General features: G+C 45.9%; 2 protein-coding genes across 3 annotated transcripts; one reads left to right on the top strand and one right to left on the bottom strand.

Annotated features, from left to right (window-relative positions):
* Window positions 1–3,561: 3,561 nt before the first annotated feature.
* Window positions 3,562–43,582, top strand: st6gal2a (ST6 beta-galactosamide alpha-2,6-sialyltranferase 2a). 2 transcript variants are annotated; one of them, XM_060039538.1, is made up of 7 exons: window positions 3,562–3,800; window positions 20,833–20,900; window positions 20,985–22,103; window positions 29,940–30,037; window positions 30,773–30,874; window positions 33,081–33,255; window positions 40,270–43,582. In XM_060039538.1, exons 3-7 carry the CDS (start codon window positions 21,077–21,079, stop codon window positions 40,515–40,517), a joined length of 1,650 nt encoding a protein of 549 aa, XP_059895521.1. In that variant the 5' UTR covers window positions 3,562–3,800; window positions 20,833–20,900; window positions 20,985–21,076; the 3' UTR covers window positions 40,518–43,582. The 2 variants fall into 2 exon arrangements, with proteins under 2 accessions (XP_059895521.1, XP_059895520.1); XM_060039537.1 differs by having other exon boundaries at window positions 3,595–3,800; window positions 20,990–22,103.
* On the bottom strand, window positions 38,330–55,952 carry LOC132448346 (vertebrate ancient opsin-like). Its single transcript, XM_060039539.1, has 4 exons — window positions 54,864–55,952; window positions 47,586–47,914; window positions 43,935–44,168; window positions 38,330–39,031 (listed from the first exon to the last, which is right to left on the bottom strand). Exons 1-4 carry the CDS (start codon window positions 55,213–55,215, stop codon window positions 38,813–38,815), a joined length of 1,134 nt encoding a protein of 377 aa, XP_059895522.1. The 5' UTR covers window positions 55,216–55,952; the 3' UTR covers window positions 38,330–38,812.
* Window positions 55,953–63,780: the final 7,828 nt, after the last annotated feature.

Genomic DNA, 63,780 nt, shown 5'->3' with positions numbered 1-63,780 from the left:
CAGTCCACATGCCATTAGTAGACAGACAACAAGCAGGCTTCCAGGGTCAAAGTGACTAGAAAAGATGAGCAGTCTGGCGGAGAGAGTGGGGAGGGCGAGGAGGGAGAAGAGGGAGAGAGAGAGAGAGAGAGAGAGGAGAGCGAGCGAGAGAGAGAGAGAGAGAGAGGAGAGAGGAGAGAGAGAGAGAGAGAGAGAGAGTCAGAACAGCGAGAGAGAGAGAGAGACGAGAGATGAGAGAGAGAGAGATGAGAGAGAGAGAGAGAGAGACGAGAGAGAGAAGAGAGAGAGGACGAGTGAGAGAGAGAGAGAGAGAGAGAGCTCAGAACAGCGAGAGAGAGAGAGAGAGAGAGAGAGAGAGAGAGAGAGAGGGAGAGAGTGTCTTTTGAAAGAAATTGGCCTCTAATAAAAAACAAAAAAGCACATCAAACGCATGCAAAAAAAAGTTGTTTTATAGAGAAAGGGAATTTCTAATGCACTGCAGAGATACTCTTAGCAATCCCACATCGTTAGCCATCCACAATAATGAGTGTGTGGGGTGTGTGCGTGTGTCTGTGTGTGTGTGTGTGTGTGGGGGGGGGGGGGGGGGGGGATTGTGAGCATGTGTGATCTCGCGTGCACATTGCGAGTGTGTGTGAATGCACATGTTTGTATGTGTGTGTGTGTGTGTATTTATATGTGTGTGTGCTTGTATATGCATGTGTAATGTGTGCACTTGCGTTAATGTATGAGTGTGTGTGTGTGCGTGTGTGTCTGTTTGCCATTGAATATCAGTAACAGGTCAAGTGTAAAGAGACATTTGGGGGGGGGAGGGGGGGGGGGGGACACCCAGAAGGCCTCATTGATGGTGTGAAAATGCCATCTGTGGGACAAAGATGCAATGCAAGGAAGCAGCATGGGAGATCCTGGCCGACGAGAACGGAGAGAGAGAGAGGGAGAGTGGAGTGCTTGGTTGCGTCAGTTGCTGATATCAAATGTTCTGAGTTGATGAGAACATAGGAAAACACTTTAGTCTACAGTTGAGTAGTGCAAATATTGTCTCTGTTTAGTGTCAGTTGAAACTTCAATGTTGGCATGTCAACATTGTGTGAGTTGTCACCCGATAGGGTCATCAAGAACATCTCCTCTAATGATTAGAAATATAAGTAACATTAACTAATCTGACTTACAGATATATTATTAGAATTAAATAACCTAACTTACTAAATTGGACTACATTGTTCTGGTAGTCGATTGTGAAAAAATAAAAAAGTTATGAAAAAACTCGGACTTTTGTTTAAAAATGCTTACTCATTCAATACTCAACTCTAGGACCATCCTGCTAAAGGGCTCAAGGACAGGATTATCAGTCACATTCAGCTCTGCTCTGCTTCATTTGCCTGTTGGGTTAAAAAAAAGCTTCCGGCTCTCTGTGAACCCAACCATGTGATCCATTAGCAGTACCCATAGTGAGAGTAGAAACTGATTAGGACGTGTGGGAGGTGAAAGTGTGTGCCACGTCATTTCAGGGGCAGAAAAAATGTGACACAGTCAACGACATTTGCCAAAAGAGCTATCACCTGCAGATGAACTTCCATCTCTCCCGGTGCTCGATCAGGCAACGCAGAGCAGAGGCGATCAATGTTCAGTTCTCTGTTCGGGGACTGCGTGTACCGCGATCAGGACATTACGCCAGCAGCTGGCATAATGATTCTGATCAGTAGGTGATTTGCAACCAGATGGCGGAGAGATGACCGATGCCGCCCAAGGCCTGGGACCCAATCGCACAAGGGACCCAATCACTATGGAGACCGTCACACACTCACAGCTTTTTAATGGCCGTAATTAAGGCAGTGAGGAACAGCACACCGGGACACTGTCAGAGCCACCAGACAGATGTTGGCATCGCATTTGTGGTGCCTGTCGACCACCATGTCCGCAAACCAAACCTGTCTCCATCGCACTGTGTGCTGCTCCACGGGGCAAAAAACGGGTGAGACTGATGCAGAACATCGGTGAGCCACGGGGGTTTGATAATACGTAGAGGCACGCCGAGGGAGGGACTATCGACCTCAGAAGGTAAAATACCGTCAAAGGTATTTCAAGCAAAAGGTCAAGTGAATAGCGATCTGACGCAGTGTTTTCCAGAGGCTGTCAGTGGAAACCTGATGACCTTGGGGAAGTCTGGAACCCGAGGCTACAGTTCAGCTGCAATATCTCTGCACAACTCACAGTAAGACGGGATTAGCCGAAAGGCTTCCCCCGGGAGAGAGGTGACTGGTGAGGCGGAGTAGGATCCCACCGACCAATAGAAGAACCACGGTAGGATGGTGTAGAGATGCAGAAGTCGGGGAGCCTTTCACATGGACTTCTCAAGGACACACACACGCACGCACAAACAAACAGCCGCAAGCCCTCACGCACTCGCACAATCCCACTCACACTCACACTCACACTCACACTCACACTCAGAAACAGGCACACACACACACACACACACACACACACACACACACACGCACGCACGCACGCACACACTCACACTCACACACACACGCACACGCACACGCACACGCACTCACACTCACACTCACACACACACACACACACACACACACACACACACACACACACACACACACACACACACACTCACCCTCACCCTCACCCTCAAGGCACACAGGTAGCGTTTAGAATCCCACCGTAATCCAAACCTTGAACAAAGGCCAGCAAGCGGCCGTATGAGGAGCTGGTGTCGGTCCGCGGCAGCTCTATGCAGCGGGGCACGTGAAGGGACTCGCACCTGCATATGGAGGTGTCCGTCAAAAGACCCCCCCCTCCCCCCCCCCCCCAAAATGCCCCCCCCCCCCCCCCCCCCGGGGATGGTAGGGGGGGGGGGAGGGGTTTAGGGGGCGCTGACAAGGAGGGGGAGCTATGCGGAACACCCTGGGAGCTTTAATAGTACATGAGTCATAACGTGGTGACGGTCACTGAAGGCTGAGGATCCAACGCACACTACCCCCCCCCCCCCCCCATCCCCGTCACCTCCACCTCCCCATTCCCCCACACGGGAATGCTGCGAGTGAGCGTGAATCGTCACGACATCATCAAATACTCTTGACTTGCCCGAACTGAACCACGAGTGTGTGTGTGTGTGTGTGTCCTCTAATATGTTGGTTTTACCAGTAGTTAATTTCTCTCTCTCACACACACACACACACACACACACGCGCGCACGCACGCGCGCGCGCACGCACGCACGCACACACACACACACACACACACACACACACACACACACACACACACACACACACACACACACACACACACACACACACACACACACGCGCGCACACACACACACACACACACACACACACACACACACACACACACACACATACATTGTTTACATTTTTTCTTATTCTTCCTTCAAAACTGAAACACTATTAAGTTATGAGTTTAATTATTTAGAGTTATGATTTAGATTATGCATAGACTGTATATATATGTAATATTTTTGACGGATTCATAATGATGATATAGGGTTTCAAATACTGTACTGTCAACCAGCGATGAGAAGTCAGCTCGATTGGCAACAAAAAAAACGACCCTTGCTCCGCCCATTTCTCCCAGTTCGAAGGAAATGCTAGCCACAATGTGATACAACACGGCCGGGGCGCTGTACACTAACGGTGGCTCTCTTGCACAGAATTGCCAAACGAAAGCGTTTGTGGCGTGCACAATCGCTGTGCAACAAGGCGAACTGAACGAGGATTGAGTGCTAAACGCCATGCAATGAAGACGGACACATCGTTGAGGTAAGGCTTTGTTCTCTTTCTGCAGGATTTTCCTGCCAGACGCTGCATCTCGCTTCAGAGCGCTTTGTGCCGACCGACCGAGCCCCCGTGCCGAAGACAGGACACAGGCAGCGTTGGCCTTTTGAACGATAACGTTTAGAATAATATGCACAATGACTGATTGTTTGCTGATTCAGATGTATTTACTGTAACGGGATTTATTTATTTATTTATTTATTGCGTTCATCTCCGTAACGGAGTGTGCCAATTATCTTCCAAATTGCTTGCCCAATTCGGTCGCAAATTTCGCAGTCTTCTACTGTATCAACATTAAGCCACGGTTTATTAGGTATATTAGGGGTAAAGCCTCTCGTTCTCAAAACATGCAATGCAACATAAATCTATTTCGCATTATCAAAAATGCCATGCAATAGATACGCTTTATAAAGCCTAGGGTACAAAATATGCATTTCAAGTGATCGTTATTGTCTTAACACAAAGACGGGTCTTCCTTTCGACTGTAGCTGTATGCATGCCAGGCAGAGTGCGTATTTCCCCCCTATTCCATTCAGTTGTTCAGAGCAAGTTCTCAGACACGAACCCCCACTGCCTACTTTAAAACCAGGTGGAAAGAGCTGAGTGGTTTTTAGGAGGTGCCACTAGGGGTGCGTGATGGCTCTTTATTATAAGGCAAATTTTGAGATAATCCACATAGATCAAACGGTTTCTGAGATTGATCAATGCTGGAGCAAAGGGTGATCTTCGTTCAGAATTTCTCAAAGTGGTGATCTAGGCAGGGTGGATGGTTTCAAATTGAGTACACTTCTACAATCACACTTCTTTGTGGTAGCCTATCATTTACTCGAAAAAAACAATCACCAGCCTTGAATTCCAGCTTGCAGAGGTAGAGGTCATAACAATAAAAAAAAATATTATCCGTTTTTGAATGAGGGAAGATTATTTTGACTTGCAAATTTAGAAAACAATAGTGTCATGAGCTGTGATTTTGAACCACAGTATTGTAATGATATACTAGGAGTTGTAGTAGTAAACTCATACTATGTTTTGCTGCATACACTTCATACACAAAGTGAAGCTATAGTAATGGACCTGTGTAATAGTAACAGGAACATTTAAGACACACTCACTCACTCACTCACTCACTCACTCACTCACTCACTCACTCACTCACTCACTCACTCACTCACTCTCAATCACACCTCACCCAACGCTTAGAGATCCTTAGCCACAAGAGGGCTATGTGGTTCTCACCAAACATCTGCATTATTGCTTTAATGACCCTTTACATCACCCCAAATAGCTAATTACCATCACACTTAGGCTGGCACCGCCGTGTCTCTAAAGCTGGGCGTTTTATTGGCTAAGAGGTGGCAGCCAACTTCCTGGTTAAGCGCTTACAGGTGTGGTGTTGGAGAGGAGAGTGGCTCTCTGTGTGCACGGGAGGGGCCGGTCTTTGGTTCGTCGTGTCCGGCCGTCGTCTATGCCTTGCACGTCTCCACGTATTCCTTTCATTCCTGCACTTTGTCGGAACCTGGAAAATCATTATCTCTGCGCATGTAATGATCACGTTTCCGGGCCGCTGCGCCTTTTCGCACACACGCGCGTTGGCCGTTCCCTATTTATCGGACTCGCGCCGTAATCCGGAGCCAGGGTGACCAGACGAACCGGCTGGCCTCGCTCATTCAACGCGCGGTGAGGGAGAGAGGGACAAAAGGTGCTGGGCTCAGAGGCCAGCCAGCTGTGGCCCCGGCTCCGGCGCCCAGGGGCCGGGGGGCGCGACATGGGTCCGAGCCCCTCCATGAGAAACACATGGCCATGTTTCAGCCGGGTCTGGAGGGCTGGTGGAGGTGGTGGTGGTGGTGGTGGTGGTGGTGGTGGTGGTGGTGGTGGTGGTGGTGGTGGGGGGGGGGGGGTGGTGATCACCTCGTGCACGGCCGAGTGAGGGATGCGGCTGCTGGGTTGATTTAGTGGGCTGTGCCCCTTGATCATCGAAGGTTTATTTTCTTTGGTCTGTTGCTCGGTGAGGTGTTTGTTTTCCCAGGTGCACTGCGTGTCTCCGGTCGGGGGTCTAATCTGGGATCGGGTTGAGGTATCAGCGGCGTTCACACAGATAAGATCAGGGGGTTGAGTGCCAGGACAGCGTCCGGTCGACCGTAGGACACTCCCACGGTTAACTTTAACCAGGGTGAGATTGTTTTCCTTCCAAAAAACACTATCTATTCGTCTTTATATATCTTTAGGTGAATGTGCGTGCGTGTGTTTGTGTTCGAGTAGATGACCACAAATGGGTTGATCCTGGCTCTGTGGTCTGCGTGTTTTTTCACCTCCCTTCAAGACTGAGGGTTGGACAAATTTCACTTGTGTTCCACACTTTGGTAAACGGATCAATCCGGGCGTTTATAAGCCCCTCATCACAAAATAAATGTGATTGGGGTTTTAACTGGCGGCAATTAACAGCTATTAACACGTGCTGAAATCTACTCAGGAAATGAAAGAGAAGGAAACGGGAACAAATAAAAGGGACCCCTCTCTCGGGGTGGGGTGGGGGGGGCCTGGAGGAACAGTTCAACGTGTAAATCATTCCTTTTGAAGAACCCCCCCCCCACCCCTCCCTCTCTTGCGGACGGCATCACCCTTTCATCATCTCCACCGTCCTTGTCACATCATCGTCAAGGAGACGCACACAGTGGCCACCGCCTGAGTCCTTCGTCGCGGACTTCGGGGGCCACTTTCTCTCAGCTGGTGGCTCATGGGCCCGGGACGGGGGTAGGGGTGGCCTGAGTTCGACGGGGTGGTGGCGGGGGTAGGGGAGGGGGGGGGGGGGGTGCATACTGTCATTAAGGACCACTACCCCTGGGTGATTTACAGAGGAGTGTCTGCTCGGAAGGTCGGAGTGATTCAACAGTAGCCGGCTGCTAAGAGCTTTCTAACTTTCCCCTCTCTCTCTCCCTGTCTCGCTCCCTCGCTCTCCAGCCTCCTACCCTTGCTCTCCAAACGACAGTAGTTGGCTGTCTCCGTAGACACACTGCTATTAAAGTAGGAGCCCGGGCAATGTATGTTTCGCATTACACTTTTGATTACATTTCAAGTCTCGCTTGTGTTTTTGTGCGTCTGTGTGTGTGTGTGTGTGTGTGTGTGTGTGTCTGTGTGTGTGTGTGTGTGTGTGTGTGTGTGTGTTTGTGCTGCATTGGGGGGCTAATAACCAATACCCCAGCCCCCTCCTTCTGCAGCGGAAGACTTGATGTAGATTTACACTACGTCTTGGGCATATCATAATCCACAGTTATTGTCAGCCGTGCTTCTGAAGGATAAGCAAGATGGTGAATACCAGTGGCGTGTCAGCCGCTGACGATGATCTGGTGGTTCCTTATAAATCTAGTAATTAGTGTGTGTGTGTTTGTGTGTGTGTTTGTGTGTGTGTGCATTCTCCCAGGAAACCATGGAAGTAGTGTTGATTGACAGATAAAGGGATGTTTCCTGCTTGCCTCTAATCTTCATTTCTGGGGATTGGTTGTTTCGCACGAGTAGGAAAACATTATGCAACAGTATGCAAACAAACAATCTTCCTTCCTAGAGATTTGGTTGGATCGCTTTGTATGATGAGCGAAGTATGCAAACGACATTTCCCTAATTACACGTCCTATATTTAACTCCTCTCTCTCTCTTCGGGTCTCTCTCTCTCTTCCGTAGACGTCTGGTCTGTTCTGGAAAACATGTCCGCTGCTCTCATAATTACAGGGCACACGCACCCTTCACATGCTGCTCTGATGGTGGCACCGAAAGGCTCAATTGGTACTCTTAATGTATTGCCCAGTTGTGTGCATGTGTGCACGCGTGTGTGTGTGCATGGATGGATCTATGAGTGTGTTTGTGTGTATGTGTGTGTACACAAAATTTAGCCTCAAATCAGCTTCAGTCCCAGGTGTTTGTGTGTGTATGTGTGCGCACATGGAGCTATGAGTGGGTTTGTGTGTGTGTGTGTGTGTGTGTGGCTAGGCCTGGGCGATTGATCGAAATTTGATCGCTAGTTAGATTTTAGCGTAAAACGATCCAAAAATCGAATACAATCAAGCTTTCGTTTTTATTATTATAATTTTTTTATTAAATGTTTTATAGAAAGTGCAGCTGAATAGGCAAGGCAACTTTATTTATATAGCTGGGTTATGTTGCGCATATAGTTGGGTTATGTTGCGCAGAGGTTGCCAAAAATGCAAACATGTTATATGCAATCTAACAACTGCATATAGACTTATGGCATGTAAAAGAGTGACAGTATTGCGAAGTAAATTGAGTTTATTAAGTGTGCATGCATTTGGCATGAATAAAAAAAAATGGTACCGGTCTCTGCGGACCGGTACCAAATGACCCACGGACCGGTACCGGTCCGCAGAGACCGGGGGTTGGGGACCGCTGGTCTAGAAGGCTGATGTAGTGGAAGCATATCACTTAAATATTTTGGGCCTAAACCATGTAGGGATTTATAGGTTAGCAACATGATTTTAAAATCAATTCTCTGACCTACAGGAAGCCAATGTAACGATTTCAGAATTGGTGTAATATGATCAAATTTTTTGGTCTTTGTTAGAACTCTAGCAGCAGCATTCTGAACTGGCTGAAGCTTCCTCAGAGTTTGTTTTGGGAGACCTGTAAGGAGACCATTGCAGTAATCAAGCTTACTAGTGATAAAGGCATGTACAAGTTTTTGTAAGTCTTCGGTGGACATGAGCCCTCTAAGTCTTGCTACATTTTTAAGGGTGATAATATGCTGATTTTGTAACTGATTTGATGTGACTGTCGAAATGTAAATCTGAATCCATGATAACCCCTAGAATTCTGGCTTTGATTGAGGTTTTCAGGGACAGAGAGTGAAGGTGTTGGGTTACTTTAAGCCAGGGGTGCCCAACCAGTTGATCGCGATCTACCAGTAGACCGCCGATAGATCCCAAGTCGACCGCGAGTGGTGAAGAAAAAAAATAAATAAATTAAATTAAAATTAAAATAAATTGCGCGGGACATATACGCGCGGTAGCGCATGCGCTGTCAACAGTAGTTGAACGCCGTCAACAGCAGTTACGCAGTCCTAAACGTTGGCATGGCTGAGGGGAAACGAGTTAAGACCTACCATTTTCACCCTGAGTGGGAGGAAGATAATATTGATTATTGTTGAGAAGACGCCGTGTGCCGACGGAATGAAACCCCCACTGAAGTCCGTAGGTCCACGATACAAATATTCAATGGTCAATATTGTTATTTTGCATGATTTGCCCTAGTGGGAGCATGTAGATGTTGAATAAAGAGGGTCCTAAGATCGAACCTTGTAGGACTCCACATGTCACGTTGGTTGATTCTGATATAAAGTCGCCAATGGAAACAAAGTAGTTCCTATTTTGTAGGTAGGACCTGAACCAATTTAAGACGGTGCCTGAAAGCCCCACCCAGTTTTCTAACCTGTCCAGAAGTAATGTATGGTCTACAGTGTGGAATGCAGCACTGAGGTCAAGTAGCATTAGTATTGAGGTTTTGCCAGAGTCTGTGTTAAGACGGATGTCGTTTACAACTTTAATAAGGGCGGTCTCAGTGCTGTGCAAGGGTCGAAATCCTGATTGGAAGGTGTCATAGCAACCAGTTGATGCCAGGAAGTGATTAAGTTGCTGGAGGACAACTTTCTCAATGATTTTACTTATGAAGGGTAGATTTGATATTGGTCTGTAGTTGTTAATAATAGAGGCATCTAGGCTCCGCTTTTTTAAAAGGGGTTTAATAACTGCAGTTTTCAAAGCTTTTGGGAAATTGCCTGACTGGAGAGAGTTGTTAACTATCTGCAATATGTCTACTGCTAGGCAGTCGAAAACATTCTTAAAGAGGTTGGTAGGTATAGTATCAAGGCAACAGGTGGATGGCTTTAGTTGTGTCACAGTTTCCACAAGATTTTGAGAGTCTATAACATTAAAGCATGCCATCCTTGCCACGTTACTTTTGCCTGAACAGGGTGGTAGTCCAACATTTTTGTTTGAAGTGGCGATATTGATGGCGCGTCTGATACTTTCAATTTTATCAGTATAAAAAGCTGCAAACTCATTGCATTTCTGCGTGGAATGGAGATCAGGTGGAATTTGTGTTGGGGGGTTGGTCAGTCTGTCAACAGTTGCAAATAGGGTTTTTGCATTATTAGTGTTGGTTTTAATGATATTGGAGAAAAATGTTTCTCTAGCATTTTTTAAGTCTAAATTGTAGGCACGGAGGCTCTCTTTATAGATATCATGGTGAATATAAAGTTTTGTTTTACACCAGATGCGTTCAACCTTCCTGCATTCTTTTTTCTGTGCTGTTACAGAAGCAGCTTTTCTCCAGGGTGCCTTTTGCTTTCCAGAAATCGTTTTAACCTTATAAGGTGCAATGACATCTATGACTTTCAAAATTTTCAAATTAAAGTTTTCTACAAGATCATCAGCAGAGCATGGGTTTAGAGGTGGTAGCAAGGAGATGGCCTTTATAAAAAGTACATTAGAATCTTCATTGATGTACCGTTTTTTGACAGTGTTTTTTTTTTTTCTGTATGTCGGGAATAAAAGATATGTTAAAGAAAACACAAAAAAGGTCAGACAAGGAAGGATCAGTCTCAAGAGATCAGAAACATTGAGGCCCTTTGTGATAACCAGGTCTAGAGTGTGCCCCTTTCAATGAGTAGCCTCTTTCACATGTTGAGACAGTTCAAATGTGTCCAAAATGGTAAAAAGTTTTTTTGCACACTTGTCATTCAAATCATCAGTATGAAAATTGAAGTCACCAGTTATAACTAGACAGTCAAATTCTGTGGAGATGCTAGACAATAATTCAGTGAAGTCATCGAAAAAATTTGCAGAATATGTGGGTGGCCTTTAAATAATTAATAGGAGAACTCTGGGGGAGCATTTCAATACAGCACTAAGGTATTCGAACGATGGAAAATCACCAAATAACATCCGTTTCCCCTGAAATACATTTTTAAATATAGCAGCAACCCCTCCACCTCTTTTTCCAGATCTACATGCATCAAAAAAGTTATAGTTGGGAGGAGCTGTCTCTATCAGAACGGTTGCACTGTTAATTTGTTCCAGCCATGTTTCAGTTAAAAACATAAAATCCAGTTTAGAAGTGGTAATAAAATCATTAACTAAAAATGATTTGTTATTAAGAGACCTCACATTAAGTAGAGCCATCCTGATGGTGTTGTTGATAGGCTTTATGGTTGTTTTTGGTTTGGAGGCAATAGATATGAGATTTGTGAGGTTAGCAGTGTGTCTAAGTTTCCCTTTGTTTACTCTCTTAGTGGTTACAGCATGAATGCGAAAGTTGCCCTGCTTTGACGTAGGCAACCTTGGGTTCAGCAGATTATGTGAAACTTCCTTTATACTGTGTCTACGGCTGAACCCTTTTTTGTCTCAGTAATACTCAGGACTACTATCAGTACAGGTGGGGGACTGGGGCGCCATCCTCTTGGGTGTTATCAGCCTGTGGCCATGACCTGGCGATGCTATCATTGACACAGATGCAAGTTTGATGCCAACATATTCCAGTTTCTTAAAGGTCCCATGACATGAAAATCTCCCTTTATGAGGTTTTCTAACATAAATATGAGTTCCCCTAGCCTGCCTATGGTCCCCCAGTGGCTAAAACTCCCCCAGTGGCTACTGTTACGCAAGTGTTGTACACTTCCTTGTTATTTGGATAACCGTTCTGCTTTTGGTGTTATGGCGCATAACACGTCGGACTCTCGTCTCTGGTATTTCTACAACAAGACTATCTCAGCCAAGGTTGAGAATGAATTGGGGGGAAGGAACGTTGGCTTTGACTCCCTCAAGAACATGAACCACGACATGGAGGAGAAAGGGATTGTTGGCGGCGAATGTCTCCAGCTTGAGCCCCGCGGAGGGACCACCGCCGGAGGCGGAGGTGCCTAAGCGCTGCCCGGCAACGATCCCTTTCTCCTCCTTGTCGCGATTCAGTCTACTTCACATTGATGTGGACGTTGAAGAACCAGGAACGTCGGAGAACCCAACACGGTCGTTTGAGATTCATAATATCGGCTCACACACCTTTTGGCTGTGATAATATATATTATATGATATAGATATCTATGTAGGCTATATGATAATATTTAGATATAGAGCTCCAGGACTCCCGTGTGTTCTAGAATATTTACAGAACACGGCTAAAGGCTGTGTGCGCCTCGCCATTGCGATACATCCACTGTAAACAGAGCGCATGGTACCGTGGCTGCAAGCTGCTCAGGGCCACAACCCCACCCTCCTCCTTGACCCGCCTCGCTCCTCCTCATTTGCATTATAGCTACAGACACCAAAACAGCGCATTTGGGGGAAGCTCAATGTGCGACTGGCTCGGAGTGGCTGTAACTCTGCACCACGGCTGAATTTCGGGAACGTCTTTGAATACTGTGTTAGTTGCCCACTAATACCTACATTAAAGAATACATCAAATAGCATGTCATGGGACCTTTAAATTCGGCTGGAAAATCGCAAAGGGAGGAGACATTGGGGCTGGAGATGTTGTTGTGGCTATGGGAGAGATGAGGCTGGAGGTCATCGTCGATGGGGGAATGCAGAGGAGGGGGGTGGCCGTTCCTCGCCAAGCCAGCATCGGCGATGGGGGAGGACACAGTGTTGATGGCGTCGGGCGGGCTGTTGTCTCTCTTCAAGGTGTAAATGCGTGGGGGAGGCTGTAGTCTCGCTTCTTCTCAACCTGTGCTCTGACTGTGGCCTGTGCGTCAGAATACATATCTCTACATCATTTCAGATTTGATCATTTTATTTTTGACCATTTAGTGTATTTCTTTAAGGCGAAATTTCTAAGTTCTCAATTACAAAGTGTTTTTCGGGAGAAACATGCTGATAAATGCATCATGTTTTCAATCTCAAAAACAATCGTTTGAATAATCGTGTTTTCAATAATGAACAAAATAATCGCGATTGTGATTTTTTTCCACAGTCGAGCAGCCCAAGTGTGTGCACACTAAATTTAGTCTCAAATCAGCTTGGGTCTGTCTATCCAGGCACACGCTGCTGTATTGTGGCCAAAGGGCAGTCGGTCTGTCTATTTACTGGGACGCAGTGCGGTGCGTGTGAATGAACAGTCCCTGGGAGCACGTGCACTCGTGTTGTGCGCTTGCCTACTCCGTGCCGTGCACGATGTGCGCCCCGCAGCGCTGGGCACGGCTGTCGCTGATGAAGGCGCTGGATCAGGGCGGAGAGTCGTGTCGAGCAGATGGAAGGCGACAGGAGCGCGCGTGTGTGTGTGTGTGTGTGTGTGTGTGTGTGTGTGTGTGTGTGTGTGTGTGTGTGTGTGTGTGTGTGTGTGTGTGTGTGTGTGTGTGTGTGTGACAGACTTCCTCTCCCTGGCACCTGGCTGAGAGATTTGGGTGTGTTCACCAACCTGGAACCAGCAGATTGATGAGATTTAGCTTGCCTCGCGGTCGGGGGAAAGGTCGGAAATCAAACCCCAGCAGCTGTGTGTGTGTGTGTGTGTGTGTGAGACCTATGTCCTATGTTCCCTGCTTTGTATGTGACCGGGGAATTTTTTTTTCGTAGGATGGTAGGGGCAAGTACCGCCTTTTTCGCCTCTGATTCGCCTATGATTGGTTAGAATGGCTGTCCTCCGATTGGTTATGGTTAGGTTTAGGGATAACCCTCACCCTAACCCTAACCATAACACTAAACCCGACCCTAACCCTTTGCACCCGGGGAACATAGGACCTTGGGAACATAGGGATTAGCCCTTCAGACGTTAGCATTTCCAGCTCCTCCAAGTAGCTTATGTGGATACGTTCAGGGTTGCTGTTCATGAGTAGTAGTGGTCTTCAGCCCCACCACTAGCCCATGGTCGAGCCCAGATCTAAGTCTTTTTGTCTGTCTGTCTGTCCGCACGTCCGTCCGTCTGTCTGTCTGTCTGTCTGTCTGTCTGTCGGTCTGTCTTTGCCCAGAGTTTGGGTGATTTGCTGTCGCCGGTGGCTAAAGTGAGAGCACGACAAACGTCTCTCTCTCGCTCGCCGGCTCGCTCTCTCACGCTCGTTTTCTCACGCTGGCTTTCTTCGGCTGGCTCTGTGACTCAAACCCCTCCAAAAAAACCTGTCTCTCTCTCCCTCCCCCTCTCTCTCTCTCTCTCTCTCTCTCTCTCTCTCTGACTCAAATGGAACAGAACAACAACACTGTGAACACTTTGTAATAAGATAAAGATTTCCAATGTACTGTGAAAACAAGCACGCTCGGGAACCCTTTGAAAGCCAGCTTTTACAAGTGCAGCATGCGCTGGGTGTACAACCCCCCCCCCCCCCCCAACTATTCAAGTATACAAGTGTTTCATTTTTAAAACACTTGTTTTAAAATTCCTAAGCCCTATCTTCCATTCTGCTCTCCCTCTCTGAAGGCCATCTTTCATTAACCGCCCCTTAATGTCTGTCCCGTGCTACAATCAAGTGGAACATCCGCTTGTTGGGACCGGGACGGCGAACATATACGGGCGGGCAGCCGCGGCTCCATCAGCGTGCTGCCGTCCTGTTTGATTGGCAGATGGTTAGCTGGCTGGAATGAGCCATGGCAGGCCTGTCTGGCCTGTGGTGTGATCTCGGCTTCGCATGCTAGGTGCCAGCGGCGCGGGGACGGCTGGTGGTCGACTCACTCCACATCTCGCCCACTCGCCCCCGCAGAGGTACACGGGACCTTTCTTTCCCGCTATCGAGTGCACAACCGCACGTACATGCACGCAAACGCACGCACGTGTGCATGTACACGCGCTCACGAGCCGGTGCGTGCGTGCGTGTGCGCACACACACACACACACACACACACACACACACACACACACACACACACACACACACACACACACACACACACACACACACACACACACACACACACGCGTTTAGTGGTGGTAGTTTCTGCACCAGCCAACATGTCCGCCCGTGACGGAGTGGGATGTAGGTCACTGCGATGTGGAAAAGGGAGACGGGCAGTGGGCAATGGAGGGGAATGTGGAGAAGGCTTTGGTTATGACATTGTGTCTGAGCGCCTGCATGCACTGCAGCCTGCCAGCGGCTGCCCAGAGGAAGTGTTTAGCCCCTGGAAGCCGGGCCCCTGCTGGGATGACAATAAAGGTGACGCTGTTCCCCTCCATCTATCAAAGATGAATAACTGCTCCTGCTTCTCCGTCTCTATAGCTCTCGCTCTTCTGCCTCTCTCACTCGCGCTCCGGCTCGCTCCCCTCATCTCTCGTTGCCGACCTTCTCGTTTGCTTTCGCTGCCTTGCTCTTTTTCTTCTTTTACCACTCCTGCTTCTTATTCTATCCCCTTTTCGTTGCTCATTTCCGTTTCTGCTTTTTAGTTCTATTTTTGTCTCAGTTTTTACGGTTACTGAACCCACCCTGCATGTTTACATCGGCACCAACGTAAGTGACACAGCATTTGCCCTTCCGTATTTTCATAAAGAGATTTGTCACGGCATGTTGGTAAAGTTTCTTACATGGCGGTTCCCAGTTCTTTGTCCTGAAAGGTGCTACATTTCCCTTGTTTAAGTCGGAGGTGTCAGTGCGCTCACACTAAATGCTCTACCGCAGATCAGCACGACAGAGTGATTGATGGTTTGACGGGGTAATCACCCAGACCGGTGTGGTCCTTTAACACACTGCGAACACGGTGAACGAAGCAGTCCTACTCCACACCGGGAACATGTACATACTCGAGGCCCCCGTGACGTGTAAAGGCACGGCCCCTGCTATGCTCAACGTGTTCTCCATGTTCTCCATAGCTGGTCCACGTCTCATCGCAGCACTGATCACAACACCGGGACTCGTGCTGTGTGAGGTCAGACGTGCTCGGTGTAACCGTAGACACCGATATATCCGTGGCGGTAAGCACCCCATAGCCCCCGGAGACCCGCAACGGCGAGGAACTCTAGCCGGGGGTCCATTAAGTAAGAAGAGAGGCGGCAATGTTCTGTGTACCGTACGCCAGACTGTTTTCCTTGTCTGTAACTTCATCTTTGATCGGGATGATAGCGCCGAAATGACTTCCTATTCCGTGTTCTTTCTGATTTTTTCTGTTTTTTTGTTGCTGCCTCTTTTGTATCGTTGTTTTGTATCCGTCTCAACCTCTTGGCCTGGTTATGCTCACAAAGCATTGGCTGTTATGGGCCGTATCTGTAGTAGTTAAACACTCTGCGATGACTTGAAATGACCTAATGCTGCTTCTGACTTCGGGAATCCGTCTGGTAGAAAGAATATCCAGCTCTGCAAATGAATGTCTTATTGAAGGTCTGTTACATTTTCTTATTATTGTTTTGATACTACCATGGAACAGACTTGTTTCTATTTTGAGACGAATGTGACACATTTTTTTTTACTTTATCTTCTTATTTCCTGTCGAAAGCCGCAGTGCCAGAGATCTAAATGCTTCATGCTGCAGATTCATCTCTAGGGTGCACTCACACTAGGCCATCTGGCCATGGCCGTTGGCTGTTTTCACACCTAACCGTGCTAAACTGGCCCCATTGTTCTCTGGCCTGCACTCACACTAGGCAATCTGGCCGTGGCCGTTGGCCGTCGCAACTGTGGCCTGGCCACGGTAGGCTCTTGTACATACGTCATCACGTCGTAAGTAACACGTCATCACCAAGCGTCCGCTGCATGGACCATAATAAAGTCTTCCGCCGGTCAGAGTTTTAACAACAATGGGCAACAACACAGAGAATACAGTGAATACATTTTGCTGAGTCTGTTGCTTATTTGGATATATGTTTACCGTTTAATGGGAAAGAAGGCTCGTCGCCTTTATTATGTCCATGGTCGTCGCATCATGGACTATACGTCATCCAGCTCAGGTTGCGTAGCCGTGCGTGTGTCGGCTCATTAGCATCTGTACCGTAGCGGCCCGTACCGTAGCAGCACACCTCTCCCAAGTGGCCAAATTGGCCTGGCCTGGCCAGACTGGCCACACTCACACTGGCAGATTTGAGCACGGTTAGGTGTGAAAACGGCCACGGCCAGATGGCCTAGTGTAAAATCTGGTCTAGTCCTTTTGAGTCACACCAACCTCCCATTGGGGTTCACTTGAACATCATCTGAGGTGTCAAAGAAGCATGATTTATTTTGCATATTAGAAACCCAGCACTTTGAAGAAAGAAGTGGAATTTCCGGTATTCATAGAATTGATAAGCTATGACCCTGTTGCACAATCGGCTTGTACGGTCGTGTTCCTCAGCCGAGTTAACATTGCTCACACGCATCACACAAGGCATGTTTGTCTTCGTTATTTTTTGTCTCCTATTTGCATGCAAATCTTATGGCGTCAGGCCTACTGGTTCTTGATTTAATGTATAAACATTAACCATCAGGCCTTCTACGTTTACATATTTATTTTATGATTCATTAAAAACACTGGCAAACCGCGGCAAACTGAATGCAAATACCAGCGCCCTCCAGAAAACCAGAAATTTACTTCATGTATTCTTCTGGTCTGTAGCAGCTGGCTTAGGTAAAGAGGATGACTTTGAACTCTTTCTTGATCTTTCTTCTGCTCTAGTGTTTCTGGCCTGAATAATGATCAGAAGATATTTCAAATAAGGAAGAAAATGGGAAGCATGGATAGGTTTAATCGAATAATGCAGACAAATTCAAGTTAAAACTGACATTATTTAACAATGACACATTGGCTAAATATGATCATATTCATCAGTCAAAACCTTTTCGGACCCATGGTTAGTTTGCCCTCACACTTGAATGTGACCCATGCACGGACGCTTTAATGCTTAATACAAAGGTTGTCAGCGCTCTGCGTTATAGGCGCATTAAGGGTGACCGACCCATTTGAAGTGAAATGTTCTTGTCCCAGGAGTTGACGCTCAATGCCCATAGACGAGCCAGGCTGTAGCTGCACCTCTTCACCTTCCTGGCTCTGGGAATAATTAAGCTGAAGCTGGGACGAAGGGGACTTGATGTACGGTAGGAAGGGTACAGATTTAGATAGAGCACAACGACCTCCTACCTCACAGCCCCCCTGACACACCGGGCCGTCGGTGAGAATCTGTAGCTCTAGTTTCTTCTGTGTGCCCTGCACTGTTGGCATCAGGTCGTTTCCTTGGCTGCTGTTTAAGGCAGATTTCAACATGTTGAATCGGGGACCGAGGCTGTCGTAAGAGAAATAACTCGGATTGTATGTTCGGCATCAGCAAATAGGTGCCCTGGAATAAAACGGAGAGGGGTAAACACAAGGCAGCACACAAGAACGACCGTCTCATGTTTCCACTTCTTCTGATCCATCATCATTTTCACACATTCTATGATTTGAAGTACACTTCACCTTCACCGAAAAGATTTAAATCCGGAGAATGTATTTTGATCTTGTGTCACGACAGATGCAAATAAAACATTTCCATACAAATCTAGAATTCATTGCAGCCATGCATGTTGGCATGAGTGATGTTTTCGAAATGTTACCACATCATCAAAGCAGGTACATACAAGGTTGTCTTCCTTCTTGTGGTTTTATCTATTGCAAGTTTTCTGAGAAATAAAGCGCACACGTATCACACTTCTGTATCATGCTTCTCCTTCAAGATGCACAAATGATTGCTTGCATTTCACATTTCCTTCGACTGTTGCATTATTGGTCCATTAGTCTAAGTAGAAACATCAGTGCTAAACACGTAGTCGACTACTATTCTCAATTGTCTTTCACTTATAACCCAATAAATTATAACCCAATTGCTGCCATTATGCTCTAAGATGTAAATACCTTTTCCGGGGGAAATCAAAATACTTCGCATCAATCATGTTATTGGCTAGAGAATAAGGTTGACTGGTAGTGTTTGCTACCACTGCACCTCTGTGGTTGCAGCTACCGCAATTTATCATGTGTTTGCGCTGCCTCTCTCTCTCTCTCTCTCTCTCTGTGTCTGTGTCTGTGTCTGTGTCTGTGTCTCTGTGTGTGTGTGTGTGTGTGTGAGACGCATAAATGCTACCTTTCAAGCTAGTTCCGCTCTTTAATTCATTGACACCTAATTATCGTCCTGCAGGCAAGGGGCCTGTTAGCATTTAGCTAAGTTCCTGTTCTCCCGTCTGAGAATCACCGCCTCTTGTCCTTCCTTGTTTATCTCCACCCCCTTTTCTTTCGTTCCATTTGTTTTTTTAGCTCAATCCATTTTTTATGGGAGTCGTACCGTCGTCGCTCTCTCAACGCGAGTCTCCCCAGCACCCTGTTACTGGGAGACGTTTCTTTAACCTCTTGTTGTCCGGAGACATTTCTTAGCTTTTCTCCCTATTTTTTCTTTGTATCCCTCTGTCTTTCTCCCTATGCCTCCCTCCCTTATCTTTTATTTCTCTGGTTCTCACCAGGCAAGACGGGACTCTTCTGCCCACGCTACTCCATCTGTGCCAGACATTTGCTTGTTTTACAGCAGTTAGTGAAGCACGCTTCCGGATTGGTGCCGGGTGAAGCCAACCAACTGAGCAAAGACACTCATGCACGCACCAACGCATACATGCACAAAGACACACATGTCACACAATCACACGCTAACACACAGTGTCTCCAGTAGAGCACGGGGGTGGTGTTCAGTGGTTCCTTGTTCCTCGTCTTTGTTTTTAGAAACTTGTTCATTCAAGCGGTTAAATGACAATTTTCCACTTGGTCACCTTTTGACCCCCAGCAAGTGTTGCCCTGGGAAGGCATGTCCAAACTGCTGCATCGGAGCAGTATAACCCCCTGCTTCCCGACCCTAGGGCCAGAGGTTTCTCTGGGACCGCCGATCACAGCTGGCTGTGTGTGGGAGCCAGCCTGCATTCTCATGCATCAGTCTCTCGGGGTCAGGGTTATTGCCCAACATAGATGCCTCTGCCCCCCCCCCCCCCCACCCTGCTGCCCCCGTCCCCCCCCCCCGTCAGTGCATGAACCGCGGCCTCCTTGTGTGGGCCAACGGTGGGTGGCCTGGAGGTCCTGCTATACGGACCAGAGACGAGGGAGCAGCCCACTGGGCCTCGACTCAGGGCCAGATGCTTGCCTCCGATGGCCTGAGGGCCGTACTTAGGACAGGGGAGGAGGGGGACACACTGCCCCCCTCCGACGCTAGGAGCCGGGGGAACACATCATTACCCGCCACGCAGGAGACCTTAGCGCTCCGGTGTCAGCCAATTGAATGGCTCACTTGTTTATTCTCGTCGATTATTTTCTCTCTCCTCTTCACTACGCTATTAGGCTGAAAGAGGCCAACGTGTTGGAAGGAGATTGCGCGACTCTGTTGGAGCAATCTCGTGTTTGGCCGTACAGTTTGTTGGAGGCAAGGGAAAAATACACTTGCAATTCCTTTTTTTTTTCTCCCTACTAGGTCAGCATTGCACGATTTGATAAAGTACTTGGACTTGATGAGGTCCCTTGCAAAATTAACAAACATGTTGAGTAAAAACAAGGCCCTGGGAGAGTCTGTACTTTGACCTGTAAATGGGTTTCAGGACACTGGGCATCCTATAATAGCAGGGAGGATGCATTTACAGTGAACACAATGAAACCGAACTCTGAACTAGGGCTGCCTGATTATGGAAAAAAATCATAATCACGATTATTTTGGTCAATATTGAAATCATGATGTATGATGTATTTATTCAACATGTCTCTCCCGGAAAACACTTTTTACTGAGAACTTTGAAATTTAACCTTAAAAATATACACAAAATGGACAAAAAGAAAATGTTCCAATCTAAAATAATGAACAGATATGTGTCCAGCTGTTCTATAAAACATTTAATGAAAAATAAATACAAAAACTAGATTATATTAGTTAAAACATCGAATTCACGATCAAAATTCAATTAATCGGCGAGCCCTACTCTGAACTCGGACATTCTGCACGAGTAAGCAAACTATTAAAAAATGTTTTTCAAGCATTGAAAAAAGCATTCAAGCATATAATAATGGTTTCCTTTTTTGGATCTTGTGTGTGCCTGTCTGTCTAAAATATCTCCCCACTAACGTTCCTGTTCCTCTTTTAGGGTCCTTTTGCATGCTGTAAAGCCCATGGACACATACAAACAGTAGAAGTGTCTGTGCAGGCGTGCAGGTGAGATCTGACCATCGACCGCCGCATAACCATTTTAAGGCTGGCAAGCCTGTTGATTTGCCTAACTCCTCCCTCTGTTGGCAGGCCAGGCCTCCTAGCCCAGCGGAGCTGTCTCTGTGTGTGAGCAGCAGGGGTGGACCAGCTCCCCGGGGCCTCTATGTGAGTCTGGCCTGGTGATGAGGTCCAACATGTGGCGGCGGCTGGCGCTGGTGCTGATCCTGGCGTGGGCCCTCCTCTTCCTGGCGCTCCTCTCCTACTTCCTGGATGCCCGCGTCGACGAACCAATGGCCTCCGCCGGCTCCTCGCTCTCCATGCACCCCGACACCCGCCGCCTGTCGTCCATCCAGGCCTCCCACCACCACCACCATCAGCAGCAGCAGCAGGCGGTCACGGGTTCGAGACCCAACCCGACGGCCATGCGCGCCCTGGAGCCGGAGCCGGAGCCCCCCGCCGCCACCGCCTCGCCGGCCCCGCGCTCCGGCCTGGAGGCGGGCCAGAACCCGAGCGGCGGCCCCTACGCCATGTACGCCAGCCAGGAGGCCAACCGGGGCGTGGACTACCTGGACCCCCAGAGCCTGGCCGCCTGGTCCTCCTTCGGCACGGAGAACGTGGGCTCCCAGTCCTACCCGGGCACCCACAGCCGCGAGAGGACGCCCAGCGGACCCCCGGAGAGCCGCGGGCGAGGCGTCGAGGAGGCGGAGGAGGCGGAGGAGGCGGAGGAGGTGGGGCAGGAGGAGCAGGAGCAGGAGCAAGAGCAAGAGCAAGAGCAGGAGGAGGCGGATGACCGAAAGAGGAACAGGCCCGGGGGGGACTCGACAGACCCGGAGGAGTACTACTTCCTCAAGTTCGGCTCTGTGGTGCAGCGGTTGTGGCGGGGTCGCGTGTCGCCCGGCATGCTGAGTCCGCGGCTGCAGCGCGCCATGAAGGACTACCTCAGCGCCAACAAGCACCACGTGGCCTTCAAGGGCCAGCGCAGGCTGGGCCAGAGCCCCAAGGAGCTGCTGTGCGAGCTGAAGGCGCAGGCCCGGCTCTGGACGCTGGACGGCTCGGAGCAGCCCTTCTCGTCGCTGGGCTGGGCCCGCCTGGTGCCCGAGCTCAGCCTGGAGCAGCTCTACCGACGGCCGGGCGTCGGTGGCTTCAAGACCTGCGCCGTGGTCACCTCGGCCGGGGCCATCCTGCACTCGGGGCTCGGCAAGGAGATCGGTGAGCGGAGAGCGACGGGCATTATGACCAAATACGTGTTATTATTTTTTTTTACAAGATTACAATACACAAAAGGTGTCGAGTCAAGCTAGCTCCCCGCTACATTTTGAAAACAGAGACCAACTCTGCTGCTCGCCCCTCTCTCTCTCTCCCTGCACTCTCTCCCAACCCCGCCCCTCCTCAAGGAGCGAGGCTTGCTGATGAAACGTAACATGAGATTCCTCTACGCTGCTGCAGAATCGGTGCAATTAGCCTAGATCCCTCTAGCCTTGAAGTTACCGTCCACATTACAGAATGTGTTTAGAGCACATTTCAAGCTGAAAATAGCTGTACATGTCTTACCTTTAAGCTCAATCTTATATTCATCAATACAACAAGACTAATATGTCATATTGAGCCAATGAGCGAATATCAACATCGGCCAATATATATCTATATTCATTGCACACACATTGGGTTGTATCCATCCTAACGATTGATCGATTAATCGCATGAGCTTTCAGTGTGGCATAACTTTCTGAGAGCAGCACAAGAACTTCCCTTCGTGCTTGTCCACGATATGACGAAGACTGTCCATTAGCTATCTGATATCTATGATGTCACCTTATTGACTGCTTTAGAGTGGATGAGGTCATGCATAAGGTCATCAACTGATGAGAAGGCATTAGAGAGGGGGGCACATGAGCCGATTACATCATTCAGGATGAGTTGTGTAGCTTGGCGATCATTTTAATCGTCAATTGAATAATTGACTCTATGAAATATAAAAGTGTAGGGTCGTAAAGGTGCTTGCTTTGGACGGCCAACTGCCAAGAAACCCTGTGTCCATTATTAATGACTAGTATTGGGAGAACTTCTGAAGCAATAACCAGCGATGAAATCAGATTTTATTGAAGAATCAAATCGACGGGCTCATTGATTCAACTCTTTCTTGTCCCACATTAAAGGAGGCTGTATTTTTTTTTTATTTCTGAAGGCCCTCATCTCTCACTGCGGTAAATGGACGGGCCACGTTTATGTTCAGACAATCCTCCCAGATAAAAATGCTTTAGGTGGTAGGCCGTGACTTATCTTCCTCCACTGGAAGAAATATGGCAGTGTTGGACCACACGACATAGTTTATCTCCTAGCATATATAACGGGTGGGGGGTAATATAGGCCTATCTGTTGTTCTTCAAAAGACGCTTGGCAGCTTCAGGAAGCAAGAGTGTGAACTCAGCGACAGATGGCCCACTAGAATGAAAAAAAAAAAGTAGGCACCCCCTCCCTCCCCTTCCTCCTATAACCCATCGTGCTGCCTAGCATGCATACAGCTTCATCCCAGGGATCTCTTTTGGAGAACCGTTTGCCCCCAAGCTAGCTCTGCTCCTCACTTGAAGCCTCTGGGCACACGCGATAAGGTTACCCTCTTGCGTCGCTAATGCTAGACTAACACAGTGACGTGCTAAGTGCCCAGGCCTGGTGCCAAAGTGCCCGGGGGCTGGGTGGTGGGGGGTGGGTGGGTTATCTTTCCTCGGCTTTTCATATTAAACGGGGACACACTTGATGACCTCACTTTATTGCATCAATCTCTTCCTGTTTGCGTGGGTGTATGGTGTGTGGGTGACAAGCGCCACCAATTAGCCGCTTTGTGGGTCAGACATAGCGCGGGGGCCGGGCAACGCTTCCGCGGCGCTGAGAGGAAATGTGGTGAAGTGACTATGAAGCAAAACTGTCGGCCCGGCGTGTTGGACAAAAGTGAACCTACTTGCGCACTTGCAGTTACGTGCGTGTTTTTGGAAGAGAGTGTACTCTGGGTCAACCGCGAACAGCGGCTGGAGTAGTCTCCATCTGTCTCCGGTTGTTTATCAAAGGACACTAATGTTCCCAGACGACCGTTGAGTCTTGCTGTTATGCTGGAGTGTTTGTTTTTGTCTTATCTCGTTGCTCCACCCTACCTTTGTTTTGATAGGGTTTTTTCTGCCCTCAAAGTATATATATTTTCTGACTTTGGATGGGTGGGTCTTCAACACAGGGCCCAGAACGAATGGGATGTACGTTGTTTTATTGGGGGGGACCGTCTCCTGCAAAGAAAGCTCATTAGGCATTCACTGAGGCCAATATACAAATATTCAACACCTAGTCCTAAAGTAAAGAGCAAAGGCACATGTAGAAACATGCTGTCAAGAAGCCTCTAAAGGAGATTTAAAGATTACATGTCCCGGTGTTACACAACGAATTCTGCGACCCACCGAAAAGTGTGACCCAAGGGGGCGCTGTTGCATATTTTCTGCAATATGCACGAGGTTGAAGCGTAGACAGGCATGACAATAACATACATAAAACATAAGATCTCCCCACAACCATTTACCTTTTTATTTAAGGTGCTTAATAAATACATTTCATTGATTATATTAGCATTTTACAGACCCATAACATGGATAGGGCGTTTAGTACGCTCCTTCACCGTTGCTTCTTTACCCATATAAGCTACAGTCGGTGTTAAATTACGCTGATTTACCTTTGAGCATTTCCTATTATAGGCTACCGTTTAAAATGCTGTTTAGAATTAATGTTAGTATCAAGAAAAGAAAGACCCAACGGAGATCTTATGTTTTATTTATGTTTTTGTTATAATGCACACGTGCATGTTGCAGATAATTTGCAACAGCGCCCCCTGGGGTCACACTTTTCGGTGGGTCGCAGAATTCAGTGTAACACCGGCATTATTGCCCCATCATTGAGAGCCATGTATGGAGTTAAAATCATGCCACACACAAATCGTGTTTTACTCAGGCACAACAATTCACACACACACACACACACACAAAACGTGTTTTACTCACGCACAACGATTCACACACACACAAAACGTGTTTTACTCACGCACAAACTAATTTAATCATTCACAAACTAATGCATTTTGCTTCAGAAACAAATACCAGTATGTTTTACACATACAAAGAAACATATTTCTTCAATTACAAAAAAAAATCCTTCAAGTACAAAAAACAATTCTACAAGTACGGAAATCTGAAAGTTGCGCGTGGAACTGAAGGCATTTGCGCGTGGATCAGCAAGGCTGAAAATTAGTGCCAAAAGTCACGTGACAAACAAATGTCCTGTGATTCACACTACACAACAGCAGGTGGCGCTGTTGAGTCAGTTTAAGGCCGCAAGGACGATCTTTTTTTCTCCCCAAAATCTTTATTTGCAACACATTCTCACTCCGAGCGCGTCGATTTTTGACGAACGGTCAGTGACTTTGGCTTCAGCCTCTGACGCAAAAGGGTACCCTTGTGCTTCTTTTTTCGACGCATGGGGTTTTCAACTCGTTACAATGTAGGCCTAATCCCTCCACGGCAATATATGAAGCTATGAGCATTCATCCCATTGGCTAACGGATGGCTGCACATTAACGGCGATATCTGTGACATTACTCAACACAACTACACCAACGTGTCCTTGTTAATTACACAACATGTATGGGTTAAGACTATGGACATCAGTTTTCCTGTTTTGTGCTTTGATTGAGAGAAACAATAATTTTTTTGATCCGTAGCCGCGTTTACATGGACACATCTGATCCGCATAGATTTCTATGCGGAATAGAAAATGATCATATATACGCCTCATTCGGAATACAATTATCTGTTCGGCATAGAATTCTATGGCGAATAGAAGAGGTGGTGTAGTCCGTTTTAATCGACATACACTTATTCCGAATAGATTGGGGTTTAACTTAGAGCAGCTGCAGTAGTTCACAATAGGTCCACTGAGCTCCGTCTGTACTTTTATGCACACCGAACTTGACCGCTGTCAAGGAAAGTGGATTTATTGCCTGATTCACGTCTTTGTTACCACTCCGTAAGTAGTCCGGTAAGCGTGTCCGGTTGCTAAGCGACGGGACATGGGTGTTTATTAATGACGTGTTCGCGTATCGTAGTGTCCACGCGAGTCCGAGATAACTGTAAATGATTAGGCTACTAGTACTTTTGCAGGCTACACGTTGAAATTCTTCTTAACTTAGAGAGACCACTCTCTCCCACCAGTCTTGGCTGCGGACTCGCATTCAAATTCCTCTTGTTTGCGGCGGAGGTGGGGGTAAATATAAAGATCGGACGTAGCTGTGCTGTCCTCCTTCTTAATTGAAGGAGCAGTCAGAGAAAAGCTCTCTCCTGCTGTGCTTTCATTAAAATCAAATTCACAACGCCAAATACTGATAAGACGTTCATTATGTCGCCGCCGGTTCAGAGATGTGTCAGGTGTGCGCGAGAGACATACCGGACACTTTTGTTACTGCCATGTATACAGTACATTCGGATCACATTTTAGGAACAGATCTATTCCGCATAGAAATCTATGCGGATCAGATGTGCCATGTAAACGCGGCTAGTGTTGGGTAGCTTAGGTCGTTGCTATAGAGGCCACGTCCGTCCGCTTTTTTTTACAACTGACAGAGCAACCCTATCTCATCAAAATTACGTTCCCAGAGAACTATTCTGCATTCTCAATTACGTTTTTCTGAAAAACGTATTTTGTCCGTGATTACGTTTTATTGAACATATCGGGAATTCGTTCTCAGCCTATTTTTTTGCCATTTATTTACCGTGTTACTATGACGACCGTCCTGGCGGCCTTAAACTGACCCAACAGCGCCACCTGCTGTTGTGTAGTGTGAATCAAAGGACATTTGTTTGTCACGTGACTTTTGACACTAATTTTCCGCCTTGCTGATCCACGCGCAACTTTCAGATTTCCGTGCTTGTAGAATAATTTTTTGTACTTGAAGGATTTTTTTTGTACTTGAAAGATTTTAGTTTGTACTTGGAGGATATTTTTTTGTACTTCAAGGATTTCTTTTTGTACTTGAAAGATTTTAGTTTGTACTTGAAAGATTTTAGTTTGTACTTGATATTTTTTGGTAATTGAAGAAATATGTTTCTTTGTATGTGTAAAATATACTGTATTGGTTTCTGAAGCAAAATGCATTAGTTTGTGTGGGGTTTTTGGCATGATTCTAACTCCATAGCCATGCGTCAACAGATCCCATCTGACTGATACGGCCAACATTTGACATCGGCGATTCTACAGAAAATGACAGCGCAACAAAGTGAAACCATGTTCAATCTAAACTATTGTCTATTGTATGTAGAGGAATACGCACATGCAACTGTTCAACTTAAAAAGGCCTGGAGGAAAAGCTGAGAAAGAGCATGGTTAAGATGATGCACAGAGAGCTAGGTAGTAATTTATTCCTTGTGATACGTAACATCTTGGTGGCACACCCTGTGGTTTAGGACCATGCATCCTATTGAAGGGCAGAAATTGTTCCATCATCATGATGCAAGAACTCGTCTGGGAAAAGTTTTATTTTTGGCTGATCTCATACTTGGCCGGATGGCATATTTCTAATGGGATAATTGTGTGGGGATAAATGACTCACATTCATACCCCAGATTAGTCTAAGGCGGGAAATCCTGTGATGATCCCCGCCAGTCTGTCTGTACCCTTAAGTCTACAGCCCCCTATACCCAACTGTGTGTAGGCCTACCACAAACACAGTTGTGAAGGATGAGTTCATTACTGCTGGGAAGTATTGAGCCATCCAACCCCTTCAGTTTCCAGTTTTGCCATGGTTGATTACTGCCCTCCTGTGGCCGTTGACAGAATAGCAACCATCCCAGATGAATAAAATAATAATAATAGCGCACTAGAATTGTAACTACATAGGCTACCAACATCTATATAGATATATGTGAACACACTTCTTTTTTATATACATTATGTATAACTCATGCATTGAAATGTTATGTAATTTAATGTTTTGTTTGTAAAGAGCTAATCCTTGATTGCCTCCGTATCTTTCTTGGTAATTATTCATTCATTTCATGATTTCTTTATCCCTTTTAAGGTGAATTTCAGGAGCTGTCAATCAGTGGTTGTTAGTTTCAATAGTGATGGCACAGAAGCAAGCAGTAACACGAATATCGAAAGCAGGTGCATATTAAATAAGGGTAGGCCGCCCTATATGAACGACTCGGTAGAAAAAACCTGCCTTCCCCGGCAGGATAAAGATGTGTAGCAACAGCGGTCTACTGGCGTTCAATGGTTGTCATTGACCGCCAGTAGAGGTCGCTGTGACTCCATTGTCTGTCATCTATTATGGGTTGTTTCTACTTTAAATTAAGCTATTAATTTGCCGATCAAAATCCTTCGCTTTTTAAGGCATAATGTGTTTAATCGAATTGATTCCACGAATCGTCACATAATGCCTATAACTCCCATTTATTCTTCCATGGTCTGATCTTTTACTTTATACCTTCCTCATGTAGCCTACACTTAAATTTTCACTTTCCAATAAGTAGGCCTAAGAGAGAGAGACTTTATGAAGCAGGGTTGCGCCTCTGTTAGGGGTGGGCGATATTGCAAAATTTAGTTTTGATCCAATACAAAGTAATACAGGACCAGAATCACCGATATTAAGAGAACTACTAATAGGCCTACTTTTTATTAATCAAAAGCGGCATATATTTGCATGCTGGGCAGAGCAGTGTGTCTTGATTTATGAGCTGAATGCGTCACAAAAAACCACATCTGAATACATTTTCATGACTTAATGATCGTTAAATGATTTCTGGTTTCTTCTCTGGCTTCCTGCTCATAACCGCCGATGATGGAACTCGATATACGAAAAAGTAAATGTATTTATGATAATAAGTTAATGGAGCACAGTGCTCAAAGGTACAATACAACTTATTCATAGCACATGCAATTGACATTAACCTTGGATCGGTCTTCGGTCTCACAAATAAAGATGTGAGTACTCCTCCCCTATATGAATATTGTATAGAATTTCCCATGGTTACTTACTGCAAATGCTTTCCTATCCCCTGGCCCCAGAGCGATTCCCCTTGCACTCTGGTGATCATATCGATTACATACAAACCAGGGGGGTGGAGGATACGTTCACTTTCTCCGAATCCAGCCAGTGGACTTGTATACCCCCATGCATTTGGGGTACAATACAACATGTGGGGCATACAGTTGGAGGCGTGGAGGAGTCGGTGATCCTATGTGTTAATGTCATTCCCCTGGCGTCAACACTTTGACGGGGAGACGGTGATGATAAGGGTGTTGTCCTAATACGTGCGCATCAACCATTCTTGTGTCGGCTCCCTCGGGTTCTTCCTCTTCCTCGCCGTGTCTACGTAGCGATCGCATCGACCTGCAGCGTGGCAGGAGGAGATGACATGTTTTCATTTCCTTTCTTTCCTTCTTTTCATTATCACGCATCGATCAAGTCACACTGTGGAAGAAGTGTTTAGGAGATGTCAGGAGATCACACCCCCGCCTCCTTTTGTAAACCATAGGATTGACTACTGATATTTTGTACCATTGCATATGTAATGTATAATATATACTTTGAATAAATTACCTCATAGATTCTGCATAGAAATCAAGGACTAACGTAGAAGTTTGTATCAGCATGCTCCCATTCTCAAAAACAAACTCACAGTTGTATGTATGAGATAATGTGTAGAATTGAGGAAGCTTAATATTTAAGATATTATATCAGAGAGCTCTGGGTGAGCAGCCCCCCTTTTTCCCCCCATATTTCTTTAATTTTGTTGTTGTTTGTCCCGTGAAAATTACATTTTTATGAAAAACAATTAAGTGCTCCAAAGAACCGTACAAATGCAGTCACGCATTCTTCAAACACAAAGTCGTTCTCGGTCTAGTTCTTCATGTAGGCCTACGTTTATTACTCATTGAGATGATAACTTGGCCTGGCATCAAGACGTTGAGGTTACCTTCCAATCCTTTCCAACGCCGTGTTGTTTTTGTAACACACAGACAGCCACGACGCCGTGCTGCGCTTCAACGCGGCTCCGACGGAGGGCTTTGAGAAGGACGTGGGAAACAAGACCACCATTCGCATCATTAACTCGCAGGTGAGTTCCTAGCAAGGGTTTGACATTGAGAACGAAGCAATGGTGAAGAAGGGAGCAGAATGTCTCTCCGCATTGTGCTTTGCACAGACTCACTGGCAAAAGGCAATTTTTGAGTCAATGTTTCCAACATTGATGTTCGATAATGCGCGCGCTTTTGTTTAACAGGGATGGCTGACTTTGATCAATATCTGCCTTCACTAGATAGCTATTGCTGGGTGTAGCGGGGAAACTCCTCTGACCTCACTCTAATCCACACATACTGGCTAAGAGTTTCCTCACGGCTCCCAGGAAGAATTACTTAAATATGATTGGACTATACATGAAATTGTTGCAACGATAAATCGTTTCCAAATTAAACAAAACAAAACAACAAACAATCACATAACAATTTCAAAGCATATCGACACCGACAATTTCAGAGCATATCGACTCACTTACTGGTGGAGGCTTGAAGGTTTCAAAATAATTCCTTGACGAATAACAAAGAAACATGGCTACTCCTGTCTCATGTCTTGATTTTGAGTTCTGACTTGAAACATTTAACCGCAGTAGTGGAAGATGAGCCATCACATAACAGTGTAATGATGTAAACTCAAATTGTGATTTGGAGACATCAATAATGAAGAAAATTGCAACTTAAAAGTTATTTTGTTGTGCTCGGGACAGGGTTGATTATATATGATTGATTTATTATTTACTGTAAGATGTAACGTGTCACATTTTCTCGTTTTCTAGATCCTGGCCAATCCTAAGCATCAGTTCGAAAGCAGTTCTCTGTACAAGAATGTAACTCTGGTGGCATGGGACCCTGCACCTTACACCATCAACTTACACATGGTAGGTCACACACACACACACACACACACACACACACACACACACACACACACACACACACACACACACACACACACACACACACACACACACACACACACACACACACACACACACACACACACACACACACACGGACACAGACACAGACACAGACCAGCGCATTATGCAAAGAATGCAATATATAGGATAATCTTTGGCTGCAGTGTGACCTAGTGGCAAAGTCAGATGCATTGATGCTACATGATGGGTCGCACCTTTGCAATTCTCGACAAGCGAAACCTACCGCCCCCCCCGACACGCAAGCGTACAAGACATGTCCTCTCCCCCTCTGCCTCTCCGGTACATTCTCACTTACTATTCACAGGTTTTCTCAGTTTCATTTGTTTACTCCAGCTGTGCCGCCCTTGAACTAACCCGTGTGATTTCACTCCGCTCCTCTGCCCTCCCCCAGCACCGGGTCGTGTGCCTCTTAAGTCTCACATATACGTCTCGGGATGGATGTGTTCTGACTCCTAGGCCCGGTTTTTGTATCCTGTTATTCTTTTTATTCTGACCAATTCCTCTTTAAACGCCGCCCGCATATGAAGTGCATCTCATTTTCTGGCCTTTGCATCCGTCGTCTGGAAGCTGAACCCCCCCCATTGCCAATCTCTCCATCTTGTCAACATTTAGTCTTCTTTTTTCTTGGGTTGGCGGCATTGTGTGATTATGCAGGGGAACGATGGCCGCCTGACTAGAATACTAAAGAACAAAGCTCCCGCATCGTGTGTGCGTATGAATTCCGCTCAATAGGTACCCAGAATCCCCTGCTCTGAAACTCACTATCTTTTTTGTCTTCTTGTGCACATTTTTTGAGGGAAGGGTTAGGGTTAGTTTTATTGGTTTTATTGGTTTTTCAATCCCCTTGACATCTAAGAACAGAAGCTGTCGTCTTTATGGTTATTGTTTTGACATGTGAATGTATTGTTCTGACATGGCTGGCATCGTCTATGCGTCCTCTGAGTGTGTTCTGTGCATCCGTCCCTGGGTCCCTTTGAAAGCGGCACAGTATCACCATGGGGTTGTTCGCTGTTATTGAATCGAAACAATTATTGTCAAGCTTTACAACGACCAAGATGCCTGTTAATGTGCGTCAGAGCATTCTGCTGTAACCTCGATTTTGTATACACGTATATACATCATTGTGTTACATCGCCAAGTAGCTGCCATGAGGCATTTAGCCAATAGGATTCAAAAGGTATGATACTACTGGAAAATATGGGACTTCTACTTATTGTTTTGATTAGTATTCATAACCCACAACCAACTAAATATAGATTACCTGTGGGTAAACGTTTCCTGTCGGCCGATTAATTTGTGTCTGAGTTTTTACCCCACTTGTTCAGGCAGAAGAAGAAAAACATATTTGTATTGATTACGATCTGCCAATCACATTTCATGTTAAACTGTGACAGCAACGGCACATTTATCATGGAAATAAAACAGCCAATTTTTTCTTTCAATTTGGCTTTGGTTATATGTTGTATTTCCCAGTAGAACGGGTAATTACTATGTAGTGAAGCGCAGGAGGAACAAGATTTAGATCCTAGAGGGTTTTATTGGAGTGTGCCAGGTTGAAAGGCTCGCCTTCCTCGCATCCGCCCTGCAAACTGCTGCGAAATAGGTTACACATCGCAGGCTCTTTACCATGGGAAGGAGGAACATGACATCGCATTAGTGACGCCTGATCCCTTTTCATCTCCAACCAGCCGTGATCACAACCAAAAGCCATTCAACTCTCTTCAGGAAGCTAACTTTGATGTACTGTTACGGCCTCCAAACAACTGAATAAGATACCCAGTGGCTCGAATTGGAGACCCCAACATAAAGGAAGGACACCATGAAATAAGATGTTTTAACGGGTTTTATTAACCAAATGAAACCATAGCTGAAATGCAGTATGAATACTTTACCAAATAAAGAAGTCTGCAAACCAATGAATGTCTGAGTGAGTGAGTCATGGCCACACGCAACAGTACAAACAACAACCAAGCATAAACTCCACGTTGTTCAACGCCAGTGAACCGGGTGAAGAGTTTTCCTGGGAGAGATTACCCTCAGCAGGCTCAAAAACTGAGAAGTCTGTTCTCATTTCATGGTGACTTCGACGGATGTCCCCTGACACTCTCTCTCTCTCTCTCTCTCTCTCCCCCTGCCTCCTCAGTGGTACGCCAGCCCTGACTACAACCTCTTTGGGCCCTACGTGAAGCGCCGGAGGCAGCAACCCCGGCAGCCCTTCTACGTCCTCCACCCCAGCTACGTGTGGCGACTGTGGGATGTGATCCAGGGCAACACGCAGGAGAGCATCCAGCCCAATCCGCCCTCGTCGGGCTTCATAGGTGAATACACTGAATGACGTACATGACACACGCACAGCAGACACGCACGCACATATGTGCACGCACGGGCGACACGCGCACACACAGCGGACACACGCATGCACGTGCGCAGGCGAGACACGCATATGCACACACAAACATACACATGCACGCGCACGCACGCACGCACGCACGCACGCACGCACGCACGCACGCACGCACGCACACACACACACTTACATGTGCACTCGTCTCTTGTTAAAGGTCCCATGACATGAAAATCTCACTTTATGAGGTTTTCTAACATAAATATGAGTTCCCCTAGCCTGCCTATGGTCCCCCAATGGCTAAAACTTGCGTTTGGTGTAAAACGAGCACTAGCTGTTCTGCTCGCCTTTGAAAAAACGGAGGCTCAAGTGCGCTGATTTGGAATGTCTGTATTCATGACGTCATCAGGAATCTCAGCTCCTCCCCTTACTCTGCCTGGCCCGCCCAGAGACGTTGGCCCGCCAATGAGACTCGACCGTGCGAGCGCCACATGTGTGTTTGTGTGTGTGTGTGTGTGTGAATACACACACTGTAACGCAAGTGTTTCTTGTCGGTTCTTTGACGTGTCTTGTATTTCCACAACAAGACTGTTGTGGGGGTTATCTGAGCCATGGTTGAGAAGGAATTGGGGGGAAAGGAACTTTGGCTTTGACTGGCTGAAGTACATGAACTGCGACATGCCGCCGGTTGCCGCGAGGCACCATCGCCCGGCAGCGGGCAGCAGGCAGCGCGCGGTTCAGTCGACTTCAGGTTGATGTGAAAGTGGAAGAACCAGAGACGTCGCAGAACCCGACAAAGTCGTTTGTGATTCATAATATCTTCTGGAGGCGCACACAGCTTTTGGCCGTGATAATATGTATTAAATGATATAGATTTCTATGTATTATATGATATTATTTAGATATAGAGCTCCAGGACTGTAACGCAAGTGTTGTACACTTCCTTATTATTTGGATAACCGTTCTGCTTTTGGCGTTGTGTGTTCTAGAATATTTACAGAACACGGCTAAAGGCTGTGTGCGCCTCGCCATTGCGATACATCCACTGTAAACAGAGCGCATGGTACCGTGGCTGCAAGCTGCTCAGGGCCACACCCCCACCCTCCTCCTTGACCCACCTCGCTCCTCCTCATTTGCATTATAGCTACAGACACCAAAACAGCGCATTTGCGGGAAGCTCAATGTGCGACTGGCTCGGAGTGGCTGTAACTCTGCACCACGGCTGGATTTCGGGAACGTCTTTGAATACTGTGTTAGTTGCCCACTAATACCTATATTAAAGAATACATCAAATAGCATGTCATGGGACCTTTAACACATCTCTTGCGTGCCTGCTGAAATGACCTCAGTTTGTTGTCAAGTCACGTAGACACACGCAAACACACACACACACAATCTTTGTTTACTTATCGAGAAGATGAAACTTTCCTGTTCCTCTTGTCCTGCTGCTCGGCATGTTTGTTGTTTTTTAATAGTAGACGGGGAGCCTACTTCTTTTCCCTGCCGGTGTTTTTACCTTCTGCTTCTGCTGTGTCTGTAGACGTGGAGAATGTCGGTGGTGCAGCCATGCTATTTCACCAATCGCGTGTCAACAATCTCCTGGCATTATGAACACTGTTTTTAGTTAACTCTTCACAATGTTTAAGCTGTGTTGATTGTGTTATTCACGCTGTACCACTGCTTACTGCGTGAGTACGGATAGTACCTTAGAATGGTGTTCTGATATTGTGAAGTCCAAACACATGCTCTGTACGCATTTAAGACTGATCAACATCAAAATACCCGTCGTTGTTCTTGTTTGTTGTTGAGTCGCCCTGCGGATACTTGACGCTCACGGCCACGCTCGGGGCGAATTAGCTTCTTTACCTGCTGACTCCACCTTCACAGTCCAAGTGCTCTTCATTACGCATCCTCCCTCGTTTGGGTCACGTCTCTGTTGCCATGGGGGTGACGCTTGCTAGAGGATGGGGAGGTGGCCTGGCCGCTGATGCTTAAGAAATATAATTCATGAATACGTTAAGATCAAACTGGGGTATATATCAACATACATCATATACTATATATATAAAGAAATCAGTTAAGATCATTACGATCCATACAGGGATCCATACATCAACACCTGCACTAACAGAGAAATAGTATAGCGCATGGCAGTTGGTGGATGAGGGAGATTATTTGGGTGTTCATTCTTGAATAGATCCATGTATTGGAAACGTTTGTTTTTGAGGTAGATTAACCATTCGCATAACTAAAAGAAGTCACTCTACAACATGCACATTTCCATGGTGACCAGGATGGAGACGCATCGTGTGATCTGTGGAACAGATATATTCGCAGGCGAATAAGTCGGGAAAAATCGACCTTGGTGCGATTCTAATGAATATCCAAACGGAAATCGCGCCATATGTGTACAGTCCCATTAAGGACCATGACTTGTAATCGTATTCTTGACATGAACAATCACGTTCAATGTAAAATAACGTTTGCCTGCAAGCTATGAACTATACTTATAGCTTGCACACTTTGCATAAATAACTTAACAGCCCTGGGTTATGCCCGTGCTAGGATCGCGGGTGGGGGTGGTGGTACTTCTAAGCATACGTCAGTCCATACACCCATCAGTGCGTAGTAGGGGGGGGGGGGTGATTGGATTCCTCATCCCCAGGGCTCAAGCGGGTTCCCAGGCGACTAGATTAGTCTGCAGGCTATTGACACGTTCCAAGAGAAGGAGGGCATCGATGGGGGGGCCGCGCTGCGACCGGCCCATGTTCCGGCAGCATTGCGGCGCATCAAGCGTCGGTGATCAACAGTCACTTGAGAAGAAGGGGAGACATGTGTATGTGCACACACGTACACACGCAAGCACACGCAAGCACACACCAACCAGCAATATGAGGACATGCTGAAGCCTTCGCTTTCATTGGTTTTGCTCATTTCCATAACTGAAAGGTGCGGAACCCTTTTATGAAAAGTCAAGTCAATTATGAAAAGTAGTTTTCAGCGGTCATGTTGGTCCACTGCATTTTGTGGCGCTGCACGGCTGTAAGTGTGTGGGCAATTTAGCTCTACATATGCTACAACACGACAGCCTCAGGAAATACATACTCCCAAAAGTATATTTACTTAGCTTCTTCGATGGAGCTTCGATTGAGCACTAAACTTAAGGTAATCAGTAGGTTCATTAACATAAAGAAACATAGTCCCCACTGGGCATTGCAATTAACATACATATGAATTAATACATTCACAATGTAACATAAATGAGATAATTAACAATATGGTAAACATAAGGACAGATGAGAATATTTCACCATGCACATATATAAATATACATCAATACAGTATCACTTGTACATTCTTCAAATTTTCCTTTTTCAACAGCAGACTAGTATCTTCTGAGAAGGAGAGAAAATAGGGCCGGCCATACATACTACATACATACTACATACACACTACATACATACTACATACACACTACATACATACTACATACACACTACATACATACTACCTCGGCAAGCAGATTTGAAGTAGCAAGTGTATATCGCGAGCTAAGCAAATGTGCACTGCATTATGAATGTGCATTATGAATGTGTGAATGGACATTTGGGAGGTTAAATTTTTACCCTTGCTCACACAGCAGCTTTTTATCTTCCGTGGGGAGGGGGTGCTTATTTCTGTCATATTAATGAGATATGCTTCCTATATCCTGGCCCAAACCTGCACTAGCCCAAACCCTTCCTACCTTGGCACCTATATCTAAGTATTGAGTGTGGTTGCAAAGCAAGCCAGACTATTGTTTTTTAAGTGTCTTTTATTGCTTTAATTGTATAATTCTTACGCCTTTTTTATGTAGCTATCTCCTCCTACAGTTGTTAAGGGATAAACACCGAAACAATGGCAATAAATACCGGGCATATATCTGTGCAGTGTGCGTCTTTTTTTTAAGTGTTAACATTGTATACTTATTATTATTTATTATGGAAAGGGAATGGGGCAAAAACTCTAAATCCAACCACTCCTCACGCATACATTTGGGAGTTGTCACGTTTGACTATAGGGGGGCACTGTAATTAGTGGTAGAACCTAAACTACCCCAGCCCGAATCCCGTTTGGCAAAGAATTCACACACGGAGAGGTCATGTTGGTCCACTACATTTTGTTGCACTTCCTGTGTGTAAGTGTGTGGGCGTAATGATACTACATACGCTACAACAATGCATCCTCCGGAAATTCAGATTCCCAAAAATATATTTATTTTCTTTCTCATGATTCAGCTCAATTCAACTTAGGTTATTCATTAGGTTCATTAACATAAATGAAATATAGTCCCCGACTGGGCATTGCAGTTATCATACAGTGAAATGAATACACTCACAATTTCACATCAATAACATTATTAACAATACTGCAAACGTATTGACAGATGAGAATATTTCAGGCACCATGCACATACATATACAATAATACAATAGGTTTACTTGTACACTTTGCACAATTTCCAAAGTTTAATTTTTCACCGGTAGACCATAACATGGCCAGAGTAAACATGGCCAACAATACACACTACATACACGCAACGTCGGCAAGCATAGTGAAGTAGCCAGTGAGCACCTAAACAATTTGTACGTTTGTACATCTGGGAGTTGTCACATTTGACCACATTGGGCGTGAAACCAAACCCCCCCCCACCCCCCCCCGGTGTGTGTGTGTCTGTGTGTGTGTGTGTGTGTGTGTGTGTGTGTGTATGTTTGTCCATCGCATATCTCTGTTTATCTGATCTACTTCCCATTTGGCGTGTGTGTCGCTTGGTGCCCAAGGAATTGCAGTGTAGACTTATTAGGACACACAACATAATAATAATAATAATAATACATTTCATTTAGAGGCGCCTTTCAAGACACCCAAGGTCACCTTACAGAGCATATAGTCATCATACATTTTTTAAAAAACAAGACATTGTGGAAAAAATAAATAAATAAATAAACATAAGCAATAAGAAATAAATAAAACAAAAACAAGACAAACCAAAACAAAAAACAAAAAAAAATAAGTTATGAGCAGGCACATCCTGAATGTTCAATGCGGAGGTCTGCCGCACAGTGACCAAGGGACGTAGAACCTAGCATGTTTGCCAATAAGCCTTGCTAGCATTAGCATGTTAGCATGCTCCCGTAAAATTGTTGGCTTGACCAACTGCGCTCCTTTTCTTCAGAAGATACCCACATCGGCAATTATATGTTATCTATGGTACGTTATACCTTAAATATGTACATTTCCTACTGTACATTACACCTCTAATCTCATACCCAAACGTAACAGCGTTGTTAAGTGTTGAAGCAACACATAGCACGATAAACAAAAACACAGCTCCACAGATCAAACCTCAGAACACTGCTATCCCTTCACACACTGCACCACCTCAGGCCCGGTGCTCAACACACCGCGTGTCGATCCTGCGTGCCACAGCCTTTCACCCTTCCGGGGTAAAGAGCCTCGCCCTCCGAGGTTCTCGGAGGGCGACCCACAGGTCATGAGGTGATCACCGACGGGCTGAAGCGTTCCGTGGTGGGCAGGCTGGTGCACGCCTGGAGGTTCCTCGAGGTGGACTGGTCGGTGCAGGCCACGGTGTTGCGGTACACCCGGCGGTTGAGCTGGATGATGGTGGTCCTGGACGGCAGGGAGGACCCCCCTCTCTGGGCCCCTGCCCGGCCTTTGCAGTGGAACAAGATCAGGAAGCACCGGTAGAACTGTGGCGGGGGGGGGGGGGTGATAAAAAGAAAGAAGCGAAATGACTTCACATGTATAATGTACGACGCTTGACGTCGATATGCGAGACCACCCTAGTGACCCGACGACGGCCATCCCAGAGTTTGAAGAAGAATGTGCCGCCTGACTGGGAGTTGAAATGACCCTTTGCCATCACTCTCCAGTGGGGAGCTTAATCATTTGGATCTCTTTGAAGTCCCTCAGGCAGAAAACTCTTCCCTCCCCAAGGGCGTTGCAGAGTCTTCAACGGCGGGAAGCGCAGCTCGGAGTAGGAAATAGTCCACTTAATGGACCTGGCCTCTGTGTGCTCAGTCGTTTTTCATCTCTGCTTGTATCCTCAAAGGCCAGTGCACATGTTGGACAGAGAAACCTTGACAGCTGTCCATTAACCCTGCGCGACCCCACACTCCTGCTGTATTTTAAAGACACACACTGGGAGTTGAGGGTTGGGGGGGGGGGGGGGGTGAAGCAACCTCAAGGTTAGTTGTTTGGTCTTGGGAAGGTTTGACAGCAAAATGTGAACGGACGGCTTCAGAGACGTAACTGGCATGAGACAGAAGGCGTGCTGCTGAATGATTAAACACAGCGATGTACGTTGAGCTACAAGAGGCAGGTTTTGGCCCGGCCCAGAGGCCGCAGGAGACGATGTCGAGAGTTGAGCGGGGGGGACATGTGGAGTTCATGTGAGTTATCAGGCATGAACCGTTGTCATAGTAACGCCGATCTTCCCAAGACACTGCCAGGGGTGTCTCCCAGAACTCTCACAATCTGTTATTGTTTTTGATGTACTGAAAAAATTTAGTTTATTTTTTTTACGTTGTGTGATTGACATTCTGCTCATTGCCGCTTGAAGCCAAGTCGTGAGGGAGTTTTTTATCTTGACTACTCCCTGCTTTTCTGCCTAAATTAACAACTGAGACAATCTCCCTGCTGCTGTGAACTCCACATGTTGTGCCACTGGCGCTATAGAGAGACCGCTGGGGCATGAAGATGAAGCATGTTTTCGTGTGTAAACCGCATGCTACAATGCATCCGTCATTCCACCAGTCGATGCAGTCAAACACGTCACGGACACAGACACGCACACAAAAATCCTCCAGGGCTTCACATGAACAAAACATAAACGTGTGGGGTTCGTCTGAAGTGGGGCGACAAATCCCACAAACCCCTAAATATCTGTTCAACCCTTTTGTCTCCGCGTGTTTTTCCACAATTGCAGGAACCCTCCTGATGATGGCGCTGTGCGAGCAGGTCCACGTGTACGAGTACATCCCGTCTTTGCGGCAGACGGACCTGTGTCACTACCACGAGCACTACTACGACGCGGCGTGCACGCTGGGCGCCTACCACCCGCTGCTGTTCGAGAAGAGCCTGATCCAGCGCATCAACACGGGGCCCGAGGCCGACCTCAAGCAGAAAGGCCGGGTCACGCTCCCGGGCCTTGGCTCCGTCAACTGTGAAGGCTGAACCCTTCCGCATTCCGCGTCTGAGGACGACCAATACCACAATGATGTGCTACAAACGCCCACACACACACACACACGCGCGCGCACACACACACACACACACACACACACACACACACACACACACACACACACACACGCACACGCACAAACACACACACATCCCCCCCCTCCCCCCCACCACCCCGTTGGCTGACAAGGGGGAGGAGTGCAATAATGCCACAGGAGATAAGGGGTTCGTCGGTGATGGAGGGTGGGGGGGGGGCTGGAACACAAGGAAATATATACAGTATACAGAAGATCAGACCCATGATGAACAATAAGCCATAACCCCGTAAAGGTGGGATCAACTTTGGGGCATTGGGAGAAGACGTCATCTCCGTCTCCTTAACCCGGCGTGTCAGGTGTTTTTGTGTGTTTTGAAGCGACAGGCGGTTGCACCACTGTTCCAAACGGACTTCCTGCTTTAGCTGAGCCATGTTAGCAGTGGAGCTGACGCGGGTAGCAATAGGTCCATGTTTTTAGGTCGTCGGTGTCTGGGTGTGATTTGAGTATTGTGAACTCTTGTGTCGGTCGACACATCTTTTGGGTGGTCACCCACTTGGTCTATCGGAGGGAGAAAGAAAGAAATATCACTGTAATGTCGGTGATTACTTTTTTTTTTATATTAGTCCACGGAGTTGTGGACATCTTACGACTGCGGTGGTCTGCACTGAATGTCATTCTCTCTGACGCACACGCGCGCGCACCTGTGCGCACGCTCAGCTCAGCTTCATTTAGAAGCTGTACATCAGACATACATGAGTGTATAGGTCATCAGTATTATTGTTTAACAGGCTGGATGTACATTTTACGCACGACATTAATATTTGTATTTTGACCTTTCTTCAAAATATCCTGTCAAGCCAGAAAGCGGTTTCAATTTTTTTGGGAGTCAAATATCAGGGTTTTCTTCTTGGTATTGTTCTCATCAATCAGAATTGAAAACACATGGCTGTGCCTGTGTTTTAAGGCACGGACATGTTTTAATCTGCATGACATGACAACACACCCAGGCACACGCACGCCAACTGGCAATGGGATTGTCCCTCCTAGCACTTGAAGGGCGACATCTGAATCGATCCCAAACGGGTTTGTCGGAGAGGCAGTCTGAGAACCCAGTGCCTGGTTGTCTACAGAACACAACCCTGGAGAAACATGCAGTATCCACCCATTCTTAGTGCTCCTGTCGAAGCCAGCGGTGTGCACTGTGCCACACAATACGGCGCATATCAGCCCGTATTAGAAGGCCAGACGGTCTTCTTCCCATTGAATGTAACGATAAACCTTACATAATTGTCATATCTGCTTGGTGAGAGCGCTGCTGAAATCGTGTCGGTCTGAACACGCGATTCACTGAACGTGTTTAGCTCTCGTGCGTCGTGTGCGACGGCACGGCCTCCGTCCCTTTCCGCCGAGTACGTACAGCCTACTCATATGTCCTGAATCCCCCCTCCACGTCAATTTTGATTTGTTCTTTGTTCTGTGATCCGCGTAAGCCCCGCCCTAGCTAGATGGCGAACCTGTGGAACTCATGGCGCAGATATCCACAGCAGCCGGGGTCACCGGGTCAGGGTCTTGCCGTGCGTACGCAGCGAGAGCGCCGGAGCGCCTTTAAGCTAGCACAGATATATTGGCGGAGCAGCGGCCCAGCCTAAAGTGTTTGTAAATGTCACGGGAACGGTGTTCATCTGTGGGCGGGAAATATCACCCGTATTCCTCGATTGAATTTTGGTGAAGTGCATTCTCTTCTAAAGAGGAGTCACTGTGTGCCATAATGGTGTGTGTGTGGTAGATCCAAATGTGCTCAAAAGTACGTCCTTGTTTTTGTTTTTTAACTCTTGTCCGGGTCCGCCTGGAATAGTTAAGCTTTTGTAAAAAAAAAAAGAATAAGAAAAAAGAGTTGTCTTTGTTTGTTGGCAATCATGGTGCCTAGCATTGTTCTGTGTCAACTGGTTTTAATACGACTATACGGCACCTGTTGAAAGGAGCTGGCCAGATATTGAAATTGTTTTAGATGACAAATCTCTGGCTTGTGTTTGTGTAAAATAATTATTTCATTAAGCTTGTGGTAATGCAATATGATATGGAGTCGGTTGACTTTTTTTTCCATTTTTGCCCCAGCTTTTCCTTATTGGTCGTGCAAAGAAAATCAGTGAATTTGTTGATTTTATTGTACAAAAAGGTAACGGATAACATTTTAAATATAATGTACATAAATCCATTTCGTTTTTTTTTTATTCTAATCTTTGTTTTTAAACGTTCCGATGCACAGAGCATGTAAATCTGAGTGTGGACTGAAAGTCTTATACGGTGTGTGTGGGTGATTTATTATTATCCTTTTTTTCCAGGGGTTTTGCCATTACCAGTGCATGTGTGTGTGGATAGGTTGGTCGTCTTTGCAGCTATTGCCTTTGCCCTGGAAGCACTCAAAGACATGCTGTGCCCTATAGCAGATACGATGCGTTTGACCAAATGGTGCCAAATGTAAAATCTTTATTGATGCGTTGATGGCAGGCAAGGGGGCACTCCTTAAGGAGCTGGAGCTTCTTGTTGCCGGCCGGATTCGATTTTGAATTGATTTACCCTAAAAAAAGAAATACATGAAATAGAAAGCTCTGTGAGGTGTGGGATCTCCCTCTTGCTATTGAACGAGGTGCACCGTGCCTAAACCTGCCAACAAGGCCCTTTTGGGCTCGGAAGCTTGTGGATCAGTATTGCTCTCTCTCTTTTCAATGGGCCTCCATGACGTCTCCATGTCACGTTCTGTGGCCGGTGCTGCTGGTTCCAACCCTTCCCCGCCCCCCTAACTGTTACAGGAGGAGGAGAGGACAAGAAGCACCCGGACACAATGCTGGTCTCAAACTCTCTTCGGCCTTTGAAAAAAAGAAAGCCACCACGACCCGTCACTGAAGTCCCCCTTTCTTAAACTTGAATGAATATTTAAATAACCGACTGTTTAAATGATGATCAGCTTTTCTTTTGTTTGTTTTTTACCATTCAAATAAAGATGTTGTAAATGTAGAACAGTCCGTCTTGGCTTATCTCTCTTGTCCACACACGCACGCACACACACACACACACACACACACACACACACACACACACACACACACACACACACACACACACACACACACACACACACACACACACACACACACACACACACGGGGGGGGGGAATACCCCATTTTATAATTCACAGCTAATCTCATTCATTACACTCAGACACGCACAAAAACACAGGACGTTTTATGAACCGCAAAACATTTCCTCCTGGCTAACCTCATTCATTACTCTCACATCGACACACACACACACACACACACACACGCACGCACGCACGCGCGTGCGCGCGCGCTGAGCTTGCGGCCCCACCTGTTTGTTCATCAGGATGTAAATGAGGGGGTTGATCACCGTGCTGCTCTTGGCCAGCAGCGAGGGAACCACACTGGCCACCGGGCTGATGATGTTGTCCGGGCCGAAGGTGGCCATCATGGCCACCACGCCGTAGGGCATCCAGCACACCAGGTAACACACCACCGTGGTCAGCACCATGAACAGGATGCGGTACTCTCTCCGGCGCACCGCCGTCCTGCGGTGCTTGCCCACCTGCGTGACGACCACATACACAAAACACAAAAAAAAAAAAATATTATATATATATTTTTATATATATCGTCAACTAAACGAGAGGTCGCAATGAATGCGCAATTGCGCTACCGTGAGGGGGGGAGTGAATGACAAAGCTTCGTTGATTTGCAGGTGGCTAATCCCAGTAGGAGTTAAATCTTTAACTGGCATCTGGCATCAGGAAGTAGCCTAGATGCTGCCATTGGCAGGAGGCGGGACATGCCAGTGAGCCGCCAATCAGCAGCATCCACCGTTGACAGCCAATTGCACGAACGAATACTGAGCGAGAAGGGTTTACAGCATTAAAGTTCGTTTTTTTTTTTACTGAGTGTCACAAAAAATGTCTGTGCGGTGCGCAGCGTTAGAGTCTCCGGAGGGGGGAGGGGGTGAATTAAAAAGTTTGCGGCTCCAAAAATTTTTTTTTTGCGGGAGATGGGCCAAAATGGCTCTTTTGATACAAAAGGTTGCCGACCCCTGGTCTAGACCAACGGATCTGTATCGTGTGTTGGTTTGGAAGTGCAACTCAAGCACAGAAAAATGGCCAGGTGACTGTAGTTACGTTACAAAGTATGGAAGGCATCTATAGAGGCAGAACAGGATTCGGACCAGGGGCACCCCTTGCCTAGTGATTTGAACCGTTGCCATCTGGCAGACGATATCGCCCACTCTACTTACCGAAAATAGCTCCAAGATTTCACACACGAGCCATTAAGTTATTAAAAGGGTAAAGCACTAAACACTAGCACCTTAACCCCCAAACACTTTCTCTCTGCCTCTTAACTAATGAATTATCAGTTAGGCTGTGACAGGGAGGTGATGATGATCTAATTTCTTAAAATGTTAAATTAATAGGCCGTTGGGATGCCCCAAAGCGTGTTAGTCACAGAGGAGACGAGGTGAATTCACTTGCCTCACTTACTTCTAAATGTTAGGGCAAAGATGCTCTGATTGTACATTTGAGTCATATTGGACTGGAACTTTCTGACCCCAAAAAGATAACATGGGCACATCTGTTGGTGAGGAAGTACGAATGCTTAGAGTTGTCCCTCTTTTTCCTCATATCAAAAACGAGTGATGGGAGAGAATGATTTATTTTCAACCCTCCATACAAGACCAGCTCTCATATTGACATGTATTGGTTGCAAATACTTGTATGCTAGGGGATCTTTCAATTTACTAGACCCTCATCCAACTTATCGTGAGCGACAGCCTTTCCATAGTCTCCCCATTGCTTAACGGTTGCAATGTTATTGAAACAGGCAGCTCTAACAGAGCTTTGTCTGAGTCATAGACTTGTTTTTCTTCTTAAGGTTTTGGTTTGTGTGCAGAGCATCAGCACTGTGGACCCACGTCTGGGAAACCAACGGGAGCAGTGAAACCAACACAGAGCTAATCATGTGTGAAGGACATTTAGTAAAGGCAGCTTATTGCTGCCAGGAGTCCATTACCAAAACAGAAGAATATACCCATTCAGCACAGGACCTAGGTGGTATGGCCCAGTACGTGTGAGTGTATGTATGTGTGTGTGTGTATGTGTAGTGTGTGTGTGTGTGTGTGTGTGTGTGTGTGTGTGTTTGCAATAATGTGCAGGTCATGCAAAGTGTACCTATTTCCACTGAGTTTGCAGATCATAATCTTTTTCCAAGTACTACAAATGAATAATACTACAGATATGCGTCCACCCCACAGACTCCACTTCCACCATCACCTCCTCACCCCCCCAACTACCACCATCAACTCCCTTCCTGACTGCTAAGTGCTACAGCTACAGCACCTTCTTCAAGGTGAGGCTGGTAGGTAATCATAAGAAGCCAATTCTCTGTACCACATCCAGATAAAATCACAGAAGCAGCCACCTTGGAGAGATTGTCTCTCTCCCCCCCGCCCCCCGCAATGTCCTCAACGCATTTGAGCAGAACATAACCTCACAGACCAGGTTCCCGTCCCCGTTTTTGTCCGTTTATAACGTTTTCTAACAAACGATTATCTTCTGACTAGAGAAGACCCAGCCAGTCTCGTTTTCAAATTGAATGTGATAAGATGGCAGATTTGTGTCTCCAAATGTGTCGTTGATCGCTGCAAGTAAGCGCTTGACCGGTAAGTGAGCTGGTTCTCGAACACAAATGAAAAATTTGACAAGGTAATATCCGAATGTAACGGACACGGGTGTCCTTCTACCAGAAGTCACTTCCTCTTTCTCACCGCTCGCAAAATGAAACCACGCAACTGAAAGCCCCCATCTCTCTTGTTTCTGAACCCATGTAACTGAAAGCTCCCATCTCTCTCTTTGCTGAACCATTGTAACTGAAAGTCCAGTCGACTACAGTCATTGGTTTGTGTGTCGGGCGGGGTTAGCCTTCTTCCTGCTTTTAGTCATTAGTTCAAATCCTGCACAGTGGCCTTCCACCCTGTATATCTTCTGGTCCTCCTGCCTCTATGACCGTGATCCAGTTCAGATCAGACCAGGGGAAGCCCGGGGTGCTGCAGAGGTCAGTGCTTGGCCCCCTGCTACATTTCACAGAATATATCCAGGGACTACAAAGGGGTTTATAAACTCTCCATAACCTTTCTGTTCCCCCAGGAGACACTTGCTCAGTTGTCAAACCAGGCTGGCTCTCTAGATCAGGGGTCACCAACCTTTTTTTGAACCTGAGAGCTACTTCATGGGTACTGAGTCATACGAAGGGCACCCAGTTTGATACACTCTTCTGAAATAACCAATGAATTTGCTCAGTTTGCCTTTAGTTATATATTATTAATATTGATTAATGATACTCATCTATGTGAAGACACTGATCATGTTAATGATTTCTCACTAAATTATCAACAATGACTTAAAAAAGTTGCGAAAGAGTTGTTCAAGAATGAGCTGTGCTATTCTCAGAACAGGCCTGCGGTTCCCCTCATATGGTCCTTGCGGGAGCCCTGGTGCCCACGGGCACCGTGTTGGTGACCCCTGCTCCAGATGAAGGCCACCACACACCTTCAGCCCAGTTCAGATCCTTAAAGCTGTGGTGTTGAGAATAGGACATCCGGATTGGCACCCACACACAGAGCATCAGTCACCAGGCTGGAGGCTTCCACCCGCCTGGTCCTCAAGCAGAACCCAGACTCTGTTCATGAGACGGTCTGCATAGTACCTCACACCCCGTCACCCTTCAATCTGTATTTTTAATGCCTCAAGCTATCCTGGACTTGACGTCAAACTCACTTGCAAGTCTGCACGAACCTGTCTGCGGAATGAAAGTTCCCAAGAAAGTTCACTGCAATGTATTTTACATGCAAATATCGCTCGCCGCATAATGAACTATAAAGGAGTCCATACCTCAGAAACCTAAAAAGTGACCAATCCTACGTCTGTACATACACACAGTATACATTGTGTAGGCAACCTACCTGTTTGACAGCCCAAAGCAGCCGGCCGTAGCAGTAGACCATAAGCAGCATAGGCAGGCCCAGGCAGAAGATGAAGAGGCAGATGATGTAGGCATGGGACTGGGCCGTCCGGACCTTCCAGGACACGGAGCAGCTGGTCCCGGCGCCCTCGAGGTCGTAGCTGCTCCAGCCGAGCAGGGGGGGCACCGTCCAGACGAGGGAGTAGACCCAGGAGCAGCACACCGCCACCAGGGGCTTGTGGTAGTCGGGCCAACGGTTGTTGTTGCACACGGTGAGCGTGCTGTAGCGGTCGTAGGACAGGATCACCAAGGAAATCAGCGACACGATGCCTGAGGGCATCCGGACGAGAAAGAGAGGGAGACAGGGGGGGGGGGGGGGGGGGGGGGGAGGGAGAGGGAGGGTTAGTGGGAGAGATGGTGAAAGAGAGGCAGGAAGGGAGAGGGGAAAAGGGAAAGAGAGAGACATCAGAGAGACAGAGAGAGAGGGGGAGAGAGAGAGAGAGAGAGAGAGACAGAGAGACAGACAGACAGACAGACAGACAGACAGACAGACAGACAGACAGACAGAGAGAGAGAGAGAGAGAGAGAGAGAGAGAGAGAGAGAGAGAGAAAGAGAGAGAGAGAGAGAGGGGAAAAGGGAGAGAGAGAGAGAGAGAGAGAGAGAGACAGAGAGACAGACAGACAGACAGACAGACAGACAGACAGACAGACAGACAGACAGACAGAGAGAGAGAGAGAGAGAGAGAGAGAGAGAGAGAGAGAGAGAGAGAGAGAGAGAGAGAGAGAGAGAGAGGGAGAGGGAGAGAGAGAGAGAGAGAGACAGAGAGAGAGGGAGAGAGAGACAGACAGACAGAGGGAGGGAGAGAGTCAGAAGGAGAGATGGAATAAGAGAGTGAAGGAGAGAGAGAGAGAGAGAGCAGGAGGGAGAGGTGGTGAAAGAGGGAGAGAGGGAAATAGAGTGAGAAATACAGAGAGAGGGAGAGAGAGAGAGAGAGAGAGAGAGGAGGGAGGGAGATAAGCAAAGACAGGAAAAACAAGGCCTAATAATGTGCATAAATATTCATTATTATGCTCATTATTTTGGCTATTCTCCTGTGATACCGTTCATTATGTTCAGTTAACTACGTGTGCATCAGTCACCTATTGTAATTGTGTGTGGAAGTAGTTAGTATCTGTGAGTTGCATTTTCTGCCATCTGCAACAACTTGCAGGTTTCGATAATTACATTGAGCCTCACATGACACTTATATAAAGGGTGTGTGTGTGTGTGTGTGTGTGTGTGTGTGTGTGTCTGTGTGTGTGTGTGTGTGTGTGTGTGTGTGTGTGTGTGTGTGTGTGTGTGTGTGTGTGTGTGTGTGTGTGCGTTGTTCTCAGGCATGATTTACATTTATGAAATTGATTTTGTTTTGGAACAAATCTTTTGTTGGAAACCTTTGAGAAATCATACCTAGTGATGAACCTCCCAGTCAGAAGCCCTGATCAAATTGGTCAATAACAGATAAGATCACTAGATTAGGTTTCATAATAAATATGAATAACTTATTAAGTTATTAATTAAGCATAATATAGCCCTTTTACAAGAAAAGTTAACTACCATTTTAACAACAATGATTAAAAATATGTTTAAGGGGTACTAAATACCTCACACCGTCTTAAGTGATAAATGCTGGTATGTGTGTAAAATATGATACTAAGAATGAAATATTTTTTCCTATTGCAAAGACCTTGACAGGGCCATCTATTCAAAAGTACTTGCCCATACACTCAGCCCAAAGGCTGCTTTACCTTTCTTTCTCATTGATATATTTTGTGACAAGCCCACATTCTGTATCCCTTTGCTTCCCTTGCTAATGCATACAGTATCACACTATCTCTTGGATCTCTTGACGTCAATTTACATTCAGCCACATGCGATATTCATTCAGAACACCTTTCAGTTGACCTATCCGTGTTGCTTCCTTTGTTGGATACACATTGAACAGAAAATAAATATAATGAGTGTGACACACATTTCATAAAAAGGTTTTTTCTTTTCACATTGAAACATTACGTTATCCACAGTTAAAACGATTTTGTGATGTTGTGAACATTTCAATCAATAATATCCAAGGATGACTTTTTTTGGTCTTATAAAGAATATAATGGCAAACATAACGAGTTTTCTCATTATGTTCTCGTTATAAAGCACACAATAGTCGCAGAAAATTGACCAATTTAATGTATGCATACAGCAGTCTCCTCTTTAGCAGATTGAGCCAAGAATACAGTCTCACAGAGCCTTTTACCACAGTTTCACCTCCTCCCCAGTAGAGTGTGGTCCTTAGGGAAGGGGGGCACAGTTGTCCTCCACTTCTTTGAGGCAATTTGTCCTCACATCACAGGTGGGAGATATTTACACAAAGGCCAGAGATTCCTGTTTTCTCACCAAACAGATATATACATAAAGGGGTCACTGCTTTGTCGTGACCGGTTCACGCAAGGACAAAGGAGGACAACAATTGGGAACTAGATAACTCTACTTAACAGCTGGGGTGGCTATAACAAAACCTCAAGAAAAACCTTAAATGATTCAAACTGAACAGCATATCGATTTTTCCATCACATCACCTAAAAAACCATATAGTCTGCAGATCCACTTGACCCCTGAACTGGTTTATCAATCGTATTTTCCTAATCTAAAAAAACAATTACAAGCATTTTCCGAGCAGGGAATGGACAATGGAGGGGGATTACTGTTCCTATGGCAATAGTCTCCATAGTTTTCTGCCACAACCGAGGAAAGAATGGCACAATAAATGCATTGGAAGGCATGGCAATGCGGGTCGCAGTTGGATACTGTGTTGGAACTCAAGAAACCAACTTGATTAGAGTGAGGTCATCTGTACGTCTGACAAAGGGACACATGATTCTTCTTCTTGTTGTTTTTTAGGGAAACTGTTTTTTGACCTCAACCTGATGTTTCTGAGGGGAAATCAATCACCCCGATGGGGAATTTAAGGGTTACAGCAAAAAAAATAAAAACATAAAAGAAGGTGAGGATGACTTAAATAATTTAGCGACAAAGAGATGAATTGCCCCATAGTTAGTAGTAAATGGCAATATGACATGTTCCCCATTAATAGGCAATGGTGTAGATTGATGCTAATTAGTAGACAAACAAAGAAAATGTTTAAATATAGAATGGAAAGATATTAATTATGAAAAACCCAAGACATTTGAGTTTTCAATTCATGATATATACACAAATATTTGGTTGCCTGCAGACTGCCATTGTATGCAGTGTTTACAATAATGAGTTAAGCATACACACAGGCACCACACACGCACACACACACACACACACACACGCACACACACACACACACACACACACACACACACACACACACACACACACACACACACACACACACACACACACACACACACACACACACACACACACACACACACACACACAGTGTACACAGTTGTCTTTTTTGCTGTCCGATCTGCCTGGTTTGTGTCCGTTTCACTCAGCCACCTGGAGGCTGAACCATGTTGCTCAATCATTCTACTTGCATCTTCATTCAACAACAGCCAATGCAGCTTCAGGTAGCTAGTAGCATAAGGAAATTAGATCGTTTTTTATAGTTTTTTTATAACAAACCTCTAAATCCAAAGGCCCCACACTAGACATTCACCATTCACACTTCCACACTCTTTATAATACGAGGACTCTTTATGTGTCTGTAGTCCGATCGACTGTACACTCTGCGGCTGTATAGCTGAGGACCCAACGAAGTGCAGTGTTGAGTATCGAGTTGCTTGGATGAGTGTTTCTTGCCAATGCTGAAAGTAGCAGTACTTGAGGCCAATCACATCTGAACAGCTTTGAACGGGCACGTTTTGTTTAACAAAATTAGAAAGAATGTGCAGCAAAATATCAATTTCTTTCAATCACTTTTGATTGACTCCAATTAGGGCATGTCGATGTCACCTGGCAATATTGTACGTCACACTAAAAAGTATCCGTTTTTTTTATCTGGAATTACCATTAGAGGGACAATTTAGACTCTTTTTATTCCTACATATCCACACTTGTGAGGTGTGATTTGTGTGACAGCAGTATAATTCCGACCCACTTAAATATGTCTGATGACTGCTGTCCACAAATCATCCAACACTTCATTGCTCTCCACCAACCCATTATATTCCTAAATGAAAGCTGTCCACCTTGATAATTAAACAAACACACGCACACGCACACGCACACACACACGCACACACACACACACACACACACACACACACACACACACACACACACACACACACACACACACACACACACACTCACACACACACACACTCACACACACACACACACACACACACACACACACACACACACACACACACACACACACACACACACACACTCACACACACGGTGTCACAAGACCGGGTTTCTCTGTGAATAACTTATCCTCATGGACAATATCCTCATGGACAATATCCTCATGGACAATATCCTTATGGACAATATCCTTATGGACAATATGCATGATGGATTTTCTTCTCCATCCCAGTCCGCCGATCCCATCTGATCGTACCTTCCTCAAGAGTCAAGACACATATTCCATTCCAAAGCGTTCCATGTTCAGCCCTTGCTCTATCAGGGGACACAGTCTGTGTACAGTGTAAAGTCATTGTAAAGTATATACAGCCGGCATGTTGCTTAAGCATGAGCATGTCATATGCTCATGCATGTGACATCTCAATCTATCGTTATGTGCGCTCTTGTTCTTTAGCGCTCACAAATAAACTCCCTGTTTCTACTCTGTCGGTTTCAGTTCTATTAGTCATATGTAAGCTAACACAGGTTCAACGCATCACATTTTCCAAGTCATGCACTAAATGGGGGATATATGATCTGTTACAAAAGCATAATCTCCGCCATCCGGGTCGCTCTAAGCGTCATTGGGCATCTGTGCAGCTTAAGCATTACCGTCATTTTAATGAGGCTATGGGAGAACATGATGAACTCTATGTTTGCAAAGTGAGATTCTAGACATAAGTACTAGCCATCTGTCTGAGAACCCATACACTGAACACTATCACACTCAGTCAGCAACAGCACAGTCTCTGGGGTGAATCACCTCTTCTTTGGACTTGGTCCTTCTTATTGGCTGAAGCTGTGGCTGGTCATGAGACTTTCTATATTCGATGTATTCCATATTCCATACATTATTATAAAGCTGGATAACAATTGTTCTTGTGTGACAGAAAGAGCTGAAAGCCAGAAGAGGATGGGAACTCAATAAGATGTTGCCTCAGAGGCGCGGGGAAGCTTCTGACTATCTGTGATCTGTCAGTAAATCATGGCACGCATTGCACTCTGGTTCACTACACAATGCACATGAATACATCAACAAAGCAGACGAATCTCCTAAACAGCAAAGGCCGTTTTTATCTGAGGAAACTGAAACACATGTCAGTGCCACAGACCCCTGTGAGGCAAGGGGGAATGAACAGAAGGAAGGGAGGGGGGGGGAGGAGACGCGTCTATGGCATTATTTCTCATCCGTGTGCGAGCAATAGATAAATGCTGGGAGACAGCGTCATTATTCTACAGTGTTCTCCTCAAACGTCAATGTCAAGCCATCTCCACCTGCCCAGTCCAATGAAGATCGCTGTTCCACAGATGTGTGTCCATGGCCCTGGTCTGAGACCTTACTCCATTGCTATGCAGAACAGAATCTCCTGAACCACTGCTAACGGCCAGCACACTTGTTTGACGGCCACACGGGAGCACGTGCACACAGACATGCATTTGCAAAATGAGCACAGAAACCGAGTGCAGACATGCATGCATTCACACATAAGCACATCTTACTTTTAGGTATGCACACGCATTCACACAGATGCACGCATGTATGCACATACTCCACACAAGCACACACACACACACACACACACACACACACACACACACACACACACACACACACACACACACACACACACACACACACACACACACACACACTCAAACACACACACACACACACACACACACACACACACACACACACACACACGCACACACACGCACACACACACACACACACACACACACACACACACACACACAATGTGTGTATGTGTATGCGTAAAATACAGTTGCTTTGCTAGGATGCTTCAAAGATAGTTAGTAACGTTAGTTAGTGTGGCCATGCCATGGTAGAAGCAAAAAATACATATAAATCAACAATCAATCTTATTGGTTGAATTATATGCATTTTATGAAAGCATCATATAGGTTGCTGAATTAGCGTATCAACAAAACAAGCAGTGCTAATGAGGGAACATTGGCAAACATAACATTAATAAAAGTGAAAGTAATATTAAGACAAAAAAAGACAAAGACAATACATCAACGTCAAATGATGGATTGGAAGTTTCATGAATCTCATTGACAAAGAATTTCTGAACACCGTCAGTGTGTGTGTGTGTGTGTGTGTGTGTGTGTGTGTGTGTGTGTGTGTGTGTGTGTGTGTGTGTGTGTGTGTGTGTGTGTGTGACTGTGTGTGCGTGTGTTCCTTTAGAGATGCATAGGGGAGATGAATGGCAAGAGCTGAAATGTGTGTAGATAACAACTGACAAAGCTTGATCATAATATACAGAAATGTTCTTATAAGGGAGCATTATATGCAGATCTAGTAATAGTCAGCATATCCATAACCTTGGGACCTGTCATTTTGCAAGCAAAACGTAGTGATATGTCAATATATCTAGTTGGTACTGTAAAGTACTGTAAGTTAAGGTACTGTAAGTTAATGTTCTGTAGGGACGCTTGGTCCATATTACTATAAATTATATTAATTATGAATGCAGAACCTAATTGATATAGTTAAAGAAATATGATGATTTGTAAAAAATGCTATGTTTAATAATGGATCGCATGGTAAAATGGTAACATGGTATAATGCAAGAAAAGTAGCCGACTCCATTAAAATCCATAAGAGATGACTTAATCCTTCAAACACCTATATGAAACGAATCACATGTCAAAACCAAAGCTCTCTCAATATGTAAGGAAAGTTATGCATCTGGATGAAAGACAGAACCTTAAGAAGACAGGACATTTTAGGACGATAAACAACGAAGGGAAATATGCATAAGCAAAAGGCTTTTACTATAAAAATCCTATAACCATATACCAGCGCTCTGGGCAGAAGTTAAAAAGCGATTAGCCGTGCAGTGCAGTCCTCGTGGATAGAACGGGTTTACTCACCAAAGCAGGAGTTGACGAAGCCATACCAACTGCAGCCAATGCGACCGAGCAGCCACCTTCCCTTGATGCTGGACGCAAAACTGAGTGTAGTGCCAAACACGCACACCAGCATGTCACTGACACTAATGTTTAACAAAAGCATATTCACGGGAGTTCGCAGTGTCTTGAATTTGCAGAACAGCAGCAGCACAACAAAGTTATTTACGAAGCCAAAAGTCATGATGAAGCCCAGGGCAACGGACAGCACGACGAACCCTGTCGGGGACAGCATCTCCGTGCCCGTTGATGTACTAAAATCCCGGTCGGCGCTCACGTTGAAGCTGTAGTTGAGATCAGACGGGCCCGAAAACATCGTGCTGGTTAACGGTCGGAAAAGTTGGAAGGCAGTTGGACTTCTGGAAGGTAGTTTCTTTGCTTCTTTTTTTTTTCTTCTTTTTTTACATTGTTGAAAAATCGGTCAGAATAAAGTATACATCCATGTCGTTGTCCATGTTTTTTTGCGTCTTCAGCAATATGAAATATTCTGCTCCTCAAAATATTCCCATACGCAATGCTGGCACAGGTGAGTGGCCTATTTATAATCGAATACATTTATATTTAGAAATGTTGATCCACGCCATTGCGATGATAACATTAGGCATATTAGTTTGCAGACGCGCTCCGTTTCTTTGCTACAGAAATCTGTCAAAGACAAAGTACCATCATAATGCGCAGAGCTCATCCATCGATGTGCTCACCTTTACGCCCAAAAGACCGTTCGCCAATTGGACAGTTGAGCCAAAATCTGTTACATGCTGACGTTTAGTAAAAAAAAAATCGGTACTTTCGACAATATTCTGTGAGCGTGAACCCCTTCGACTATAGAGCATCTTTTATTGGTATCTCTCTACGTCACCAGAGTAATAGGACGTGTGTGTGTGTGTGTGTGTGTGTGTGTGTGTGTGTGTGTGTGTGTGTGTGTGTGTGTGTGTGTGTGTGTGTGTGTGTGTGTGTGTGTGTGTGTGTGTGTGTGTGTGTGTGTGTGTGTGTGTGTGTGTGTGTGTGTGTGCGCGCGTGTGTGTGTGTGTGTCTATGTGAGAGTGTTAGTGTGTGTGTCTATGTGAGAGTGTTAGTGTGTGTGTGTGTGTTAGAGCAGCCTGTCCTCCTAGAAAATACGACCGCATAGGTCGTTTGTACCGCCCCAAATTACGACCCACTGGAGCGTATCAAAATGTAGCGCCTCTAGCGGTCATGCAAATAACGACATTCTGAAGTCTCGGGGCTGCTCGTGGACGCTCATGGTTGCTCGGGACGCGCCTAGCTAAAGGCCGATTTAGGGTCGTTTTAGACGCAGAGACGTAAGCACGTAATTTACACAAGGGACTTGTTTTAGACAAGTTTTGATTTACGGTTCCTTTAAGGTTCCTTAAGGATTGCGCGTGTTGCAAGGGGATTCTCCGCCAGAACAGTAGGGGGAGCAACGAACGAATCTGTGGGCGTGGAAGTGGAAATCGCTGGCTTGTTTATATTTATAATTATCATAATTCGTTCTTGTGTTTTCTTCTTCTCCTTCTTCAAAATTCTTCATTCGCTTCTGTCACGGCCTTTTAAAAATGGTACTATTATGCTGTAAAACCGGAAATGTGAGACTCCTGAAAGGATGTGGTTAGCTGGCCAATCACAGTCTTTGCGAGCTGCGTAGGGCCGTAGTGTTTTAGTCGCATAGTCAGGAATTTTGGGCGACGCACTTAAGCACGTAAGGGGGGATATTTTACCGCGCAAGGGGGGGTTATGTATCTTACGTGCTTACGCGTTACGTCTAAAACAGAGCATATATCGGCCTTAACCCTCTCCCGGTATTACGCCAAGGCGTAAAATAGATACGTCTGTCCACATCGCAAGGCGTGTTCAGGGTGACGCTTTGCCTGACCAAAGCGTCACCCTGAACACGCGTCCTTCTCCATTCGAAATTAATGGGGGAATAGCACCAACAGGGGGCGATGCGTTCTCCTAGCATTTGGTGAAATTGTTACGTAGCCATATTAATCGTTATTATCTGAATGGGAAATGCAATATTTTAGGACAGATACACCATTAAACGTGTTTCTAATAACATTTCTAGCGAGAAATATACTTTTTACTTGCATAATCTTCAGTCAGTGATTGTGTCTGATCTTTAGTTGTATAGTTATTAGGAAGATTTAATCGTCTCGCTCGCATGTTTCAACGACGTCAGGTTGCAGGGACGCTGCTTTCGCTAAACTAGCAGCTCACGTGTTTCCTGCGTTTGTGTTATTAAACCGTTACTTTATGTAACTTTTAATGATATTGTAATAACCACAGGCGAGGTATTGAGCGAAGTAAGCTTGATAGCAGGTTTATTGGATTCCACAATCGGACAGGCAGGCACAGCTCCACCGGAAAACTACAACAACCAAAACTCCCGCCCGGAAGGAAACCCCCGGAACCCCCTCTCAGAAGGCCCGCCCCTTCCTCCCAAACCCTGTGACGTGAAACAAGTTTATCTGAGAGCCAACCCAGTCGCCAAAAGCATACGTTGACAGTGTACGTTTTCGTGAACACTGGATTACGTTGCATTTCAACATAAAATAATGTGTTAGCACACACACACACACACACACACACACACACACACACACACACACACACACACACACACACAGGGCCGACGGACTGCGGGGAAAGTGAGGCAGTTGTGGGGGGGCCCAAGGCAGAGGGGGGGGCCATGGTAATAAAAAAAATAATTAAATTATCCACCAGCCCATAGTGTGCGGAGTCGTACACGGCCACGTCCCCCACCTCCCGTCCCCCCGTCCCCGTCAACAATTGTTCTCTACCCCCCCCCCCCCCCCCCCCCCATCAACAATCCAGCGCAAGGGGCTGGTATGGGGAATTCGGGGGGGGGGGGGGGGGGGGGCATCAGTACCTCTTGTATAGGGGCAACGGCCCTGCACACACACACACACACACACACACACGCACACACACACACACACACACACACACACACACACACGCACACACACACACACACGCACACACACACACACACACACACACACACACACACACACACACACACACACACACACACACACACAATGCATTTTGCTGCTAAAACAACAACTTGGGCTGCTTCTAGGACATTTTGGGTGGATTTTGAACGGTATGTGGGCAGGACGTTTTTTGCAGGCAGGACCTGGCAACCCTGCGCTGTTGCCCGAGGTGCAGAAATGCTCCGGAACAGATCTGGATCCACCATGGCCAAAATAATTGTAATGAATAGCATGAATAGATTCATGCATTATCATTCCACTTGAACATGTGTTTTTACAGTATAGAGTGGTGGAGGGATGACGTATGTTGGCCAACCCGGAAGTGAGCGTCGACCTGGGTTTCCCTTGACAAAAAGCCAACAGGTTTTTCCATTGGATTTTGGATTATTGCAGAAAAATTAGCATCTTTGAAGCACCTCCACAAAAACTGAAAATAAATAAATAAATAAAAATGCTCCAAAGAACGAAATGTAAACCAATGCATTCTGAATGGGAGTGTTTCTCCGATTTTTCCATGCTACACTGAACGAAATGTAAACCCATGCAAATAAAGACTTCATGGTCATAATAATTTAAATATCATTATTCTCCTCAGTGTGTAGGGTGGTATTCTATTTTTTTCAACGGGGCTGCATCCAGTCACTTGACCGTCATGGTTGCTATGGTGGTTGCTATCGACCAGCCCCTCTAATCCTTAAGGTACGAACACACCAAACGCGTAACCCGCGTAAGATTTACGCGCGTAACGCAGCTAAATTGTTGCTTGACCATTTTGTGTCAAAAATGGTCCTACGTACGCAGCACCGCGCCTGTGGCTGCGCTGGATTTAGGAGTCCGAGGAAGGAAACCCAAACGCCGCCGTGTTTGGGTGCATGATAGAGCTTGGATCGGGTTAGATTAAATAATCTCAGATATAAATAACAATAATCGGGTTAAATAACTTCACATGGTGTGTCTGGTGTGTTTCCAGCATTCGTAGTGTTGATCAGCAGAGATATAGTCCGCCAGAATAAAGAAAGATGTCAGCCGTATGCTTCTGTGCAAGCGTCACTACTCTCTGCCAGTGACGTCGGGTCAAGCTCCACGCTGATTGGCTATCGCGGCTAAGCATCACGCGTTGGAGCGTTGAAAGTTCAATTTTTTGAACTCCGGGCGTAGGCGCGTAGGTGCGTTAGGTGCGTATATACGCAGCTCATACGCGGCTAACGCGGCTAAAATGTTGCTTTAGCGCATGTAACGCATCTACGCAGCTCATACGCGCGTAAACCAATGGTTCCCTATGGAAAAATTGCCGATTTTATACGCGTCTTACGCGAGTAACGCGGTTGGTGTGGCCGTACCTTTACATGGCTCTAAAAACCACGCGGCAAAGGAGCTGCCGTCCATTGTGTTGTTTTTGTCATAAACTAGGGTGCGATGGTTAAAAAATAGACAGATATTCCAAGGTATCCTTAAAAGGCAGCTTGGATGTTTTTATTTTCTGCAGTTTAGACTTCTTCTATAACCTATTTTTTAAAGCAAAACACCAAGCTCAATGATTTAACGAGGCAGGGTTATTTGAAACGAGGTCATTCCTTCTCCTGAGTTTGCTTCCTATTTATGTCCAGTGTCTTTTGACCTTTTGACCCCAGACTTCAAAAACGTGGCCACAGGCCAGCTGTGTCTACTCACCTTAAAGGTCCCATGACATGCTATTTTATGTATTCTTTAATATAGGTATTAGTGGGCAACTAACACAGTATTCAAAGACGTTCCCTAAATTCAGCCGTGGTGCAGAGTTACAGCCACTCCGAGCCAGTCGCACATTGAGCTTCCCCCAAATGCGCTGTTTCGGTGGGCGTGTCAAGGAGGAGGGTGGGGGTGTGGCCCTGAGCAGCTTGCAGCCACCATGCGCTCTGTTTACAGTGGATGTATCGCAATGGCGAGCCGCACACAGCCTTTAGCCGTGTTCTGTAAATATTCTAGAACACACGGGAGTCCTGGAGCTCTATATCTAAATATTATCATATAGCCTACACAGATATCTATATCATATAATATATATTATCACGGCCAAAAGCTGTGTGAGCCGATATTATGAATCTCAAACGACCGCGTTTGGTTCTCCGACGTTCCTGGTTCTTCAACGTCCACATCAATGTGAATACACACACTGTAACGCAAGTGTTTCTTGTCGGTTCTTTGACGTGTCTTGTATTTCCACAACGAGACTGTCGTGGGGGTTATCTGAGCCATGGTTGAGAAGGAATTGGGGGAAAGGAACTTTGATTTGACTCGCTGAAGTACATGAACTGCGACATGCCGCCGGTTGCCGCGAGGCACCATCGCCCGGCAGCGGGCAGCCGGCAGCAGGCAGCGCGCGGTTCAGTCGACTTCAGGTTGATGTGAAAGTGGAAGAACCAGAGACGTCGCAGAACCCGACAAAGTCGTTTGTGATTCATAATATCGTCTGGAGGCGCACACAATATGTTATATGATATAGATATCTATGTATTATATGATATTATTTAGATATAGAGCTCCAGGACTGTAACGCAAGTGAGTCGAGACACGAGACTCGTATTGGGGGTTATCTCAGCCAAGGTTGAGAATGAATTGGGGGGAAGGAACTTTGGCTTTGACTCCCTCAAGAACATGAACCACGACATGGAGGAGAAAGGGATTGTTGGCGGCGAATGTCTCCCGCTTGAGCCCCGCTGATGGACCACCGCCGGAGGCGGAGGTGCATAAGCGCTGCCCGGCAAAGATCCCTTTCTCCTCCTTGTCGTGGTTCATGTTCTTGAGGGAGTCAAAGCCAAAATTCCTTCCCCCCAATTCATTCTCAACCTTGGCTGAGATAACCCCCAATACGAGTCTCGTGTCTCGAGTCACTTGCGTTACAGTCCTGGAGCTCTATATCTAAATAATATCATATAATACATAGATATCTATATCATATAACATATTGTGTGCGCCTCCAGACGATATTATGAATCACAAACGACTTTGTCGGGTTCTGCGACGTCTCTGGTTCTTCCACTTTCACATCAACCTGAAGTCGACTGAACCGCGCGCTGCCTGCAGCCGGCTGCCCGCTGCCGGGCGATGGTGCCTCGCGGCAACCGGCGGCATGTCGCAGTTCATGTACTTCAGCGAGTCAAACCAAAGTTCCTTTCCCCCAATTCCTTCTCAACCATGGCTTAGATAACCCCCACGACAGTCTCGTTGTGGAAATACAAGACACGTCAAAGAACCGACAAGAAACACTTGCGTTATAGTGTGTGTATTCACACACACACATGTGGCGCTCGCACGGTCGAGTCTCATTGGCGGGCCAACGTCTCTGGGCGGGCCAGGCAGAGTAAGGGGAGGAGCTGAGATTCCTTATGACGTCATGAGCACAGATTTCCAAATCAGCGCGCTTGAGCCTCCGTTTTTTCAAAGGCGAGCAGAACAGCTAGTGCTCGTTTTACACCAAACGCAAGTTTTAGCCACTGGGGGACCATAGGCAGGCTAGGGGAACTCATATTTATGTTAGAAAACCTCATAAATTGAGATTTTCATGTCATGGGACCTTTAAGCCACAAATGTACACCTCCATCCCACAAAAAATGGGGACTAGAAACTAACCTCTGTCTTATGTACATTTACTGTACTGTTGGAGGTCACGCCCCTTTTCCGGCCTTTTCGAGATAGCTAGGGAGGCTAAAATGTTTACACACATTTCCCGAGGCCCGAGAACGACATATCCGAGATTTGGAGTTCTAGCCCTTAGAGAAAAAAAGTTTTCCCAAATGGACTGTCATTTGGACAAAGCCCCTCAGAAGTGTTACCTGCAAGACCTAATGGTTCAGAATGTGGTGGAAAAACAGTTTTTGAGATAGGAACGTCCTACCGCCCTGAAATTTGAATACCTTATTCTAAGGCCTAACTGGGACCCCCGCACCGAAACTTGGCCAAGTCGGACCCCGAGTGCAGGAAGGGGGGGCCTGGACTTTCATAATCCTCGCTCGGTGACTGTAAAGGATGTTTGGTCGGATGTTCTGACGAAGAATCATAATGTGAATGGGAATATTCTATAAATGTCTTGATATCATCTTTCGTCTCAACACTTCTGCTGCAGCCGTTTAAAGTCTCACTCCGAGAACCTTAAAATATGAATCAATCCATTAGAAGTATGAAAATATCTTCCCGGTGGCGTAACGGGGCAAACAAGGTGTCCTTTGACATCTACGTTTCGAGGCGATTGCAACAGTGCCACACATGATCATATTTGAATATGTTTCGGGGTAGTAATTAGCTGTCGATTTTGGAGGCCTTTATCAATAATGACCAGCTATAGATTTGCTTCCCGATGGAGATTTTTGACAAATTACATGTTATTTAGCATCTACACGTTAAGCTGAGTCCAATGAGATCAAGCTCGCCCTCTTGCTACACCGAGATCATGTCCTAGACCTAGGTGTACCATGTAAAATACATGTTACCATTTGCTAGAGTGTAATGCTGGGTGTCATTGGACTAAATAACATGTCATTTGTCACAAATTTCTATCGGGAAGCAAATCAATAGCTGCTCATTATAAACGACCTATACGGTCGTAAAATTTTGCGGACTTGTTGGTTAGAGAGAGGCAGAGAGAGAGAGAGAGAGAGAGAGGGGGGGGAGTCAAGGGGACGGACATTTGACAGATTCCAAGAGAGCCCATTCAAATATATGTTGCTGCCAAACACACACGTTAGATTATGGATTGCAAAAGCTCTAACTTGCAATATGCATGCATCGTATTGGAAGCTACATTTGAGTGGCCGAAAAGCATGACCCTCACGAACAGAATATCCATCATTATATATTGATTACAACACTGATTATAATGTGAATAACATTGTCATAACAATGTTATAACATAATAAGGTCTATATTATGTTTCACAATGCCATTTAAGAAGGAGTTATTCACATTATTAACGGATAATCAATAGCCTAACCATATGTCATGTGCAAATCTGATTATCTTAAACCTGCAGCATGACGTGCAGCATTGAAATTATATCAATTTTTTGTGATTTTTCAACCATCCAAAATACTACAATGTCTCCCTAGATACGTGTGCCCTGTAGAACGCCAGGGAAGTTGGTTTTCGAGCTTACAAGGTTAAAAAATATCATTTTATTTAATGTTTTTCTTTAAAGAGACTCTGGTGAATGACCTGGATTGAAGCATTCATCTGCTTAAAGCTGAAATTGTCTCGCGGTAAACGAATCAGGAGGGAGGAGTGTTTCCCTCAACCAACTCTCGTTTTGGATGAAATGAATCAGGTTTCTTCCATGCCATAAAGGGGGACCCCAGATCTTTGCGCTATATAGCTGCCACTCTGCTTGTCAGGCGAGGTCAACCCAAAGAACCCTTCCCTAAATTGTCCTAATATTTGATTAATGCAGTGCATGATTAAATGCTGAATATTGTTTTTTAAGCTAAATAAAATATCGTTATTTTTTGTTGTTCAACATTACATGATAGTTAGGATACTACTCATAGAACCCTTGGACAAGAATCCTGCAACCCCTACCCCATAATGGTATTGTAGCCTATAACTCAATTTACCACTAGAATGACTAAATGACTAAACAGTCAATATACAGGTATAAACCTTTAAAATATGATAGCAATACAGTAACGGCTCTGGTCTTGGATTTAACACAGATTATGAATCTTCACATTTATATCCACAATAACGTTTTTGTCTTTCATTATGGATGATTTCAATATTAATCAATTAAACATTTACATTTTTTAGGAACGCAACATGATGTCAACGTTTATAAATGCGTTTAGTCTCAGATGGGCCAGTGCAATGTGGTAGTTTTCCTAAATCCGAGTCTT

Source organism: Gadus macrocephalus, chromosome 20, assembly GCF_031168955.1.
Source record: "Gadus macrocephalus chromosome 20, ASM3116895v1".
NCBI classification, from domain to species: domain Eukaryota; kingdom Metazoa; phylum Chordata; class Actinopteri; order Gadiformes; family Gadidae; genus Gadus; species Gadus macrocephalus.
The sequence above is the reverse complement of the archived record's forward strand: the minus strand, read 5'-3'. Positions and strand labels throughout refer to the sequence as shown.

What these genes read in the sequence shown, in the direction of transcription:
- st6gal2a (XM_060039538.1), top strand. Translation starts at nt 21,077, where the DNA reads ATGAGGTCCAACATGTGGCGGCGGCTGGCGCTGGTGCTGATCCTGGCG. An exon ending in GGGGCTCGGCAAGGAGATCG is followed by an intron (nt 22,104 to 29,939) that starts GTGAGCGGAGAG and finishes TGTAACACACAG; the next exon opens with ACAGCCACGACGCCGTGCTG. An exon ending in TTCGCATCATTAACTCGCAG is followed by an intron (nt 30,038 to 30,772) that starts GTGAGTTCCTAG and finishes CTCGTTTTCTAG; the next exon opens with ATCCTGGCCAATCCTAAGCA.
- LOC132448346 (XM_060039539.1), bottom strand. Translation starts at nt 55,215, where the DNA reads ATGTTTTCGGGCCCGTCTGATCTCAACTACAGCTTCAACGTGAGCGCC. An exon ending in CTTCGTCAACTCCTGCTTTG is followed by an intron (nt 47,915 to 54,863) that starts GTGAGTAAACCC and finishes GGATGCCCTCAG; the next exon opens with GCATCGTGTCGCTGATTTCC. An exon ending in ACATCCTGATGAACAAACAG is followed by an intron (nt 39,032 to 43,934) that starts GTGGGGCCGCAA and finishes CCCCCGCCACAG; the next exon opens with TTCTACCGGTGCTTCCTGAT.